The following is a 71,501-nucleotide window of genomic DNA, read 5'->3' as shown; positions in this document are numbered from 1 at the left end:
TTCCTGATGTTTCGCCAGCAGCTGTGGCTGGCATCTTCAGAGGTGTAGCACCAAAAGACAGAGATCTCTCAGTGTCACAGTGTGGAAAAGATGTTGGCAGGTAATTTATATCTACTCAGGAAGGTGGGGTTGGGCTGAGTCATCCTGTAAGAGTTTCCCAGGGTGTGGAATGCTAATGGAGGGAGGCTTCACTGTATCCCAAGGAGGTTCTTTTGCATATGGATTGGTGCTTGATGTGCTAAACTTCTCTGCAGGGCTATTGTGGGGTATAGAGTGTTTTGTTAGCCTGGTGTTTTTCAGGACTGGAAACCATGATCTATTCATTCTTAAAGTCTCTTCTTTCCTGTTGAAATTGTAATTGTGCTTATGCTTATGAATTTCAATGGCTTCCCTGCGCAGTCAGGAACTAAAATGCCAAGACCATGGCTATACAGGCCGGAAAATCCACAACAACCATCATGATTTATTGTTTAGTTTTTTAAAATTTTCACCTCATTTATATGCCACCGTTCCCCACAACGGGTACCTAAAGGAGCTTGCATCATTCTCCTCCCCTCCATTTTTTTCCTCACAACAAACCTTATAAGGTTGGTTAAGCTGAGAGTTTGTAACTGGTCACCCAGCAAGCTTCTATGGCACAGTGGGGAATCGAACCTGAGTCACCTAGATCCTAGTCCGTCACTTCAACCTCTGCATCACACTCTATACCCATAACATCGCTTCCAGCATGACCTAGAAGTGACATTATTGCTCCAGGCAACACTCTAGCATTTCCCTAAAACTCTATGATATAATGATATAAATGATATAACGTTGGGGCCCTAACTTTAGCCTTCCATATCTTTCTGGTACTATGAGAACTCCCAGATCTGAATGCCATGAGACCCAGCTTCAGAAAAAATGGTACTTGGAACAAAGACTCATTAGCTGCTCGCGGCCATAATTGCTAGTAATTACATTCATGACCTATAGCCCAGATCATAAGACTCACCACAGCATACAATAAACTCATACAAGAAGTATTAACTGGAGAAAACAATAGATCACACGCTGGTATTGAATGACTCCTGACTTCTCATAACACCAGCACAGCAATGTTCACAACAATACAGTGGTATTCTAATAACAGCCCAATAATTTTATTCATCCAGCATCTTTTGAGTGTATAATTAATTACAATTGCTACAGCAAGGGCCTATATCACAGTCAAGCATTTGTTCTCCAGCGAATCCAGCTAACACAGTGTTTTCTCTAAATCAAGTCTGCGCAATTTGTGATCTGCTAGTCAGAGCATAGCCCATTACCCAGTATGATAACCCATCAGCTGGTGTTTGCCTTCTTTTCAGTCTCAGAGCCAAGCTACAAGAGACAAATTACATGAGGAGGAGCACGTGAAGGGAGTCGCAATGTTAGCCGAGAAGCTGAGTTTTAAAAGAGATCGGAAGGCTTTGTCAATTTCCCCTCTCTACAGAGCCAGGGAGATTGCTCCTCAGAGGGTTTGTTTATTTCCTCTTTGCCTCTTAGAAGGGGAGGTGAAACTGACAGAGCCTTGGGGAGGCAAAGAGGAAATTAACAAACCCTCTGAGGAGCAATCTCCCTGGCTCTGTAGAGAGGGGAAATTGACAAAGCCTTCCGATCTCTTTTAAAACTCAGCTTCCCGGCTAACATTGCGACTCCCTTCACATGCTCCTCTTCATGTAATTCATCTCTTGTAGCTTGGCTCTCAGGTAGGCAGCAAAAACTGAGCTTCAGGGCCTTGGTAAGCCACCCTATACGGCTGCTGGGCTCTATCTGGATTGCTGAGTCACACTTTTGGTGATGGGGCATGGCTCAGTAATGGAAGCACATTCTTTGCACACAGAAGGTCTCTGTTCAAACCCTAATTAAAGAGCATCCAGACGACGGTGTTGGGAAACGGACCTTAACCTCCTGAGATATTGGAGATAATAATGAGCTACACTGACCAATAGTTGTACTCAGTGACGTGCATCCAACCTTCTGAGGACTTCGTGGTGCAAGACCTCTCCACTTCCCTCTCCTGCTGCAGCTAATGGAACCTCCTGGAATTTTGTTCCTGGGGGGCTCTGGATAATCAGGAACGGGATAAGGGGCAAAATTTTGGGGTGTTGCAGCAGGAGGAGACACTCATACAAAAGCACTATCCCCTCTCCTTAGGTTCCATTTTTGGAAATGCAATGCTGGAGGCCTTCTGCTCTAAGACAAGTTCCATGAACATACCAAGCTGTCTTATACTGTGCCAGACCACTAGCCCATCTTGAAGTGAGAATTTCTGGAATTTTTACATCTTCTGGTCCATCCAGATCAGCTGTGTCTACTCTGATGGGCAGTGATTCCGCCCATCTCAGGTGAAAGACTTTTGCAGAGTTTGCTACCTGATCTTTTTAACTGGAGGTGTTGGGGGTTGAACCTGGGATACTTTTACCGCTGAGCCATACATTTATTTACATTCAGATTCCGCGTATCTCTGAACACCAGATGCTGGGAGGTTTGTCGGCTTCCTGAAGGCATCTGATTGACCAACAGGGTGTTGGACTAGACGGACCTTCGGACTGATCAAGAAAGATCTTTCTTAAGTTTTGAAGGTCTTCTCTAAAGGAAATCCAGCTGTTCAAACTACAATGAAGTAATTGAGACAGGGAGAGCAAATGCAAGAGAAGCCACAACTGCCTCATCATTCATTGCATTCAGGGAGATGAAGGTATGACGTGGATTTCTACCTGGCATCCTGATAACTGGATTAGGGTCATTCAACAGACTTTGCATTTGCAAAACAATGCATTATTTGCACACACACCCCTTCTCTGCATACCTCCAATCAGGCACACTGAATACCCTAAAAGCATCTTACTTGGACACATGAGCCCTTTCAGATTAAACTTATCAGTTAGATCGATATTTTCATTCAGACTGCCACACATACTGGGTTGCATCCAGACTCAATTTTCCAGTGGCAGAATGGAAATTTCCTGCCTCCCTTGTCCCACTGCAGCCAAGAGGTCACCACAAAATGACATGAGGGGGTTTGCGGTGGGAAACGGAAATCCATAGAAATTGCCAATTTGGTCTGCATCCAACCAACTGTCCTTACACGAGAGCTGATAAACGGTGCTTTGTGTTCTGATTGACATTGGGTGTGTGTGTAAAGACAGTAATTGTGTTTGTTTGTGGCATCAAGTCACAACTGACTTATGGCAACCCCAGCAAGGGGCTTTCAAGGCAAGTGAGAAGCAGAGGTGGTTTGCCAGTGCCTTCCTCTGCAGAGTCTTCCTTTGGGGTGGCCCAGCCAAGTACGGACCCTGCCTAGCTGCCAAGATCTGACGAGATTGGGCCATACCATGCTGCCTTCCCTCCCAAAGACAGAACTTAGGTGTAATTAAATACCAGAGTCTGATCAGTTCTTGCTTTCTCCTGTTAATACATCTTGCGAGGGCTTATTGCCTTTAGTATACTAGAGAGAAGCCTTTTTCCACACATTGATGAATATTATTAACAAAGCAGATCCAGACTCCTAGAAAAATGAAACAAACCAAAAAAAACTGAATCTATGCCAGGGGGTGGGAATAGAAAGAGAAAATGTTCCTGGGTGGAATCCTAAATGATGCATCACAAACTGCACATTGTCAGTGAAGTGATTCGAAAAAAATGACATTATTGATACATGCAGGGCTCATTTCGAGGGGGAACAAACAGGAATGCAGTTCCGGCAGTTCCCTAAAGAGGTCACATGTCAGGTGGCCCCGCCCACCTGACTCTCAGCCATTTCGGGCCCATTTCGGCCTGGATTGGGGCCGAAATGGCTTGGGCCGGGCCTCTGACGGGTGGTGGATCACTCTCCCTCTCATCAGCGGCCTGATCCTGACCATTTTGGGTCCCTTTTCAGCCATTTTCAGCCCCTTTTTGCCATTTTGGGCCCAATTTCGGCCCCGAATGGCCAGGATTGTGTCCAAAACAGCCAGAATAGGTGATGTTAGGGGGTGTGGCATATGCAAATCAGTTATACTAATGACACACTCCCGGTGATGGCAAGGGGCATGGCATATGCTGAGTTATGCTAATGAGTTATGCTAATAAGTTCCTCCAGCTCTTTTTCTACGAAATCACCCCTGGATACATGCATTCTGTCACTGTATATACTTCACTATTAAAAAGTTGCATTTCCAACCAGTATGAAAAGGATTACAGCCTTTGCTATTGACTTTGAATATCCATTGCTGTAAAAACTGATTTAGTGTGACAAGGGAAAAAATGAGCCCCTTTAGAGGCTGCTTTAACCACCTTTCGAGAGTGTCGTTCTTTGTACCTTTTCTCGGGTTTTTCTGAGAGTAGCCACCTTGCCGTGCATAATCCTAAAATACATGAGACATGCCAGACGTGGCTTTCTCTACCTGTTGCTTCCCTCCCTGGCCTCTGTTCACAAGCAGGACTCCAGATATGTCAACTAGCAAGTGATGGAAAGGGTAGATGGCAGGACCAAGGAGGGTAAGGCAGGAAGAGCCCCAATTCCCACTACATTGGTGCCGTTTCCACACACGCTGGATAATGCACTTTCAGTGCACTTTTGCAATCCCTTGGAAGTGGATTTTTTGTTTCACACACAAAAACCCAGTTCCAAATGATAGCTAAAGCACATTGAAAGTGCATTATCCAATGTGTATGGAAGCAGCCTGGGTCATGCATGTTTAGTTTGAAGGAAGCCTGGTTATATTCAACAGTTCCAAAGGGCTCTAGGCAGAATACATGATTCTCCCCTCCATTATTTTACCCTCACAATAACAATGGGAGGCGGGTTAGGATGAGATAATGTGACTGGTCCAAGGTCACCCAGTGAATGAGGACTGAGTTCTTAATCCTATCATGCGTTCTGTAGAGCTCTAGAGAATTCGAGCCTAGAGAAGTTGACAACTCCCCCAGTGGAGGGTAGTAGGCAGAAGAACAGTTGCAACCTGTTTGCATTTTGAATTGAGACAGAGAAAGAGTGTTCTGGAACTGTGAGATGGTTGGCAATGAAACACGTTTGACTTCATGGAGTCTCACTGCTGATCTGCTGTCTGCTACAGGAGTGCATATTTGCTTCCAGTACTGTCTTTTCCCGAGTACAGCACACATTGCAAGGACCCCATAAATGCAATCTTAGGCAGGTCTGCTCAAAATCCTACCACAGTCTACTCAATGGGACTTGCCCCCGGGAAAGCGTTCGTAGGATTGCACTGCAAATCCTGTAATGCTGCCCCACTTAAGGAACCTGTAACAATACATTGCCTTTAATTTTTTTTTCTTAACAGGCCATTAAGATGTTCAATGAATATAAAGTGCTCACAACAGACATACACATTTGCAGTGTGGAAATGGGCTGAAATAGGCACCTGGCAAATTTCTGGAAGGCTTTTCTGCCCCAAATGCATTCAGTGCAGGCCTGAATATTCATTACAAGAGCCGGGCGCCTGCAGACACGTGCTTGTGATTTCTCTAAAGCATTCTCAGAACACGAATGGAGAAAGCAGACCTAAGAAACGGTCATGAATCAAAGGTATAAGACGAACAAATTTCATTATACAGAGTTTTGCTTCAGAAAATTTTGGATAGGCATGCATAGAAGATGAAGGCTGGAATTTGTCCCGTTCCCAAATATTCTTCCAGAACAGTCTGAATCTTTCTCATGGCTAAAACAGTAACCGGCTTCTTGAGCTTCCCGCCCTCCTTTTTTCCCCTGTTCACCTCACCTGAGCAGTGGCAACTTCTGTTGAAGAACTTCAGGGGCCACCGTTCCCGGTCGTCCACATTGCGGAGTGTGTAGGGGCCTCCCCAGGGTCTGGTGTCCACTTGCACTTCTCCACAGACCCCCCTGCCTTGCTGCCAACCGCACGTGTTGTTTGGATTAGGCCCCCAAGGTGGGCAGCATTGCTTCGCCTTCAAGGCCTCCACGGTCATACACGCCCGTGGGAATTGTGCCGTGGCCTCTCGAGGCCACCACAGGCTCCAGCATCCTAACACTGCCCAACAGAGCAGCCTTCTCCACTGTGACAAGAAAACCATTGGCTTGCCACTCTTGAGCTTCCTCTAGCCAGCTGCTTAGCTTGAACCTCGCTATGACGATCAAGCTCAATTTCATCAGTCGCTTCTGGGCTGAACAAGCAAGCCAGGTCCTATCTGACCGAATAAGCCAAGTTTTCCCTCCTCACTGACTACTAGAGGAGACTTTTGGAAGGTTGTTTAATCCAAGACCCTCATTTCTTTGAAAGAGGTTTGAAAAAGCACACAATTTATCTCTTTGTTGCCTGCCAAGCTGCCAGAGCTCAGGGGCTTTACGCGGGGGTCAGAGGAACCCTCATTAGACGGATTAGACTTCTACAAGCCCTCATGGTTAGCACATGACTTCAAGGGCAAAGAGAGGCCCATGGGGAGAGAGAAGTGAGTCGTGAAGGACTTTGGCACTGTGGCAAGGGAAGAAAATGCCTTTGATTTGCTTCCTCTCGGCACGTCTTTCTCTCATGTGGTTTTATGAAGTTACAAATACCAGAATTCATGTTGTGCTCCAAGAGATACATAACCTTTTATTGGGAAGTAAAAATATATTGTTTAAAAGAATGATTTCCTAGAAAACCTTCGTTCAATAACCGTCGCTGAAAATGTCAGCTGATTGGAGAGAGCCACAGTAGTTAATGAGAGAGCTGGAAGCCACTTGAGGCCGCATCCACAAGGCAAGAAGTCTCCATTTCTCTGGCAACAGAGGCTTTGCGAGAGCAAAGGAGCATCGACAGGGGAGTTCAGCTGCCATGGCCGCTGCATTTTTGTCTCTCAACGGGCCACTGGAAGGCTTTTTCCTGGCTTTTGAAAAACTGGCAATTGCTATTGGGCTTTAGCACAATCACGTTATAACAACGATTGCCACAATCTACTGCTACTTCTGAATTTCCAGTTTTCATTTTTTAAATCTAGAGATTTCCATTATATTGCCACAATGAAAAAGGCTAGAGGTTATTTTTTTAAAGAAAACTAGGAATTCTGAGGAACTAGTAGATTTGTGAGTAGTAGTAGAAAAAGAGCTGGAGGAACTCATTAGCATAACTCATCAGCATATGCCCTGCCTCTTGTCCTCGCCGGAAGTGTGTCATTAGCATAACTGATTTGCATGTGCCACACTCCTGACATCACCTATCCTGGCTGTTTTTGACCCAATCCTGGCCATTCAGGGCTGAAAAGGGGCCCAAAATGGCAAAAAGGGGCTGAAAATGGCTGAAAAGGGGCCCAAAATGGTCAGGATCGTGCCGCTGCTGAGTGGGAGAGTGATTTACCACCCGTCAGAGGCCCGATCCGGGCCGTTTTGACCCCAATCCAGGCTGAAACGGGCCCAAAATGGCCAAGAGTCAGGTGGGCAGGGCCATCTGACATGTGACCTCTTTGGGGAACTGCCGGAACTGTGTTCTGGTGCGTTCCCCCTCGAAATGAGCCCTGGTAGTAGATTTGAGTCCAACGGCACCTTAGAGACCAACAAGATGTTCAGAGTATAAGCTTTTGAAACTCAATACTCCCTTCTTCAGATACAAGTAGGATTTTTATCTCACATTTCTGCTCTAATCAAGCTCCATTGTAACATTGAAACTTTATATCCTGCCTCCGTTTTTTGCTTCACCCCTTCCACCTCCTGAATGGAATGTTAAAAGATCAGAAATCTCCAGCCCTGCTTGTGATGGGGTGTGATAGGGAAAGGTTGTCCAAGTCGTAAAGATAATCCATTATGGGAAAAGGAGGTAGAATGCATACTCATACAGAGATCCTTGGCCCCTCATGAGTTACGCAGTCTGGACTTCCTCCACTTGGCCTGACTAGAAATTACATTGAGCTCTGGACAATCTTTCCATCTGATCAAGCTGGGCCTGGGAGTTATAGAAGTTTCCGGTCAAGGTACAATTTATTATCTATGTCTCCTTATTAAGGACTTTCCATAAGTGTTTAACCTGTGATCTTTTTTATTTTATTTTATTTTATTTTGTATATAAAGAATTTAGAATGTATATTATTTGGTTTTTATACATTGCTCTTGTTTTTTTAATTTAATAATAACATTAACCTCTATATAAGGTTTCCTATCCTCTACTATGCTACAAATATTAGTTGGAAGGATTTTAATGATGGTGCATTTTTTGAAATGTAAATGTTTTATTATCTATTATTTTTATTTTTATTAGATCCCCTGAAGAAGCGATTTGCAAAATGTGTTGGGATCTGAAAGAATAAATAACTCTCCAATTGAACTTTGCTTTTCTCTTTTACTGGATCTCACAGGTGTGGCCATCTTTTTGCTGTCTGTTGTAAACTGTGCTTAGTTTGTCAATGGATGAGCAAGGTAGAAGAAGTGCATTCATATTATTCATCAGGGCTTTTTTCTGGGAAAAGAGGTGGTGGAACTCAGTGGGTTGCCCTTGGAGAAAATGGTCACATGGCTGGTGGCCCCGCCCCCTGATCTCCAGACAGAGGGGAGTTGAGATTGCCCTCTGCGCCGCTGAGCGGCGCGGAGGGCAATCTCAACTCCCCTCTGTCTGGAGATCAGGGGGCGGGGCCACCAGCCATGTGACCATTTTCAAGAGGTTCCGGAACTCCGTTCCACCGTGTTCCTGCTGAAAAAAAGCCCTGTTATTCATCATATTTATGCTGCCTTTTCAGAGTCCTACTCAAGAGAGCTTATAAGTAAAAAATACCATAAAATCGTAAAAACATATACATTATCAAATAAATAAAGCCTTATAAAACCACCCTGGGGCATAAAAACACTATGAAACAATCGCTGAGCACCCTAAAAGTATCCATGAAACACACTTCAGACCAGAAACAGACCATAAAACAGTTTTTTAAAAAATAAAGCCTCTTAATGAAGAGGCTGGGTGAGAAGAAATGGCCCAGCACTCGAAGACAGTATGTTTCAAGGAGGAGGGCATTCCAAAGGAAAGGCGTCACCACTGAATCAAGCTGGGAATGATGCATTGACTTTTGAGCTGGAAAATGGAACTTTTACGCTGCACACTATAAAGGCTTGTGAAGAAGCGAAGTACAGCGAAACGGGGCACCACCAAGGCCAGCATACCCGTTGCCATCCTCCCGTCGTGAGTCTCCTGGGGGAGCAGCCCGGCAGCTAGAAACATCGTTTGCCGCATGTAAGCATCTTTGCGGTTATGAATGTTCTGTGCCCGTGGAAAAGAAAAAAGAAAATATTGTAAATGCTGTAACTTTCTGTTTGGTGAATCAGATTCTCAAAGTGTACACCAACTGCCAATGAAATTTGTATGACTGTGAAAAAAGTAAGTACTCTATGGTCTTTTTGGACCGGTTGTCCTTCCTTGGTATTGCCAATTGAAGACCATTCCCTCATATAGTCGTTCAAACCTATCCCTGAGCCAATTGTTGAGGCTAGAAATTTAGGCTCAGAGGCCAAGGGACTCAACCCCTGAACCCATCTCTCCTGCTTCCCAAAGAGTCTCAACCTCTCTTCATCATTGAGATGGCTGTAAGTGAGAGGGATCCACTATTCTTTGTGCTGCCATCCTTCACGCTCAGGGGACCCACTTTTCTCATGCATCTTGGGACAGAAGTGATGGCGTAGTAATTTGGGGAGGGTGTTGGGGATTCTCTGAGAGATCAGAGCTCCCCAAGCTCTTGGTAAAAGTTGCCAAGAGACCACAAAATGAACGTCCCGTCTTGCACCTCCCCATTAAAGCAGCTGCTGGTTCTGTGAACGTAAGCATTTTCACCTCCTGACCAGCTTTCCTGGGGTGAAAAAGGGAGGAGGGGTTCCCGCTGACCACCAAAAAGGCTTTGCTGGGGAACATAATGTTGGAAAAGGAGGATCCAGTGCTGTCTCTCTCCTCAGGTTTTAGAGGGCGACAAACCAAAGAGTTAGAAAGATAGAGAGGTCAGGGCACTCTGTTTACTGTTTACTATTGTTTACTGCTCTGTCCTTTAATATGCGGATTCTCGGGATTTTCTCCTCCTGACTTCCTCCCTCTCCCTCCTTCTCTTCCTGGCTTTGTTCCAGGCAACACTTCTCTCCTCCTCCTCCCTCCATCTTGGCAGCATGGATGCAGGCCTTGCCCTGCAATCCATGTCCATCCTTAGACTAGATAGTTAGTTAGGATCTGTCTCTCCTCCTTTCCTATCAGAATATGGAGTTCCTGCAATAAAGAACTCTCATTTCATTTCTAAATATAAACCAAGTGTATGCTTTTATTATTTTCATTCCTGCACACACACCAGCCAGCAGAACCAGCTCACAACTACTTATAATCACACTTTCTATGCCACACGATAGACTCTGCTAACAGCCCAAACATGGAATCCTTTAATTAGGTTTCTGGGGCCTACATAACGACTTATTTATCACATGAGACCTGCATGGATTGTAGGAAGGACTGGAACTAGTGAGGAAACTGTCTGGATCCAACTCATGATCCGCTTAATAGGAGTATGAGCAACAGTGAAATCCTAAACAGTTACTCCAGTCTAAGCCCATTGGTTTCAATGGCTTTAGACTGGAGTAACTCTGCTTAGGATTTCACTGTTAGTCAGGAAGTCCCAGTCCTAGCTTGCCCTTACACACGCAGCCTTTGAATTCAAATTCTGACAGGTCCATTCTAAGCATTGGGTTGGATCTGGGAGTTCTATTCAGCTAAAAGTGGTGCTTTCCTTGAGCTTAATGATCATTCTCTCTCCATTGGGGAAGAATCTTCCATCAGGGAAGGCAGAAAAGTCCCATGTTAGTGGATTCACTGGACCCAGCCAATTGTCCCAATATATTTGCTTACACTGATGTTTTAAGGTATCTGCAATGCTAACAGATGGTCACATTTTTCCTCATGCAACAGTTGGGTCAGCCCATCCTCAGCGCTTATTTCCTGACACGACATGTCCAAAGCTCAACTACCAGAGCCGTCCAAAATAAACATGACAGTGAACTTAGAGGCTGCCTCCTTGCCAGACATGGCGTGCTCTTGCCAGCTTTTGGAATGGTGCGCCCTCACATATTCCCCATCTATTCGAAGATTGCATGCCAATTTGAACTCACAACGCCTGTTCGGTTTTGTTTTCTTGTACCATCTTGCACCTGAAAAATCGGCTTACATTAGGTATTCATTTCCTAAAATAATTTAACAATATTACAAATTCAATTAATCTGCCAGAAACGCACCTGGAGTAATCCTCCTGACTCAAAGCAGTTGAGTAAAAAGTCCACCCGCATAAACAGGCCAGACTTTGAGAATGTTATCAAACATGTAACAACTGAGTTGTTATTCATTGAGGTCTCTACACACCCATTTTTTCCCAAGGCTTCAAAAGCAAGGTATGATGCATCTTTTGTTTATTCCTGCAATGATCCTGAGAGATAATTTAGGCTGTGAGATGGTAATGATTTTCTCAATATGCTTCATGGTTACCAATTGTATCCATTGCACCAAACTACCAAGAGAGGTTGTAAGGATAAAATGGAGGAGAAGAGAATGATGTGAGCTGCTTTGGGTCCCCCTTTAAGGAGAAAGGTGGGGTATAAATGAAGTAAACAAATAAATAAACAACTATAGTGGGATTATTGCCACATTAAATCTTTCAGCACTGCTATTGCATTGATCTTTCACTATCAGTGGAAAAAAGGAATCACGACGACGCCAGGGTAGGCCTAAACCCATTTGTGTAAGCAGAACATGGCTGAGGACTCCCCCTTCAGCCGCATGCCAATCAAAAGGGCCCCCTGTCCCCCAGGGGCAAAACTTGGAGGGGCAGTGGACTGGAGAGGGAGAGGAAGGGGGAAGGTTCTGCTCCATGGATTTTGTTCTGCTCGTGGACTTAATAAAGCACTACAGTAATGGCTGGTTCTGGTGGGTTCTGCTTTTCTCCATAGCTGGTGTAAGTTCTCATTTGACTCAGGCCTCATCTGTTCCAGTACAACTCGGGTGCAATTTCCTCTCAGGCTTTCTCCAGTCTTGCTTATGGATCCCAGCACTGCCAGTCATGAACTCAGAGCCTTTTGAGACATAGAAGAATAATTGGAATAATGTTTGTGACCTTCCAAAACTGAGAGCACCCCGGGGACTTATCCTGTAACAACACAGTGCTTCATATATTTCATTATGACTAAACCACAGCTGCCCTGACTTGGATGGCCCAGGCTGGACTGAGCTCATCAGATCTCAAAAGCTAAGTAAGTACTTGGATGAGAGACCATCAAAGATGTCCGGGGTTGTTCCTCAGAGGCAGGCCTTTGAAACCTCCATAGAATGTCTCTTTCCTTGAAAACCCTATGAGATTTTCATAAGTTGGCTGAGACATGATGGCGCTTTATGCACACACAAACCATGGCTGTTTCCATGAAGGTGTTTTACTCTAGCTTGACTTCCTTGTGTGTTGTGTGCCATCAAGTCACCTCCAATTTATGGTGACCCTATGAACGAAAAACCTCCAAAATGTCCTATTATTAAAAGACTTGCTCAGATCTTACAAAATGGAGGACGTGGCTTCTTTTATTGTCAAGCCATCTTCTTTTAGGAATGCATCTAAACTATAACCTTGTTAATGCTAAATACTTAGAGGACGCGCTTCTTGCCCTTAACTCTATTATCGAGAATCTCTCTTCTTTCTTAAGACCAATTGATGTTAAGTCGCAAAACGGGCTGTCTAACACCTGGTTTGATGCTGAGTGTTTCTTGGCTAAATGTGGATTGTGCCAGTTATTTCAACAGTTTCAATTGGGCACTCTCTCACGGATCCCCTCTCTGTACTACAAGCTAAAAAGAGATCATCATTCATTGTTTGGTCAAAAACAACACTCCTTCTATATAAAGAAATGGCTCCAACTTTATAATGCTATTAGAAGTAATGATAACAGAGCCTTTTGGTCTCTAGTAGCAGGTCTTAATTTCTCAAATGGAACTCATCCCACATATAGTATTCCAGCATGGAAATGGAGTACCTATTATATGGACCTTTCCTATTATATGGATCTATTCCTTTCCGACTCGAGAAATGCCTGTCTAATACCAGCAGACATGTCCATTTGGCCTCCTGTTTCCGTTGAGGAAGTAGCTGAACTTATGACTACTATTAAATCTAATAAAGCCCCAGGTCTGGATGACATTCCGGCAGAACTTCTGAAGGCCAGTATTGACTGGTGGGCACATTCCCTTGCCCGCTTGTTTACTTTGATTGATAAGTATGGTATCCTACCTGACACTTGGTTGAACTCAATAATTATTCCTTTTTTAAAAAAAAGATGATTCCAATAATATTGACAACTATAGACTATAAGTCTTTTATCCATTCTAGGGAAGCTCTATGCTAAAAACCTTCTCAAAAAGCTATCTGAATGGATGTTAGAACATAATCTACCGGGTAGAGAGCAAATTGGATTTGTGAAACAGCACTCCACCTTGGATCATTGTATAACTCTAGCCTTCGTAGCTGAAAAATACTCCCATCAGTTAGGCGGAAAGCTCTACGTGGTATTTATTGACCTTAGTAAAGCCTTCGGTTCTATTAATAGATCCCTATTATGGGAGAAACTCCACAGATTGGGTATGGACCAACGCCTTTTGTTTCTGCTTCATAAATTTCATCTTGCAACATCTTGTCAGATTAGGTATGATGGGAGAGGGTCTCTAACCCACAAAATCCCTGTGACTACGGGTGTTAAACAGGGGTGTGTTTTGGCCCCCCTCTCTTTTTAACCTTTTTCTGTCTGACCTCTCTGCTCATTTAGCAGAAATTGATGGGCATTCTCCTAAACCTAAGCTTTTATCGGTCCCCATCCTACTATATGCGGACGATGCTGTGATTCTTTTTCTAAGGTTGGAATAAAGCGCCTTCTATCAGGGTTCATGGCTTACTGTAAACAGAATTTTCTCTCTGTGAGTTTTGATAAGACAAAAATGTTGGGTTTTTTTCTAAATCTTCAAAACGCAGCTGTTGGAAAACAGACGGAAGAGAAATCGAGCAGGTTAAAGCCTTCAGATACCTTGGAGTTTTATTTCAATATAACTTAAATTGGTGCACACGTCGGGAACGTTCCCTTTCTTTTGCCAGGAATAAGATTACGGCCATAACATGTTTTTTCCATCAAAGAGGTAATCAATTTGTCCCAGTGGCACTTCAAATGTTTTGGGCTCCAGTCATCTCTTGCCTGTATATGGGATCCCTTTGTGGATTCAGCATTTTAACAACAAGGTAGAACGTATCAATAATATATTATTTCGCAAGATCCTCGGCTTACCCAACTCTGTAACCTATTTTACTCTTTGTGCTGAGTTGGGTACTCGTCTCATTGAATCGCGAGCGTGGATCACTGTTATAAAATATTGTCTTCATATCCACTTTAGTCCCCCTCCCAACAGTCTTATTGCTCTGCTTCCTGCAGACCCTTATAATTCCAAATGGTCACAATTTGTAGCATTTAAAATTAAATTCCTGGGTATTGATCTGGATTCTTGGGCCAACTCCAGAGAAGCGGCTCTTTTTTGGGCAGTTCGAAAGAGAATCTGGGACACTGAAGCCCAAGTAATCAATGCTGGCTGCCTTGGCGTTTGCTCTCCACGTTATTTCTGCCTGACCTTTAAATATGACTCTATGGCCCAGTATTTCTCTAATCTGGTACTTCCTTCTCAACGTAGAGCTTTTATGTTAGCCAGGCTCAATCTCTTTACCTCAGCTGTCCTAATTGGTAGATAGAAAGGTATCCCTTATAACGAAAGAGTTTGCTCTTGTTCTTATAGTGAACCTGATTCGGTCCAGCATATCCTTCTCATAGATCCAGAGGAGTTAGCCATGTTAGTTTGTAGTAGCAAAATCGAAAAGAGTCCAGTAGCACCTTTAAGACTAACCAACTTTACTGTAGCATAAGCTTTCGAGAATCATAGTTCTCTTCGTCAGATGTGTCATATCCTTCTCATTGTCCTCATTATTCTTCTATGCACCATTACTTGATCAGTCCTTTCCTGATTGCTTCAAAATCCACGATTGATAATGAAATGTTTATTTTGCTATCTGATATGTCCCCCGGAATTACTGCCTCTGTTGCTGAATTTCTTTCATATATATGCAAGGCTAGGGCAGGAGCTTTTAAAATTTAGATTTTATTGTATATCTTTTTCATATTGTATTGCATATATTACTGTGGTTCTTGGCCAGTTTCAGGTTTTTTTTATTACCCTTGGGTATTAATCTTGTACTTATCTTGTCTCGTTTTTTCTTCTTTTATATGCCAATAAAAGGTTATGATGACAATGACAATGACAATGACGATGACAATATTGCAGGGGGGTGTCAAATTTTCGTTGGAGGGTTGTATATGTCCACTTATTTTGTTAGCCAACTCAGACAGATTCCCCTGGAGAGGCAGCATAAAAATTCTCTAAATAAGGAACCAAACATATCCATTTAGATTAAATTTGTAATTCAGTTATACCTATGGGATCAACATAAAGTCCACAACATTGTAGGATATAGTTAGAGCCACATGATTAGTTTTCATGAATGTATAAATATTGACTTTTAACAATCATTTTGCATGAGTAGGTGTTGAGGTGATCTTCAAACTGTTTAACAAAAAGAACCCTGCAAACAATCAACGTGTTTTAAAAAAGGACTGGTCATGTGAAATAAAAACATTCAATAATAACATTTGATTTATATACCACCCTTCAGGACAACTTAAAGCCCACCCAGAGTGGTTTATAAAGTATGTCATTATTATCCTCACAACAAAACACCCTGTGAGGTGGGTGGGGCTGAGAGAGCTCCAGAGAGCCATGACTAGCCCACGGTCACCCAGCTGGCTTCAAGTGGAGGAGTGGGGGATCAAACTTGGTTCTCCAGATTAGAGTCCCGCGCTCTTAACCACTACACCAAACTGGCTCACCCAAACAGTCCTTCTGGTGCTTCAAGGCATAACATTCTATGAGCAATCAGCAGTCCAATCGCTGGAGGGCTTCTTTAAAAAAAAGAACTGGTAGTTATTTTTTACTCTTTCCTCTAAGACACTGGCATGTGTCCTTATCAAAAAATATAATATATATAAAACTGGACCTCCATAAACTAGTAGCAGAGTAGCATCAATTGCAGAGAAAACAAGATGGGTGTTTGAAGTTGGCTGATGTGAGTATGAGAGAAAATAAACATACACTTGGCTTAGGTTTAGAAAAGAAACAAGACTTCTTTATTATAGGAACTCCATACTCTGATAGGAAAGAGGAGAGATAGATTCCTATCTACCAATCTAGTCTAAGGATGGGCACAGATTGCAGGACAAATCCTGCATTCATGGTGCAAGATGGAGAAAAGAGATAGTTGTGTGACAAAGAGAGGAAGAGAAGGATGTCACGAGGAGGAAGTCCTGAGATTAGCAACCTACACATCAAAAGACAGTTCAGGGTGGTAAGGAGTAAACAGATGCCCTGACCTCTCTATCTTTCTAACTTTCTGGTTTGCCCCCTTCTAAAACATGAGGAAAGGGACAGCATTAAATCCTCCTCTTCTAACAATCCTACTAACTACTCTGTTCAGCAAAGACTGGATCCTTCCTCCAGCCCATGGCAACTTTCTTCAATTTAAGTGACTCTTTGTCCAGAAGAAGAGGCACATCAGTTGAAGAAAGAGTCTGTGAGCTGTAGAGGAAAGCCGCAAACATAGAGCCAAGCTAGAAGTGACGAATTACACTTGAATGGCACATGAACAGACTCGCATGTATTCCTCCCTGTTCACTTGCGCTCCACTCGATCACATAGAACCAGTTCAAGCACAGACACAGGATGGAGAGCCATGTGATCAAGTGGAGTGCAAGTGGACAGGGAGGAATACACGTGAGTCTGTTCACGTGCCATTCGAGTGTAGTTTGTCACAAGTTACATGCCAGTAGGGGTTACTGCTCATCATACATAGGAAGTCACACTGTCAAGTCACACAGGGTTGAATCCAACCTGCTTTTCCCCTGGTGAAAAAGGAAGAAGGGATTCCTTTTGATTGCCCAAAAAGGCTATCCTAGGGTTCATAGGAACCACATGGCCAAAAAGCCAGGGGTGCAGGGGACTATAGTACAGAAGAGAATTGGGCAAGACTGAGCAACGCCCAACTTCATATACACTCCTAAACACCAGTCTGTGTACAAGTTCAAACCTAAATGAAATAATCACGTCACCTAAGGATTTTTATATTGGTTGTTGTAGGAGGTGTTATGAAGCACAGATGTATGGGTATCCACGTCATATTTGAATTCACTGACGCATGGAACAATGGCAACATTGACTGCCTGAAACAAATTTTAATAATGGCAGCTTTGCAAAGTCAAATTTCTTTCCAAAAGTCATAAGATGTCCCTGGGTCATTGTACCATAAAAGGTTCATTGTATCATAAAAGGTTAAACCTGGAAGCAACATGAAGTTCGTCAGGACTGCCCCATGCACTGAATAAAAGAGGAAAATACTCTAAATCTTAACAGAGTTTTCTTTGTGCATGGAAAGTGAGAGAAAGCAAAATGCACCATATCAAGAGAACGTGCGCAGAAAGGATACACCAAATGCCACAATAGGATCAAACCCCAGAATTCAGTAGGAAAACGTGTCATTGTTTGATTATATGAATACTTAGAGGTCAGAGGTGGTAATACCAACTAAGGTGCAGGTAGCTGCAACTCTATGAGAAAAACTGGCAGAAGATAACATTGTACTATCCAGGCAATACCTTCAAAAGATGGCAGAAGGTGCTCAAGGTCACCAGCAAATTGGATCCAATGGGGAAAATTCTCTCTGGGTCTAAGTACAGACCTTTTCCAGAGATCTCTTGTGTTCTCATTCTGGCCCCCTCTAATGATGACTAGGGAATAACCCAAGTAGGAAGGAAAAACTTCCTGGATCTCCAGTGGGCCGCTAGTGGAGCAGACAATTATAACCCAGCACATATTGCAATGTTTTCTCTTCATTATCAAAACTGTATTCCTCAAAGACACTTTGCATATAATGTGGTTTTGATATACACCAAAGGCATTTCTTTGTTGCTTCGCAGTCCTGGAATGTCTCATCTTGTTATCCAGCGAGAGTTTAGACATGAATTCCCTAAACAACTAAACTTACTCCCCAAAAAAGGATTGTGCTAGTAGCTAGAATAACTAAAGCCTTAAAGCAAATGTTCCTTTGCTGAAAAAGTGAGGTCCAACAGATGGTACAATGAGCAGAGATCTCTGTCTACTTGCAAACCTCAAATGGCAGCCAGAGGGGGGAAAACATCCAATTCTGCACCCATTTTAGTTTTCACCAATAAAAAAAGGGTTCCCTACACTGATTATAATGACACCACCTCACTTACTCCTAGATTGTCTGATAATATTTGAGTAGGCGAGGGACCAAAAAATTCCAGTCCAACATCTGGTGGATTGTGATAATATATCAAGTATTGTTATTATTGTTGTTATTAGTGGAAAAGGCACCAACAAATTGCAGCTGATTTATGGTGACCCCACGGGGTTTTCTAGTAAAGAGAGGTGGTTTGCCATTGCCTGGCTCTGCATAGCAACCTTGGTTAGCCCTGCTTAGTTTTGCAAAGCTGACAAGACAGGGCTGGCTAGGCCATCCAGGTCAGGGAAGTAATAGGTTGGCGTAATGGTTAAGAGCAGCAGGACTCTAATCTGGAGAACCGGGTTTGATTCCCACTTGAAGCCAGCTGGGTGACCTTGGGTCAGTCACAGCTCTCTCAGAGCTCTCTCAGCCCCACCCACCTCACAGGGTGATTGTTGTGAGGATAATAAGAACATACTTTGTAAACAGCTCTGAGTGGGTGTTAAGTTGTCCTGAAGGGCAGTATATAAATCGAATGTTGTTATAGTTTAGGAAATACAAAAATAAACTAAGAAAAAAAAAACGAACAAAACTATTTACAAAGACTGAAAAAATGCTTGCAGTGTTATTCCAAAATCCCATAAACAGTATCCACTTTCTCCCAAACTGGCCCATACGAAGACAAGGATTTCTTTGATCCTTACGGATCCCATACAGATCCAAGGGTTCTGATGTCTTCCCATCAACAGCCATTGGGATCACAGCTAACCATCTAGAATTAGCATTATCAAAGGAGGAAAATATGCATCCTTTAGAAACCGATAAACACGAGAGTGCCACCAAGTGCAGCTGCCCCGTTCTCCATGCCACCCGCTTTTCCTGGCTGGGGTGTCCATGTGCAAACAGGGGGGGGGGGCACACTGGTGACTGATTCCTGCAATCCAGCCTTCTGGAGATGCCCCTGTGGGTGCCCCTTCCTGCCCCTTCCTAGGTGTACATGTAATGAAAGGAATAAGCAGGGCTTTTTTCTGGGAAAAGAGGTGGTGGAACTCAGTGGGTTGACAGCACAGGGGGCAACTCCTGGCAGAAAGTGGTGCCCCTGGTACCACATGCGCATGCGCAAAGTGCGCACACTCCCAGGACCACACAACGATGTCACTTTGGGTCAGCTGGAACAAGGGGGGAGTTTTTTAAAGTTTATATGTTGCCACAATGCAAAGATATAATGCAGATCCTGATGGGTCCTCAGAATTTGTACATAGGGGCCGTTTCCACACGGCTTACCTCAGCAGCGGTGCCAGGGTTTTCAGCGCCTGCAGCCGGCCGGCCAGCCAAGCACATGCACACGCGCGCATGCATGCACCAGCCTGCGTGATGACGTCACGTGTGACATCATCATGGCTGCACGCACACCGCCGGCCCGATCGCTGCAGCGGGCAGCTGGGACAGCGTGCGGGTGGCCTCCGAGCTCTCCCGCTTGGTTGCCCTGCACCGCCGCAGATGCCTGCCCGCGGCTGCTGTGCCCGGCCAGGGAAGTATAGTGGCGGCGGCAGCGGCGCAGGGCGGGAGGGCTAGGAGGCTGCAGCTCCGTGGTGTGCGCTCCCGCCCCCCGCGCCTCCTCTGGCGCCCCCTCTGGCACCCCGCACCCTGAGGCCACCGCCTACCTGGCCTCAATGGGTGTGCCAGCCCTGGCTTACCTTATTCTGCAAAATAGTGAAATCTCGCGAGAAGACGCTGTTATCGCGTCTTCTCGTGCGATAACAGCATCTTGCGAGATTTCGCTATTTTGCAGAATAAGGTAAGCCGTGTGGAAACGGCCAGAGTCACCTGAAACTCACCATAAAATCCCAAGTCATGCCCCGAACCATAGTTTGCAGCAAAAAAGCATGGATCCACTGCTTTGTGGCACCACCACGGTGCATAAAACTGCTTCAAAAGCCCTGATCCTCATGGATCCTCTGAATTTTTACATTGGGTCACCCAGAATTCACTATAAAAATCCGTATCATGTACATTTCCACAGAATAGACCACAAAAATTATGCACCCACCAATTGAAGGCACCGCCATGGTGCAAAAACGTTGTTCAAAAGCACAGATCCTCACAGATCCTCAAGATTTTTATATTAGGTCACCCAAGATTTGCCATACAATCTCATGACATGTCCATAGCCGCAGAGTAGACAAAAAAACTCCACACACCCATCACTTTGTGGTGCCACCACTCTCAAAAATGTGGTTTCAAGGCACGGATCCTCATGGATCCTCTGAATTTTTACATGTGGTCACCCCAAAATTGCCATGCAATCCCAAATCATGTCTATTGCTACAGATTTCACCAAAAAATCATGCACCCACCACTGCGTTGCATCGCCATGGTGCAAAACCATTGTTCAAAAGTATGGATCCTTATGGATACTATGGGTTTTTTTCAAAAGGTTATCCAGAACTTACCATGCAATCCCATATCATGCCCATAGTCACAGAGTGAACCACAAAAAAATATGAGTCCACCACTTCATGGTGCCACTATGGTGCAAAAACATGGTTTCAAAGCACATATCCTGATGGAGCCTCAGGATTTATGCATAGGGTCACCCAAAACTCATCATACAATCCCATGTTATGTCCATATCCACGGTTTGCAGCAAAAAAACAAACAAACATGCATCCACCACTTCATGGCACAGACAAGGCACAAAACCCTGGTTCAAACGCACTGATCCTCATGGATTCCTCTGGATTTATACATATGGTCACCCAAAATACACCACACAATCACGTATCATATCCATAGCCACAGAGTGAACCATAAAAATTATGCATCCACCATGGCGCAAAAATGCGGTTCAAAGGCATGGATCCTAACAGATCCTACAGTTTTTAAAAAACAGAACACCCACAAATCTAGCATCAGAGCATAGAAGCACGTTTTTGCACCATGGCGGTGCCACAACGCAGTGGGCGCATGGGATTTTTTTGGTGCAGTCTGTGGCAATGGACATGATATAGGACTGTATGGTGAGTTTGGGGTGACCCTGTGTAAAATTCCAGAGGATCCATGAGGATCCTTGCTTTCATATGACAATTTTGCATCATGGCAGTGCCACGGAGCGGTGGGTGCATGATTGTTTCGGTGCTGTCTGTAGACTAGGATATGCTCGATAATGTGCCAGCCTTTTTGTTTCAATATAAAAATCGTAAGAATTCATGAAGACCCATTTAAAATAATCTAGATCCAACTTTTACCCACTCCCCTGATTTGGCAACACCAAAGGAAGTTTTGCTCACAGAGTAGGGAAAGGGGAGGGGGGGTATTTTCCCTTCAGAGGGAAGTTCTGGCACCTTTCTGCGGGACCCACGGGAGGAAAGAGGCGCAATACTCGGTGATTTCATTCTTTATCTTCTTGCAGAAATGCAAAAATGTGCAAGTAGTAGTCGCCCGAGAGAAAAAAAGGTTGGTGCAAAGAAAATAACATCTGCCGAAACCCGGGATCGAACCAGGGACCTTTAGATCTTCAGTCTAACGCTCTCCCAACTGAGCTATTTCGGCCACTGGCCCACAGAGTTTAAAGATGGAGTAGAAAAATGACTTCCCAATGCCCTCCTGCTGATTGAATTTATTTTGTTTCGAGGACTTTGGTGTGTTTTTTAAATGTTGCTGCAGCTTGGAAGTTTCTCGGCCAATTTCCCTCCTGTTGCTGTTAATGTTCCACGAAACGCTTCTCCAAAGAACAATGCAACCTTTGCTTAAGAGAAGCGCATTTAAGACATCCGAAGGGACTTGCTTAATGATAACGATTTTAAAAGTGGATGGGATCTTCGTCGCAAATCACTTCCGACTACAGAAAGGAACCAAATTTCATCGCCGCGTCGCTACAGGAAATCCTGTTTCTGGAGCTTTAAGCACTTGCTTTAGTGTGCGTTTACAAGGAGTTAAAATAATGATAACCAGACCTTTTTTGTGCAAGGGGGAGATCGTCATTAATAGCTTTTTTTTAAAAAAACCTGGCTGATCAGTAAAAAAAGATCACTTTTCTGTCGCAAGAAGGCACATGACAGGTGATTTCCCATCATTTCCTAGTTCAAGTTAAAGGCAGAAATTGTTAAAACGTCACATAGCTATAATGGGCTTTGAAATGGAATCTTTTTAGTAGAAATTCTCTAGAGTGTGTTGTTTAGGACCACTGTATCCAATAGTAAACTGCTGGTCCCCATGCATATTTTGGGGTGGGAAGTCAGGATTTCAAGAATGATTCTACACGGGACGCTCAGGCTTGTCTTCCTCTAAAACAATGGCTTAGATCCAGGAATGTACCAGCAAAAAGGAAAATATACTTAACACAGATCTAGTCCAGTCACACAAGCAATAGCACCAGGGCTACCACAATGCATAGTGCTTCAGTGTGATTTTTTTTAACAGAAGAGTGATCTTCACATGTGGCAATGGGATGTTCAACACATGGCTGGCAGGATTCTGTTTGTGAAATTGCATCAGAATAAATGCCTTGCGCTGTCTTAGGCACAGGAAGAAGATAGGAGATATGCAATCACTTAATTTTAGCCCCTCGAGAAGGACAGAAATCTTCCATTGTCTCCAACCAAGGACTCTTGTCCTACACTCTGAAACACCAGTCCAGAGTTATTCATACTCAAGTATCATCCAAAAGTCCTAACAACAGCAGGTTTCCTTTTACATACAATCTAACAACTTTTAGGTCTACCTCAAAGTTAAGCATACCACTTTTGAGACGTGACAGAGGAATAGGGCTACCCACCCCCCCCCCCCAAAAAACCCCACAGGCCTAGGCTTAGTTGGAATGCTATAGATTTAATTTTTGTTCTCAGTGCTTCTACTGCTAGCCAGCCATTTTCCTATTCCCCCAGCCTACAGTATTGGAAAGAGCAAGAATCCAGTAGCACCTGTAAGACTAACATCATTTGTGGTAGGGGATGAGTTTTTGTGAGCCACAGCTCACTTCTTCAGATACAGACTTCCTATCTGAAGAAGTGGCCTGTGGCTCACAAAAGCTGATACCCTACCACAAATTTTGTTAAGTCTTATAGTTGCTACTGAACTCTTGCTCTTCTCAACTGCTACAGACAGACTAACACAGCAGGGCTTTTTTTCAGTGGGAACATGGTGGAACGGAGTTCCAGCACCTCTTAAAAATTGTCACATGGCCAGTGGCCCCGCCCCCTGCTCTCTCCTGGCGATCAAGGGGCGGAGCCACCGGCCATGTGACCATTTTCGCCCAGGGCAATTTAAACTTTAAAAAACTCCTCCCTTGTTCCAGCTGACCCAGTGACATCATTATGTGTTGCGTTGTCTTGTGTTGAGATGTCTTGAGATCCACCACTGAGTTCCACCACCTCTTTTCCCAGAAAAAAAGCCCTGCAGCTACCCATCTTGATCTACATACAATGATATTGCAAACTAAAACTTCTCTTCCTGTATTAATGCATCTACTGCAAATAGGAATGTCAGGGATAACAGACACCACATTCCCCCTCACCCATTTTGAATACTTTTCAAAACCTCTTAATCATAAAGCACACAAATGTAGCCACGCAGACTGCCTTAAGCATTCCCTCACACCAAAGATGCCAAAATGGGGAAATAATGATGAGAAAGTAGAAGGGCGACTCCATATTGGCGCAGTATTAAAAGGATAAACAGTCTACTACACAAAAATAACACAATTCACTTCACATCAGAGAATCACCCAAACACCATTGCTGTCAAAAACGGTGATGTGAGTTGTGCTATTTTGTGTAGTAGACTGCTTTCATGCCCTGTTGTGCCCTCCTACTGTGTAACCTAAAGCAGTTAAAGAAATAAAGTGTTTTTGACAGCAATTGTGTTTCGGGTGATTCTTTAATGTGAAGTGAGTTGTGTTATTTTTGTGTAAGATACTGTTGGCATGCCCTTTGGTGTGCCCCCCTGCTGTGTTACCTAAAGCTGTTCAAGCAATAAAGTGTTTTTGACAGAAATTGTGTTTTTGTGATTCTCTGATGTTAAGTGAGTTGTGTTATTTTTCTGTGGGGGGGACTGCTGGTGTAATGTGTCACAATGCTTTGCCTACTTGTACTTTGAAAGTGAGAAAATATTTTAAAAAAAACTTTATTCAGTGTGTGCTTGTGTTTTATTCTTTGTTGTGCAGTTGGTTCCCATCATAGGGAACAATGGGGCTGGCTGGCCAGCCATCTCTGTAGGTAGTGGGGGAATTTGGGGGAGGGTGTCTGTGGTTCAGGTGCTCTTTCACAGGGACAAGCTCACACTCAGGAGTGTGCCCACCATTGTGGCACCCCTGAGCCGTGCATAATTGCCCTGGGAAAGAGAGTTTAAAAGTTCCTATCACAGGAAACAATGGGGGACGGCTGGCCAGCCTGCTCCTGGGGTAGTGGCTGGTGTGGGAATGTTGGGGGGGGGGTGTCTTTGGGTCAATGTGGGGCTGTGGGGGGTGGATTTAAAAGGGGGACTGTTCCTGTGGCCATAGATGCCACATTCCATGGGTTCCTGCTGTGGGAGATTTTCCCATAACAGGAATCAATAGAAAGTGGCTGGCCACAGGACAGGGGAGGTTAGGTTTTGGGGAGGGTGTGTGTGGTATTTGGCAGTTTGGGTGCAGGTGGACTCTGGCTGTGGCCATTGGCAGCCTCAATCCCATGTGTTTCTACCATGTGGAAGTCTTCCCCACAGTAGAAAGACAAAGTGGTGTGGCAGGAGAACCACCTTTGGGGGGGCATAAAATGCCCCCCAAAGTGGGATCAGCTTGGGCCTTGGTGGAGGGTGGGAGGACAGGTAGGAGGGGGTCCTCTGAAGTGTGGGGGCATTTTGCATGCAAAATGCCACCCCTAGCCACACAAGCCTCTCTTATTCCCCCCATAGGGAATAGTGGAGTGGAGGTGGATAGGGGCACCTTCTTTGGGAGGCCATAAAATGGCCCCCCAAAGTGGAATCTGCCTGAAACTTCGTGGAGGGTCGGAGGGCAGGTGGGAGCAAGTCCCCTGAAAGTTGGTTGCATTTTGCTTGCAAAATGCCACCCCAAGCCACCTAGAAAGATGACTTGTTTTTCCCCATAGAGAACCATGGAGAGTGTAAGAGGATGGGGACACCTTATTTGGGGGGGCATAACGTGGCCCCCCCAAAGTCCAATCTTTCTGAAACTTGGGGGGTAGTTAGAGGAGAGTCAGGAGAAGGTCTCCACCAAGTTTGGTGTGATTTGGACAGAAAATGCCCCCCCCGAACCCCGGAAAGCCGGGAGGTTTTCTCATTGAAAACAATGGCCGAATCGTTTCGGCAATCTCTGTTTCAGTATTACCGAAATTTTTCAGTATTCAGAAAAAGTTTCGGTAATACAGAAAAAAACCGAAACGGCCCTGATTCAGTATTTTTAACCTAATCAGAATACCGAATTGCACACTCCTACAGGGAATATGCCAATAGATATAGGCTGACACTACACTTCAGACTCTATACTTCAGCTTTACTATTGTTTGCATAATTTCACACATTTGAGGGGGGGGGGTTAAAAAGCTGATTACAAAGCATTGGAGAACATTTGTTCTGACCCAAATGGTAAAAGAGACAGATTCTGGAAAACAAGTTAAGAGAACTCTGCTCTTTTTGTGACTATACAAATCCATGAACAGAAAGAACTAGAAACAGTTGCCAAAACCTTTCTTTAAAAACAACACTTTTAATACAAAATAGTTGTACTAAAATGCACATTTAACAAAAAATGGCTTTCATTCCCTGTTTGATAAAAATACTTTAAAGCTTCAATATTGCATCGGACTGCTGATGAAATCATGACAATTCCTAACATTATCAAGGTTTCCCAAATTCTTTTCTATTTTCCTTCTTGATAGTGTTGCTTGATACTTCATATTTCCTGAATACACGGCATCTTCACTTCTGCCTCTTCAGTACAGTTTTCCCCACTGATAACACTGTGGCCTTGGGAGGTAGAATGGTTTCCTTCATGTTTGTCTTTAGAGGTGCGCTGCCCAACAACTCATATCGATGCTTCCGCAACAGGATAAGGCTCCAGAGCTCTCTCTGCATTCTTCCAGTTGTAGAAGTTCTCTTGATACCATTCAACTAGCATGAAAAAAGGAAAGGTTGTTCAATATTACTCATTACAACATACACAAGAGCCCCGTGGCGCAGAGTGGTAAGCTGCAGTACTGCAGGCCAAGCTCTGCTCACAACCTGAGTTCGATCCTGGTGGAAGCTGGGTTCAAATTCCCTCCTTCTGAAGTTGGTAAAATGAGTACCCAGTTTCCTGGGAGTAAAGGGTAGATGACAGGGGAAGGCAACGGCAAACCACCTCATAAAAAGTCTGCCAAGAAAACGTCGTGATGCAACGTTCCCCCATGGGTCAGTAATGACTCAGTGCTTGCACAGGGGACTACCTTTACCTACAATATACTCTTATAGCACAGCTCTACACAGTTTCATACAGAAATGTCCCAGCAAATTCAGTAGGACGCGCTCTTAAGTATGGGCCATGAAGTTATTTCTGAGGGTCAAAATCACGGGAATGAGTTTTGGAGAATTGGCACAAGTTTATAGCTTGTGACAATGAAGAAAAACTCCAAGCTAGGAGGACAGCTGGTCTGGAAACAGAAAGGTATGGATTTTAAGAGGTCAGATTATTATGCTTAGAATTTTAGTATTATTGGAAGGTTAACAACACTGTACATTTAGGAGACATGGTACCAGGGCCCTTGTTCATTCTTGCTAACTGGAATAATCTGAAGGTGGAAAAGCAGTCTGGTGTACCTCATAACACATACGAAACTGTTCAGTGATGCTAGCTAATTCTTATGGCACAAAGCACACCTGTGACATTCAAGATCCACAAGACAAACATTAACTTGAAACCTAATGCAATATTGACCTTTTTCAAACCAATCTATGAACTTCATGGAGCATTTAGAGATCACCAGTAGCAACTAGTAAGCACTGTGTTCAGTCAAAAATAAAGTTCTCTCTCTCCTCTGCAGACCAGATGCAATAAAATACAGAATTTGGATGGGTCAAGAACAGTTGTTCGGTAATAATGATGATGATAACAACAACATTCGATTCATATACCACCCTTCAGGGCAACTTAACGCCCACTCAGAGTGGTTTACAGAGTGTGTTGTTATTATCCCCACAACAATCACCCTATGAGGTGGGTGGGGCTGAGAGAGCTCTAAGAGAGCTGTGACGGACCCCAGGTCACCCAGCTGGCTTCAAGTGGAGGAGTGGGGAATCAAACCCAGTTCTCCAGATTAGAGTCCCGCGCTCTTAACCACGACACCAAACTGGTTACAGACAATCCAGATTCTCATGTTTTATTAGCTTCTTTGCCAGCTTACACCACTTAACACCTTGCATCTCATTAAGGGTTGCATTTATATTTGCATGTTGGGCTTGGGGAGGGGGAGAATAATATTTTAAGTAGCTTGCTTTAAAATCTGAAGCTGCTTGCTACTGTGAATGGTGTTGCTCAAACTCATGCTCCAAAATAACCCCTGAAACTCACGTGTCACCAGTGCAACCTACTTGTTCTCTTTATTCCTTCTTTCCAAGGTACTTTCGGTCTCCAGCCCAAACTGTGCATTTTTCCGGAGTTCATTGGATACCCCAAGTCATTTGTAGGTCTTCAAAGGAAGCACGACAAAAAGACAATGAACTTTAAACTGAGAACCAATTAATTCATGTGCAATTTAGAAATACTTCCAAAACGTAATTCGTTCAGCCCCTACCCCCCTCCTAAGGCCTGGTTTTTCTGTCAATACCATCCCATCCACTGGCCACTTTAGCAAATGTGCTAAACAGAGTTTACCCCACAAATATGACTCATGAATCCTAACCACTAAAAAAGCTCTTCTCTCTAACTACTACTACTACGACTACGACTACGACTACTACTAATAATAATGGGTGACTTTGGGTCAGTCACAGCTTCTAGCTCTCTCAGCCCCACCCACCTCACAGGGTGTTTTGTTGTGGGGATAATAATGGCATACTTTGTAAACCGCTCTGAGTGGGCATTAAGTTGTCCTGAAGGGCGGTATATAAATCAAATGTTATTATTATTATATTATATTTATTTATATTTTATTTGCATACAGGCAAATAAAGACAAAAAGGAGATAAATGAGAACAAGTCAGCTTCCATACTGTTTCAGTATCTATTTTGTATATAAAAACAAGCTTTATTTTATTGCAGCATTTAACCAAATTGTCTTCTAATAAGTATAGTCTGAGCTCAGTGCCTTCTGCATTTATTCGCAGTGATGAAATTCTTTTGGAAAAAGGAGGCCTTGTTCAACTATAGAGTTACGGCCTCAAGGAAAACTTGATCGTAAGCAAATCATAAACTAGTCCAAACAAGTACAGATAACACATTGCTAGTGGGCGGCCCAAGGTCCATCTAGTGCTCTGGAGCTGTCTGCATTGAGTTTGCCAAATAGTATTTGAAGTTTTCGGGGCTATTCTCTCCACGTTTCACCACTGGAGTCTGCCTACACCTGTGCAAGCCATCACCCACCCACAACTTCTCTTCTTACACCTAAGTTATCTCAACCTCTCAACCTGCTTCTTTGCACTTTCCATGGGCACTTCAACTCTGCCTGCTTCTGCCTCCACACAGAATCTCTTCGCTTCACTAAAGAAAAATTACTCTTCATAAACAGTTCTAAAAACACTAATATGAAAAGCATCAATATCCATAAATTGTAAGAAGTGATGCTTAATGTGTCCCTTTACTGTCACAGCAGATTGCTCATTTTTGAGTCCTGGAGAAGACTGTAATTTTCTGAGAAACCATGGGGGAAATCAGCAGAAGTGGGTTTGAAGACTATGGAAAGAGGTTGAGAGCTACTGCAAGTAGAAAAAACACCACAGGGAAAAGGCAGATTGTGAAAGAGAAAACATAAAGCATCTAAAGATGTGTTTCGAAAGGCTATGACCCCCCAGGCCCCAAGAATACATTTCTAGATGTTCATTTACAGCTTATACACTGTACTGAGGTTTTTATATAAGTCTGCCATTGATATGTTCATGAAATATGGCTACGAGGAATATAAAAGTCCTAAATGTTATAAGAGATAAAATGACATCAACCAAACTAAAGTTACATCTTTAATCTAGTGGCGCACATGAATATCTTATACAACTACCAAAGATAAAGACACAACAAAAATTATTCCTAGTACTTATTAATATCCTACCTGTCTTTGACATAATCCATCCAATATTCTGTTTCAGATTCTGAACTCGTATTCTTTATCTGTCAATCAGAAAAGAACTGCATTACTATTGAAAAATGTTAACATACATGCCTACATTTTTATCACATTGAGTTCCCACATTTCTACTGTACAACTGTGAGCAACTGTTAAATGGGTTTATATGAGTTAACTAAGTTATTGATACATCAAAGCATAGTCCATTTCACACCAAGCATTCAGCATAAAGTAAGTTATCTTAACTTAAAATAAATTCAGAGTGCTGACAGTTATAGCAATATAACTACACACAGTCCAGATTACCAAGATCTTTTATTCAAAGAAATGCACAACTGCAGGGGAATTCAGCTAAACGCTTTAAAGCACAGAAAAATTGTTTATTTAGCTTATTTTAATCTCACCTCATTTGTATCTTATTTCAGGGAGCTCCACCCTATTTTTACTCCTATAACAACCCTCTATGAAGTAGATTTGTATCATGAAGGCCAGGAAATAAACTGTTTCACCCCCGCCTACCCCCAATGACTTTCCCCCAATTTTCCAATAGAAAAATTCAGAAATTTTGGAGATCAGTGAAGAAATGGCAGGGGCTACCGGACAGGAAGTCATCTTGCCCATTTTAAATCAGCAAGATTGGCTGCCAGTCTGTTTCTGAGCCTAACTCAAGGGACTGTCAAGGGACCTCCTTTTCCCATTTGTGCCCAATTGCCCGCCACGGTTCTCTCAGGCTTCTATCTTAGGATTCTACCAAGAAGTTTTACTTTTAATTAAAGCAACAAGGCTCCTTCTCCATTGTAGCTCGCCCTCTGTGGAACAGGAGGTAGGGGAAGGTCGGCCTCTAGACACTGTCCAGAGACACTACAAGGCCATTTTATTTGCTCTTAATGGAGTTTAAGCTGCAGGCATTTTCTTAAGTAGAGGGGTCTTTATTCTACCACGTGGGGTTTGGGTTGGAAATATAAACTGCCTGGAGCTGCAAGGAAAAGCACCTTTTCATTCCCTTCTGAAAATGCACGCACTGGGAGTTTATGCTGTGCTATTACCGGCGAGTTCTACACCAATTCTTCTGTTTGTGTTACAGAAAGGCATTGTGCAATTCCTTATAAAAGGCAAAACCCGTTTTCTAATGCAACATCTTAGCCCAAGGTTAAAAAAAACACCCTTCCTATGACCAGAAGGTATGCAGAGGCGCTCCTACTAAGGAAACAACCCACTGTTTCCACTCCAGAGGCATTCGTTCATAATGTAATATTTATTGGTATTCAATCACCAATTGACCATTCCATTTATTACTCACTAGATGGATTAACTCCTTGGCAAGTTGTGAAATAGACAGCTCAAACGTGGTCCCAATGTTATAGATTTCACCAGGCTGTCCTTTTTTCATAACAGTAAGAAACGCTTCTGCTACGTCACTGGCGTAAAGAAAATTTCTCCTCTGCAGTCCTGAACCATGAATGCAACTAAAGAAAGAAAGGAAGGAAGGAATTCTTTTAATATGATGTTTAAAAAAGGAGAACTATTGTAACATTCTAGTTAGGCTTGCAAGATTAAAAACTGACAAATGAAAACTCATAGCTGTAGTCCTCTAGAGACACGTTAATTCTGGGACTAAAGCGGATAGGAGCTGGTGTAGCATCAGAGAAAATGCTGTGATCCAGGAGGTCTGCAGAGAAAATCTTACTACCGGCAAGAATATGCCAGCTGTGTTGGGGAAGCTACTCTCTCTCTCTCTCTCTCTGTGCTGCACTCCCCCTCCAGTGCAATATTGTCCTAGCTTACAGCACTGTTGTAAAGGTTACAGCAAGACAAAGGCCAAATTCAGAATTTGCTCAATCCTCTTTGTTTGCAATGAGCATGGACATGAACTGTTTGCCATGAGCAAAGTGCAAGAGAAAGCTTCCTATATTTGGGAAGCCTTCGATCAAAACACCAATTTGTCCTGCCCAAATGCAGCTACCGTGGAAGTTTGCTTCTTTCCCACACTAGTACATTGCATCTGACACCTGGATTCTTGCCATGGTAGCATTGAGACTAGACTACTGTAATGTACTCTACATAGGTCTCCCCTCAACACCAATTCTGTCGATTACTGTCAGGAACTAAGCAGAGCATGCATATTACTCCCATTCTGCAGTCATTCCCCTGGCTACCTATGAGTTACCAGGCTCAATTCAAGGTTTCGGCTATCACGTACAAAGCCCTTCATGGCCATGTCCCCTCATATCTGCAGGGCTGCCTCTCACCTTATGCTCCACCACAGTGGCTTTGGTCATCTGAACAGGGTCTTCCACAGGGGCTACCCTGCAGCTCAGCAAAATCACCAGCTGCTCGTACATGCACTTTCTCTGTAGTGGCCCGCATCTTACGGAATGGTTTGCCTGAGGAAGTCAGGAAAGCTCTTGCTCTCCTGGCTTTCCGCAAGCTACACAAAACTGAATTAATCAGGAGGGCTTTTTTTACTCAGGTAATAGGGCTGTGCTATAAGAAATGACTCAGAGAGATGCTTTGGTAAGAGGCACGAACTGTAAACTATTCTACTGAATAATGTCTGCTGATGTAGATATGCTCCTGTTGAGTAGTTTTTGTGTTGTTAAAGATGTCATGTTTAATTACACTTTGTTTCAGAAACGTTCCATCTCTGTGTTTGGACTTATGCTTGTTTTCAAATTTGTGCAACCCATACCTTATTGTATTTGTTTGCTGAATGTCCTAGCTATTAATCATGTTGTATTTTTGTTCACAGCATGTTCTAACTGTTGATTATATTGACTTGCACTGTGTAGCCTACCTCAGACCTCAGAGAGAAAAGCTGGCTGTAAAATAAATACATACATACATTCCTGTAATTCGGACATCACACCAAACTGGACCTGGACTGAAGGCTTCCAAAAACCAGGAAGCTTTTAATTGCACTCCATGGGCAAGAGGAGATGAGAATATGCAAGTAGAGGTGTGCACTTCGGGAATGCTTCGGGGCCTCCAGGGATTAAGTTTAAAGGGCCCTTTCGCAAACATACCCATTTCCCACCCTTACCCCACCCCCACTTCCCACTGGCACCATGCTGAAGGAGGCAGCCTCCCTCCTGCCCACTGGCCTCTGATGGTGGTGGCAGCAGCCCTCTCTGTCAGGAAGCCAGCAGCGGCTGCATGGTGATGGCAGCAGGGAAGGCCCTCTCTGCTGGCCAGCTGTGCCGGCCGTGGCTGCAGAGCGACGGCGGCAGGGAAGGCCTTCCCCACCAGCCAGTTGACCAGCACGGCGTTGGGCTGCTCCAGCCTTCCGCCTGACCAGGTAAGTGGGGTGGGGGGTGGGGGTGAGGTTTAAGGGTGGGGTGGGAGTTTAAGGGTTGTGGTGGGCCTCCCCCCTCCCCCGTCACTTCAGCACGCTCCAAATCTTTCCGGAGCATACCGAAGCGACTTCTTCTGAAGCTTCGGAATATTTTTCGGGTGCACACCCCTACATGCAAGTGCAGCAAGCAAACCACATTTGTGGCTGCAATAGAAAAACTTAGGCTTGATAGGATGCCTGAATGCAACCAATGCACTGTGAACCCTAAAATTGTTACCTAAGCACTGAGTATTATCTTGTTGTCAATTAGATGCTTTTGTCACAGCAGGAGAAGTTTGGGAGACAGCAAAGCAGCAGTAACAAATACAGCCTCCACTCTTACTATTTGCAAAGGCCAGCAAATCCAGACTTCTACAGATGTTACACACACTGGAATCAACCTACACAGAGGAGGAACAGTCACAAGCAAAACAGCCTCACCACCCTGCCCAAAGACAACTAGTCCCCGTGAAGAACAATCAATAAGTCCAAAATCTTATTAACGATTTTAAAGTGCAAAGAAGAAGAATAACAATGAATTTTAATAAACAAAAATACAATTTAACACCATTGCCAGCTACCGGCACACGCTAATTAATTGATTGTTGTTTTCCACCGGAAGTTTCATTCACAAATTTACACTGATTGGTCATTCATAAATATACATTAATCACCACTGACCACGACTGCAAGAATAAACACATCAATAAATATGCCAATACATTTTACTATAGTTAATACACAATAAATAGTTAAATACAAATATAAATCATTGTGCTGTAAGTTCCTGTAGAATATTGTTGTGAGGACAGTGGTCCAACAGGTCCTGTGACTGGAAACACAGGGTTTTTTTCCAAACATTCCCAAGCAGGGCTCATTTCGAGGGGGAATGCGCTGGAACGCAGTTCCAGCAGTTCCCCAAAGAGGTCACATGTCAGGTGGCCCTGCCCACCTGCCTCTCGGACATTTTGGGCCTGTTTCAGCCTGGATTGGGGCCAAAATGGCCCGGATCGGGCCTCTGATGGGTGGTGGAACACTCTCCCACTCAGCAGCGGCCCAATCCTGACCATTTGGGGCCTCTTTTCGGCCATTTTCAGCCCCCTTTTGCCATTTTAGGCCCAATTTTGGCCCTGAATAGCCAGGATTGGGTCAAAAACAGCCAGGAGAGGTGATGTCAGGGGGTGTGGCATATGCAGAGCAGTTATGCTAATGACACACTTCCGGTGGTGGCAAGGGGCGTGGCATATGGTAATGAGTTATGCTAATGAGTTCCTCCAGCTCTTTTTCTATGAAATGACCCCTGTTCCCAAGCATGGGGACAGAGCCCTATATACTCCCAAAGCATGTACCATCAGTGTTCACAAGCTGGGAAACATGCATGGGGAGGGGCAGTGCACTCACGCCTGCTCCCCTTCTGCTCACTTACTGTAACCTGTACGGGGCTTCTGTTGGCAAACAAAGCATGCTGGGAAACCCTGTGTGAGAATACAGCCTCTGCAGCTATCAGAATATTTGGATGCATGGTTTTTGCAAGTACAGCAGTTACCAGATATTCAGCTGTCATCATTTGACCAAACAGATTTTGAGCAGCGGTGTTTGTTTTCAAATGTGCCACTATGGACTTTCTCATCTCACCAAATTTTTTTTTAATGAATATGACGATGATACATACCATTTTCTGTTCCGTTGTAAGAGAGAAATAAACTTTGGAATAACCTAAGGAAGATTGACAAAAACAAGAAAGAGTGTATTTGTTAATTCAGATGGTTGCGGGGAAACATGTCTACAACTTTCTTGTTTAAAAAGATAATGAAAGGAACACGAAGTGGGTTGGATCCACCAATGCACAAGCAGAAATATACACAGACTTCCTACAATTCTGCTCGTGCAAGATCTCGTGCAACACTTAGTGCTTCCCCTTCTATATATTATAGTGCCCAGAAACCGATCGCACAAGATCTTGTGCAAGCCGAAAGACAAGTATAGATACTATAAATTTGATTTAGCTCAAGCTAACACAGTCTTTTTCTGGTGTTTCCATTTGCGCAAGAGGTCAAATGCATGAAGAAATGTTGTTCATGATCCTACTCAGGGCTCATGTTGAGGGGGAACGCGCAGGAACACAGTTCCAGTAGTTCTCCAAAGAGGTCACGTCAGGTGCCCCCACCCACTTGATTTTTGGCCACTTTGGGCCCGTTTTGGCCTGGATTTGGCCCCAAATGGCCAGGATTGGGCCTAAAACAGCCAGGATTGGTCCCAAAATGGCCAGGATCGGGCCTCTTATTGGTGGTGGATCACTCTCCCGCTCAGAAGTGGTCGAATTCTGACCATTTGGGGCCACTTTTCAGCCATTTTCAGCCCCCTTTTGCCATTTTGGACCCAATTTTGGCCCTGAATGGCCAGGATTGGGTCCAAAACAGCCACGATAGGAGATGCTAGGGGGTGTGGCATATGCAAATCAGTTATGCCAATGACACACTTCCGGTGATGGCAAAGGGTGTGGCATATGCTAATGAGTTATGCTAATGAGCTCCTGCAGCTCTTTTTCTACGAAATGACCCCTGATCCTACCTAATATATCCAAGACTAATCTGAATTAATATACCCCAGATAATGGTACAGAGTTTCATTTGTGAAATTTTTTTTTGTGAGAATGATACATGTAAATCTAGCAAGAGAAGACACTCCCACCTTATTCCAGTGGGCTATGCATTGCTGCACACAGAGAGCCCACTTAAAAGGTCAAAATCCTGCTGATCAACCATTGGGCAAACAAGATGGAATGAGGAGGGAGGATTATCATGTGTGGTCAGGGAGACACATTTACCAGTCTGAACGAGAGCCACTTTCTGGATCTGCCCAAATCCACACAAAAATAGTCAGACAGTAAGGAAGGATCCTTTTTCCGACCACTTCTCACTCCTATACCAAAGGAGTTGCGGACTTAACACACACACACCCAACCTGGGCAGTCAAGCACACAAACAACAACAAGGGATCTCTGACCAAGTCGCGAGGTGCTCTGAGAATCCAGATATATTGAAAACGGAAACCAATTTTAACAAGAGGATTCATACAAAGATCTGAGCTGGAGGAGCAGCTACACCAATGAGACTGTATGAAATGTTACCAATACTACCAGGAAGTGCTTTTATCAAACTTACTTTTTCTGGAAACTGGTGGGGTCCATAAACGTTGCTGCTCCGCGTTATAACCACTGGAAACTTTAAAACAGATAGTGCTAAGTATACCTATAAAAAGCGTACAGTATTTTCCTGCAAAGTAAGCAGTGCTCTTAACACATATTTAGAGCGTTATCAGCCAAATATCAAAACACATTTAGCAGAAGAATCTAGACTTTTGGTTTCAATTCCATAGTTTTCTCAAAGAGTATACAAACCGGATAATGCTAGCTTCCCGACTACTGTATTTATTCGGTAATCTGATCTCTTTCTACAGCTTTTAGGCACTCCAAGTACATGCACTTGAAAAGTGCTTCACTAGCAGAATTGCCCACTTCCAACATGGCGGCAACGGACACCAAGGTTACGGTCAGTCACCTTCCTTCAATACCACATTTCTATGCCCCATGGAGCCAAGGACGTTGAAGAAGAGGGCAAACCAGATGTCATCACCAGGACACTCTTTGTTGTGTTGCAGCTCAAAAAAAATCTATGAGGCAAGCTTATCTCCAGTAGCCCACAGAAAAACTGCCACCCCAATTTAAGAGTTCCATTTTTCATTAAAAATACTTTATTAAAATATTTATACCCTGCCTTTCCTGTTAGCTCAAAGCAGCTTACAAGTAATAATTGAAACTGAATTTAAAATTTTTTAATCCCAAATATCTCTCTCCCCCACTAAAAGATACCTGCTATTCATACTCCACCAAAGGCTTCGGCAAACAAATAAGCCTTGCGGTGCCTCCTCAAGATCTCCAACAAGGGCGCTCATAAATGAGCAAGACTGCAGAGAAATGATACTGTGTGATTTTATACACAGGAAAGCCACGACTTAACTTGTAACTACGTAATATCGTTTTTATGCAAGTCCATCAAAAAGTTAAGGTATTAAAATATATTTTGTTTAAGAACAAAATAGGATAGTCTCTACAAGAGGAGTATCACCAATTTCAGCTGCTTTTAGTCATACTTGCTGAGCACCTACTCATACTGGGAACTATTTTCAGAAATCTGAATGGCGATAGTAGCTAAAACGTCAAGGTCTGTTTCCTCTTACCTGGTATCTTTCCCAGTAAGACAGGACAAAGCATTCGGCTGCTGCTTTGGATGTTGCATATGGGTTTGTCGGCTGTTTTGGAGATGATTCATCAAATTCCTACAATAGTAACGTTGTTACGCTTTGCATTTTTTAGAATTTTGAACCTTTAATACAGTTTGGCTCCAAACAATACACGAGATGGGAGATCATATGATCGTGTAAGTCTTGAAAAAGAAACATATTTTATGACTGTTGACAGTTACATAGTGTTAACTATACTAGCCAATTCAGTCGTGATGTTCAGAAAATACTCAACTATATTTAACACACAAGAGATTTTTTCCCCTACTCTATTTGAACATTTTTTTCTCTACTCTCTCAATTTAACTAGTCCTCCTTATCTTTCATTCAGGAGCTAAACAGAAAACGTTTGTTCTCTTTACTGTTGAAGATGTCAGTAACCTCAGCAAAACAAATGCCGTATTATATTGACAGAGTCTTGGGGAAATTATCAAAGTACTGGGAATGTTCTGTACCATTTAAAACCAATAGGAACAAAGTGCTTTGGGCCAAATTTGTACCAGCACATTCCTTCAGTGCAGTATTACCTCAGTTCTTCCAGTATCTTAAAGGGGTCTAAACACCCCACCCCTTTGAGACAAAATTCTTAGCCTGCTTCAGAAAAGAGACGTCCATTTTTATAAGCCGTGCCATGATTCTGTTTACGTACAGTTATCATAAAACCTTGTCCTTTTAACCCTGAAGGCAAACAAGGGACACATTCACGCTCACCTTATCACAGCTTCCACCATAAACTTCGTCAGTGCTGACATATATAAACTTCTCCACCTTGGCTTTATAAGCGGCACCGACCAGAATGTAAGTTCCATATACGTTAACATAGCGGAACTCAAGTTTGTGCCAGAATGAAAGATCTAGATTTTAAGAGAAAAATTTAAAAAGGAAAAAAGTGTTCAGCTCAGTTACTGAAAGCAATCAAGAACCATCCAGTTCTGTGGAGACCGTCTCTGAGCTTGGGCATGTTAAGCAGGAGTTTCTGGAAAATAAAACAAGCCCCCCTCCCTTCAATTGCTCCTTCCTATTTTATCCAAAAATGCCATTTCAGAAATTGTTTCTGAAACTCCCAAGTTTTAAAGAGTTTCTTACTACACAGCATGGATACAGGGAGATATGCTTTTTGCCCCAATAGGAAAGCAATCAAAAGTCCCACTGAGTTAATGGAACCAAACTGCATATTTTTTCTACAGCGCAGCTCACAATAGTAAGTAAAAATGGTATGGCACCATTCTGTGGTCAACATTGTATGCTCGATTAAAGGGCAAAAATGTTATTTGCTTCCCACTCACAATAAAGAAAAAAACTTTCAAGAATATCTTATTGCTTATACCACATGCTGGGAGACAGGTATAGTTGCAATGCTCACCTACATGTGTCTGTGCTGCAAAATGTAATACTATATCAATTTTCTCAGTCTCAAACAATGTTTTGATAAAGTCGGGGTCACAGACATCCCCCTAAAAAACAAAGAAAAGCATATTAGCAGCCCATAAGAGCTTTAAGTAAAATAGCCACTCTTCAATGGTGTCAACATATTCTATTTTTTAAAGATGCAGGAAGTTTGAGATATATTTAATCTTGAGGAAAATGGCTGTTAATTTTGAATAAACTTGTGGCATTATTTAACAAAATTCATATTTTATTCTGAAAACATCAACTTCTACACCTGCAATATGGTGCTTACCTCGATGAATTTGTAGTTTGGTTTCCCAGCAATTATCTCAAGATTCTTTAAACTTGCACAGTAGTCCAGCTTAACAAACAAACAGAGAATGTATATGAAGACAAGGGTCTACGTGTCTGCAGAACAAATGCACCAACCTGACAAAAGATTCATACAGAGAAGCAGCCTTCTATACCCCTAGCCAACGGAGATGCTAATCTATATTTACATTCATATTATTTTCATGCTATGTACTCAATCCAGCACCAACAAATTGGCGGGACAGCTCTTTGGAAATGGCTCCAGGTTGGGATACCTATCTGCATGCACTCTGTGTTATCCATGACTCAGGATAATAATAACATACTTTGTAAACCGCTCTGAGTGGATGTTAAGATGTCCTGAAGGGTGGTATAAAAATCTAATGTTGTTGTTGTAGTTGTCGTTATTATTATTATTATTAAGAGTCACAGGCTTCAAGCAGCAACAAAAGCCCTTTTCAAACAACATTTCACTGAGTTTAGAAGTAGAGTGATACAACAGCCCACCAGAACAGTCACCATCTTTGATGGTACGGAGATCACTCGGCAGGTAGCCAAGTTTTGCTCCCAAGCAATTAAACTTCGATCTTCTCACATCTTGCCTGGCAATGTTGAAGAAGAATCGATTGTAATATCTAACACATCATCTTAGCCATACTTTCTCTGGAGCTGTGCAAACCCTTATTTCCATTTGTAGTAAGTCCTGATTTAAATTGTTAGATGTTAGTTGGCATATACTGGCCTTTTAGCAGCATTGTACTAGTATGTTTTAGTTTTTGATAAGTCCTGACGGACTTCTTTTAATTTTGCAAGTTAGTGTTTGTTATGAAATTATGTATCCACACATAGACTTGTTACACTCTTGCCGTATTTTATATATGCTATATTCTGGTCGCGTTTATCTCATTCCTCTCTGGTCGCTTACTGTAATAAAGAAAGATTGAGATTGTATCTTTGATGAAAATCTTTCAGGACAGTTCTAAAAATTATATTATTCCAACACATACCTATGGCGTATAGGAAACACATATCGAGAGTCATGCGATTGGGGAGGGGGGAGCATGCAGAGATTTGTGTGACCACATATGTGCTCCCCCCAATCCAGAACACAACAGTATCCAGGCAGGAAAGAACAGTTTGTGAACTAGTACTGAAATTCCCACACACTTGTTATGATGACATTTGCCCCTACCACATTTAACAGTAACCTCAGAACCTGTGATGACGCTCTGTCAGAACCACCCAGCTTAAACACTCAAGGGCTGGCACAGTTTACTTTAGAACTAGATTATAGTTTCATAACTCTTAATAATAATAATAATAACAACAACAACAACATTTGAATTATATACCACCATTCAGGACAATTTAACACCTACTCAGAGAGGTTTACAAAGTATGTTATTATTATTCCTACAACAATCACCCTGTGAGGTGGGTGGGGCTGAGAGAGCTCCAGAGAGCTGTGACTACCCCAAGGTCACCCAGCTGGCTTCAAGCGGAGGAGTGGGGAATCAGTCCCAGTTCTCTAGATTACAGTCCCACCACTCTTAACCACTACACCAAACTGATTCTTAAGTTAGTAACTAATTCCCTATGAATAAAAAATAATAAATCTCATGTCATGTCTTCTATAAACAGCACCTAATCCAGAGCTCAACAAATCCCAGGATCCAGGTTGCCCTGGAATCCACAAATGTCATCATGGCACCAAATATTTTCTGCAATTATTTTACAGTAGTGTCTTGTGATTCTCAGCGAACATACAAAGCTTATTTATCATTTCTCATCAGAATGCTTTATTGTATGACATAAACATGCATGAATTTCTTGTCATTGTCTGCTTATATGTAAACTTAACTTTACACCATTCAACAGCAGTGGAAGAATCCATTTCTTAACCAGTTGCTTATGACACTGGTTTTAACATTCCATTAAATAAAGCTTTTTAAAACAATAATCAAACTATGAGAAATTGGGGAGACATTAGGCTAGAGTTAGAGGTTAGCTCTTTGTTGGGGTGAAGACAACCAGTTACCCCTGTATTTATTTATATACTGCAACACTTCTGTCAAAGCTTTAATAAAATTAGGAGAAACTGTGAAATGATTACGGTTAGGTTTTGAGGCAGCAATAATTAGAAAATATGATCATTAAAATATGAAACCCTGAAGGCTGAAAAAAATGAATATGGCTCCTAAAGTTAAAAAAAAAATGTCTGGGTCTGACAATCAAAATTGTTAGATTTTAACTCCCAGTGCCTAAGCACCCACATGCCCTTTTGCTTACTAGCCATAATTTATCAGTGAGTATTTAAAGATGAAAACACCATTTTCGTTGGAATGCTATAGTTATAGGCTACAGATGATTAAAGCACAGATCAAGAAATAAACAGTGCAAACCTAGGCAGCTTTCCCCTGAAATCAATGGGCTTAAAATGAGGTAACTCTGCTCAGGATCACACTGCAAGTTACAGTATGACTGTGAGGATTACAATGACGTAGCAATGTCTTAGAGGTCATTTACACCTGTACCTCTCTGCTTCTAAGTAAACTAACAGTGCAATCCTAAACAGAGTTACTCCAGTCTAAACCCACTGGGTTCTAATGGGCTTAGCCTGGAGTGACTCTGCTTAGGATTACAGTATAAATCTTTGATTAGATTTTGTTGGTCATCAGGGGAAAAAATCACTATTGTTACTGCAGTAGCACAGTGGTTAAGTGGTTTGGCTGCAAATCAGCACTCTACTGGTTCGAATCCTGCTACTGCTATGAGCTCAGTAGGTGCCCTTGGGTAAGCCACTCCTCTCAGCCCCAGCTGTACTGTGGGGATAATAACAGCACTAACTTATTCACCGCTCTGGGTGGGGCACTAATCTGTCTAGGAGAGCGGTATATAAGTGGTTGTTATTGTTATTGTTGTTGTTATAAGTTGCATGCATAAACAAATTACACCAAATCAAGATCTGAAGCCTAATAAAAACTTAACTAAAGTTGTTTATTTAAATAAAAGGTCTCACCTTATCCAGATTAATAATCATATAGTTTGGATACTTTTCTACAAGAGAAACTACCACGTGAGATGCACTGGAGGTTTAAAAAAAACACACACATATTAAACACAGATAATATTGGTGATTTCAGTAGCATTTCCAACAATTATTAACCAAGCCCCTCCAAATAATCTGTTTTATTTTTTAATATGAAAACATTTTATTACTAGCAGACAATGCTGTCAAACAGCCATTTAGATTTCTTGGGTAATGTATTTTTTCCAGCATGGCCAATACTAGCACAAGCCTACGCGTATGCACACTCAGACAGCCCTCCCCCTTCTTCCCTTATTTTTGCACTTTTAATCTGACAGTACTAGTTGCCTTTTGGGGTCAGCAGGATACCCCCTAGGGTGGGCGTTCTGGTTGATCAGACTAGGTGGAAACACACCCCCAGGTAACAGGGAACTCTCCCATCAGAGTTAGCTGCTGGAAGATAATGCAGGAAAATGACATGCCGCCGATCACAACTGAAAGGCACAACCCTGTACCCGATGCATTCTCCTCAGCCCTTTGGGGAAAGTATACGGAACATGGCTGCGATGCCAAGGATAATGATGGCAAAGAAGCAAAATCTCACGAAGAACAGGTCACTTTCATTGGGCCGATCTGGTTTGCCTCTTTTAGATTTCTCACCTTCAAAACCTAGGACTCCCCCATACATGACAGGAGTTACCTTGTGAATGGGTCTTTGCATTCTTCCTTGTTAGATTTTACACCATCACAGTTCACGCTCTACTCCCTACATTTCTTGCCCCCCCCCCCGTATCCTTGCTTTTTGTTTTTTTCTTTCCACGCCTCCTACATAAAGTGGCAGAACCCAAGACAACCTAGCATAGCGCCCCCACAAGAGCTCAAAGTGACTCTTGTGGGACTGAAAACCTGGATACCAGCAGCTGGGTTCACACATGCAGGGGATATAGTGGGAACCTGAAAGAGCAGGATGGACTGCATCACAGCAATTGGAGGGTCCCATTCTGGAACTCCCTTCTATACCAAGAATGCCCAGCAAGAAGAAAACAAGCAGAGCAAGCAAAAAGGGTGCAATGGGATCTTTGCTGAACTCAGTTTGATTCACTTTTTATGCAAAGGCAAATCAGAAGGAACACCTTCCTATGACAAGAACGCACCGCAAACAGAAAACTAGTACTCAAAGAGAGCACACATTTGCGACAGAATCTTTCTCCCTGTTGCACTAAGTTTCTCCTTACGTGGAGGAGGGATTTTTTAATGCCATGGATATTGTGGGAACCCACCACCATCTGTGGGCTGGAGCCTATTTGCCCTGTTTCAAACATTCTCCTGAAAGGGCAAGAATCAGAGCAAGGAGGTTGTGGATTGGAGGGAAATAGTCCCTGCAGGAATTTTTCTAAATCAAACAAGAGCCTCCGCCACCCCATGGGGTTGCCAACTTGGGAACGTCCTGCATATTTTAGGGGTGGACCCTGGAGGAGGCTGGGGGGACCTCAAGAGAGTATAACGTCATAGTCTCCCCTCCTAAGTAGCTAATTTTAGGGTTGCTAACACTGGGTTGGGAAATTCCTGGAGATTTGGGAATGGAGCCTGGGGAAGGGCAGGGTTTGGGGAGGGATCTCAGTGGGGTATAATGCCAGAGAGTCCACACACACACATCCCACCCAAGGCTGCCATTTCCTCCAGGGGAACTGATCTCTAGTCTGCAGATGAGTGGTAATTCCAAGAGACCTCCAGACCCCACCTGGAAGTTGGCAACCACCGTAGGCAGCCTCCCTTAAAGGGGCAGCAACCTTTCCCTTCGCCAGGCCGACGCGACCCCCGCCCGCCCCTTACATGAAGCCGGCGCCGCCGGTCACCAGGACCCGCTTGGCGAAGCGCAGGGCCGCCTCGGCGCCGCCGCCGCCGCCAGCCATGGTCCGAGAGGGGCCGGCCCGCTCGCTCGCTCGCTCGCTCCGCCCGTCGCTTCCGAGGCTGCAGCTGCGCGGAGCTCGCAGGCGACGTCCGGCTCTCCGTGGCAGCACTAACCAGGCGGCCTTTGAAAGCAGCCAACACGCGGCCGCGCCCGAAAGTGCAACCCGAGGAGCCCTCAAGGATCCGAAGCCCTTCGTCGAGCGCACCGGGGCTCACAGCAGCTTCTGCCGCCGCACGCTGCGCTCGTCTGCGAAGCGCCCGCGGAGCTCCTTCGTTGCGCTGGCAGGGCTATCGCGGTACGATCCTAAGCAGAGTTAAGCCCGTCTGCGCCCATTAAAACCAATGGCCTTGGACTGGAGCAACTCTGTTTGGGATTGCACTGGAAGAGGGCGAAGTCCAGCTGGAAATGGGCTCCCGCCTCCCTGGGGCACTCGGGTGGCGTCGACGCCAACGAGGGCTAGTCGGAGCCAGAAGTGGCCCAGCGCAGGCCCTATGCAGGTGGACGCTCCCCTCTGGGCAAAGTGCCGTCAAGTCCCAGCTGATTTATGGCGACCCCTGCTGCGGTTTGCGTCGCCTGCCTTTGCAGCCCTGGGCTCCCTTGGAGGTCTCCCATTACTAACCCAGGCTGAGATCGGGCCAGCCTGGGCCATCCGGGGCAGGGTAAACGATTGATTGCAGCCGATTGACACAGGAGTCGCTCTGCCTATATGCTGTCAATAGGCTGCAGAAGAAAGAAAGAAACAGAACTGCCTTTCACACTGACTTGGGCATAAATCCCGCTGAACATAACCATACTTACTTCTGAGTAGCAAGATCCGGGTCCAGTAGCACCGTGCAGGCCAGCTAGATTTCCCCGGTATCCCTGCAGAAGGGAGCTTGACTCTCAAAAGCTCATGCGCTTTTTGGTTTGCATCAGTTTTTTTAAATGTAAACAATAAAAAATGAATGAAAAATATAAAAAACAAACAGACTATATATAAAATACAAGCAAAAATATATCAGAATAGAGAAACTACAAAATATTTCCCCTCTCTGTCCCCCGTCCCCCCCCCCTAGTTTCTCTATTCTGATACATTTTTTGCTTGTATTTTATAGTCTGTTTGTTTGGAGACGCTTGAAAAAAATCTCGTGGGTCTCTAAGGAGCCAGTTGACTGAATCTTGCCCTTCTGCTGCAGACCAACAGGGGGACACGCGCAAGATTGGGGCTCTGCCACCCCGGGCTACAGCCAGGCGGGAGCACCCGGGTGGTGGTTGTAACTGAAATAAACAGTCCTCCGTTCCCGCAACAACCAACCAAACTGCTTTGATTCCAGCAGCCCCATAAAGCATTTTTAGACTCCCTGCCAAGGGATGCAACCGGAGCTGTTGAAATGTTTCTGTTAATTCCGCGCACTCCCTCCACTCTCGCCCTCAATCTGAAGAAGTCTAATCGGCACCGGAAGTTTAGAGTTGCGAAGCAGGCAAAGCCTTCCCATTTCTTACCTCTCTGTCGCTTCCTCTTCTCGTACCTGAGGGGCAGACCACTACGTCACAACTCCCCTCCCGCTACGTGGCCCCTCCCACTGTCCCGGCTCCTCCCACTCTCCGGGCCGCGCCTCCGACGCTAACAGGTTCCTCCCCTAGCAACGGACACGTCACGCCGACTGGAATAACGGCCTTTGCGCGGCGAACGAGAAGGTGCGTCCTAGTCCCGCCTACTAAGCCCCGCTCTCCGACTTCGGAATACGCCCATTGGCTAGGCGTCTACTCAGCGCGCTTTCCATTGGTTGCCCCTTCCTTCCCCCTCTTCCCGGCCAAGCTGCGGACGTGGTAGGGATGGGGAGGTCGAGGCGGCCGGAGCGGCTCTTGTGGGTCGCTTGCCTGGCCCTGTGGGGCAGCACCTGCGCCTGGCTTCGAGGAGCTCAAGCGAAGACGGTCCAAGGGGGCTTCTCCAGCGCCGGTGCCAGGGCCGGGCAGGTGGTGGCCCAGTTCCAGTTCCATGGTAAGAGCCGCCTCGGGCCCCCCACTCCTTCCCTCCCACCGTTGCCAACCTCCAGGTGATTGCTGGAGATCTCCCGGAATTACAGCTGACCTCCAGGCCACAGAGATCAGCTCCCCTGGAGCAAATGGCTCCATTAGAGGGTGGACTGTATGGCATTATACCCTGCAGACGTCCCTCCCCAAACCCTGCCCTCCCCAGGCTCCACCCTCAAAATCTCCAGTAGTTTCACAACCCAAAGCTGGCAACCTTTTCTCTGTTGCAGCAGAAATAGACAGTATTCTTGTAGTACCTTCCGGGGCTTTCTGTCGCAGATCTAAAAGCCACTGTTCTCCTAGGAAAGAATTTGAAAGAAAGAATCCAACGGGGAATTGCAGAATTAGAACTCATCAGGAACACTCATTCATTCTTTATTTATTTCTTTATAATTCGGTAAACTTACATCATTTAGAGTGCAATCCTAAGAAGAATTATTCAATTTCAGTGGGCTTAGACTAGAGTAACTCTGTTTAGCATTTTGCACTGTTAGAGTCTACCTTTCTCACTGAGACTCAGGGCAGATTACACAGAGTGAATTAGTACAGTCAGTTTCAAGGACATTTCAACAAACAGTGTCATCTCCTTGCTAGGTCTTAACAAGGACCTTTCTGGCTCCTTATAAATGCTAGTAACTTCGTATATCCCACCCCTCGCAAACCTTGATTAGTTATGCTAATAGCTCTGCTTATCATGTTTCAATAACACTTTCCTAGATCTGATTTTATGTTAGTCCTACTTTGCTTAGCTACAAACATCAGGGAATTGACTCATTTGACTGGATCTGGTTTTAAATTGATTGCTAAAAATACTAGATACCACAGTGACATTTCTAGGTGCCATGGCAATCTGGCGCCTGGGAGCTTTGTTTCCATACCTGCCAGGCCAGACTCTGGCTCACCTGTCTCCTGAAAGATGGTTCAGGATGTCTTATGAAGAATTCGAAACAGCCATGCAGTGTATTAGGGAGATCCTTGATCTGAGGACTCATCCGCAGGTTTTCTTTAGAATAGACACAATAGCTAGGTCTCTTTTTAAAAAAAGTCCATGTCCTGCTGCTATTTCTTTTAGCAGGTACTCAGACATGCTGTTCCAGTGTGTCCTGTTCTACAGTTGTGAGCAGACAGTCTTGAGAGTATGGGTCCCTATGTAAAGCTAAAGGTTCTTGTGATTCAAATCTTCCTTACAGATCAGAGAAAAGTATATCTGGCAACTCTTCAGAAATGTATCAAACTTTCCCTCATTCTAGAACATTGCCAGGCCAAGCCTGGCAGCCAGCAGAAAAGTTGAGGACAGTGAGTTGGGGTGTGTGTGTGTGCAATGACAGCTGCAGTGTCATAAATGCTGACAATTCCTAGAGCTACTCTAAGACACTTCTGAGATTCCCCAGAAGTGACGTAGTGCTGCCACCAGCGTCATTTAAAATATATATATCCTTCCATGGTACAAAGAGAGCTGCCAGTGGGAGAACTCCCACCTTGGCAAGAGGCCTGTTCTGTGACTTTTTGAAGATGTTTATGAAATGGTACCAATCATAAAAGTAGATATATCTGGAATGCTGAAGATTGGGCTGTGATTTATATTAAAAGACCATTTGCTAACTTTAACTGCCATCTAGGTAATAGATCTTCACTATTTCTGTCTTATCTGTGTAATGGAATTTGACTTCTTTTTAAATATCAAGGTGATTGTGCTCTTCTGTATGTCAGAATCCACAACGTAGCAACAGCTGTTGGGAAAGAAGCCAGGCTTCATCTGTTTCAAGCTCAAGAATGGCTGAAGCTGCAAGAGAATCGCCCAAGTTACAGCTGTAAAGAAAAATATTCCAAGGCTCCATTGATACGTGAGTTTATGTGTGTGTGTCTCATTTAAATGCACAAATAGATCAACATACAGACTTAAAACCTGAACTTCTCTTTTCCCCGTGTTGACCTTTGACACAGGCATGGCACCCATATCTTTTTCTAAATGATGCAGGAAAGTGTTCCATAGTTAGCTATTGCAGTATACTCTGAAGTGATCGTTCATTAGTAATATTGTCATCGCTTGTCTGCATGTTAAAGACTGAAGGAGGATAACTTGAATTCTAGGATAGGTTCACTTACGGCAGGCAATCTCCAGGTAATTCTATCTGTGCCTGCTGCTGCTCTGAACAGTGGTGGGAGAAAAATAGGTAATAATAAGGCTCTGGCCTAATCACTGGCAGGTTACTTTCAGAGAGCAACCTGGAAGTGATAATGGTAACTCTAGGAATTGCTGGAAACTCTATGGAAAAACCATAGAGTTTTACCATAGTACAATTTCTAGAGCTACCTATTGTCACTTCTGGTTTGTCCCTGGAAGTGACATGCCAATGGCTAGTCCAGAGCCTTATTTTTATGTATTTTTCTCCTCCTGCCCTCCACCTTCTCTCTGTTAAGGGGAAACTCTTTCGGTTGGATCTTGGATACTCATTCTATTAGTGGGGGTGCATTCTTCTGGTGGGAGGAGTCTTCCTCAAGTGCCGGATGTCTTCTGTCAAGAGAAGGCTCCTTCCACTAGACTCTGGTGCCTCCACAAGCCAAATGCCTGTCCAGGATCTGTCACTTCAGCTGCTGTTTATTACTTAAAACCAATGATCCGGGTCTCTGAATATCTAAAATGCTTCTTTAAAATCTACATTCACCAAATTGGAGTGGGAAGAGTTGTCTCTCTCAGAACTAACTGCATCACAAACCATATCTGATAGGTGCTTGTGCTATTTGAACATAAAAAATGATTGCGCTCTTTGGGGAAGAAAAGTTACACTTTTCCAGGAAAAAAATACCACACCTGCTTATTCCAGTTATTCCACCAATCTGAGCAGGCTTTGTGCCTGATTTAAATGTCAAGCCTTCTGTGGGAAAATTCATAGGGAAGCTCATCAAGGTGAAAGGTATTTTAATAGGTCCCAAGAATTTCAAAGCATATAATGTATATGGATTTTTAGAAAAATGAATAAAACAAAAGCGGAGTCCTTAGGCAGAACCCCTAAGATACAATTATTTCAGCTGTTTTCTCAACTCCTCTAAAAAATGCCTCTCTTAAAATTAATTGAAAACTTTCCATGTAGCTGGTTTAAAACAAAGCACCTGCTATTCCTTAATTCTGCATTTAGCTGTTCATCACTGAATATCTTATTTAAATATTAATGTTTGAATTTCTGATCAATCTAGTATAGATGAAGTATGAAATGTTGGCTTGTTAGTAGGGAGAGTATCTCAGTTTTGCCAAGAAACTGCACTCTGGGCTTCATTTTTAATAAGATTGTATTGGGGTATTGTCTCTTCTCCCCACACCACCCCAGTACACTTTATTCAAAATGAAGTCAAGAATACAGTCATGTATGTGTCTTGAATCTTATGGTATACAGTCTTGAATCTTATGGTATACAGATATTTTCTGTACATAATGATGAAGATCCGTTTGCAGTTACTTCCTGAAACAGAACCAAGTTTAAGTCTAGTAACAACTTAGAGGTCAGTAAAATTTTCTAAGGTAAAATTTTCTTTCATGAATCAGAGCTCACTTCATCAGATAATACCTTGTTTTCAGATCATGTCTGACAAAGTGATCTCTAACTCTCCAAAGCTCATTCCCTGGAAAACTTCATTTGTCTGTAAAATGCTAATGGACTTAAAAGTTTGTTTGGCTAGTTGCCTGAAATCATTTCCAAAACAGCGTTGATCAAGACCATTCTTAATTCGTACATTGATCGAGCTGGAGAAATGCAGAGGGCTGGGGGGGGGGATACGGGGGGGGGGGACTTGTGAAGCTGGCGGGAAGAGCCATCACGTATGATTAAAAAAACAGGAGTGACATAGGTACCTCTGGGAATTGCCAGTAACTTTGACGACTCCCAGAGCTACCTTATGTTATTTCTGTTTTTTTTAACCTGCTGCCTCTCAGAGCAGCGGCAGGCTGTGAGAGCAGGGGGTGAGGAATCCCCTGCCCCTGCTGGGGAAATGGGACCTTTAATGCCAATTATGTTTCAGTTGGGAAATATAAATAGCCCTAATTTATTACATCATGTAATTAAACAGTTACTAAAAAACTTATCTTTCTAGTATTCTATGGTGGGCATGATACAGGCAATTCTAATTAAAACACAGCTTTACTTTTAAATTCCTTTTGAAAACTGGGGCCCATAACTCAATTCATTCAGACATTACCGTAGCCATTCAAAGACCTCACCTTGTGGAATCATTTTTTTAAATGACCAGCTGTGCTCTTGATATAACATTTGCATTGGAACACATGGTATGGTCAGAATCCAATCATAATTGTGTTATTAAGTCTCATGCTTTTCAGCGTGATAGATGCGTGGTCATCTCTTTACTGCTGAAATCAAAGGCTTGGCGCAGATGTAACAGTGAACCAGGGCTTGCCTCTTTGGACTTCTACTTTTCTCCTCCCTTGATTTCTTTAAGCTAATTCTGTGTGGGGTTGTGGCAAAACATAGTTTCCTATGACAGACTAACAAGCAAGCTGTGGTTTGCACTTATTCTATAAACCAGGCTTTCAACCAGTGCTCCCCCTCCCAGTTCGGAATCTTGTTTTACAAGACACGGATCAGTGGTAGTTTGCCAGTTAATTAGCATGTTAAACCATGGTTTGCTAAAAGCCTGGAAACAGTGACCACACCTGCTCAAAAGGAAAGTAAGGAGTGTGTGAACCTGTGGTTATTTCCTTATGCAGCAGCAAGCCACAATTTGCCACTGTTGTCTGAACTGAGCCAATAAATACTTACATTTAAATTATGCCTTATAGTTCTTAAGATGTATTCACAATCTTTAAAATGTAATTGGTTTGCACCAATATATAGAAGAATGCATGGGTGATATATTTCTTAGGGATCTAGGACTGGCTGCAGCCCTTTGTTTTATGTACTCATGGCAGAAAATAAGCATGCCTTTTTAGACCCTAACTCAAAAGTGTCTTGCTTACTAGGTAAGCAAGATGCTTTTATAGATAATTGCTAAACATTTTTATTAAAGCAGTTATAATTATTTTCCAGTCGCTGATTTTGGTCTGTTTCTCTTGAAGTGAATATGAACAGCACGGAACAAAATCTGACGGTGTCCCAGATTCCATATCCAGACACGTGGTACGTGTTTTATGTCGACAAGTTTACCTGTGCGGAGAATTATGAATACTCTAACTCGGAGGATGTTCAGTTTGAAATGGTAATACTAAATCCAGATGCAGAAGGGAATCCATTAGATCACTTTAGTGCAGGGGAATCTGGTAAGATGTTTTTCCTTGATGTTGTGGGGAAAAGTGGGAATGTAGGAAAGTAGAAAAATGAAATACTTAAACATATTTTTCTGGGGATAGAAAACTTTAAACTGTATGTACTTGTAGATATCCTTTATAAGTGGAGAAGGGAACCATCTGCTGAGGAGGTAAAGGAACATTTGTTTACTGGCAACTGGCTCATCCTCCTAGATCAGGAGATCTTTTTGCATATTATAGTCTTGTCACTTTTAATGTGAAATATCTCTTTAATTTCATTTGGGCAATTGTTTTATTTAAAAAGAGAAATTTCTGTTTATATATGGCTAATTTTCAGTTTGGTACCTTAGAAGAGCCAGGTACTCATTTGTGATAATTAAGCTGCTCAGTTTTAACATTAACGTTAGTTGATGATACTTTTTAGCACCCTTAGCCCAGCTGTTAGCACAACTCTAATGAGAACTCTTTTGGCTTAACAAAAAGCGTAAGGCTGCATTCAGATGTCATGTTCTGATTGATTGTGACAGGCATGAATTAGTTGGTAAATAGACCATCTTTTGATACCTCTCTCTTTAAGAATAAAATCTAGGAGATTTTTCCTTTGCCTCAAAATTCAGTGCGGTATGGGGAAACTATGGCTCTTCAACTATTGCAGCAGTGACACCTGGTGGTCAGATGATGCAGCACAATTAGCTGTTGCAGAGCCTCTAAAAATTGGCCACAGTATCTCTCTGCAGCTGTAAGACAAAAATAAAGTCTCTTGCACAATATGAAAAAGTCATTTGTTGCATGTCCCCATAGTGCTTGAAGGGCCTGTCCACAAAGTGTAAACATGTACCTGGCAGCTGCTTCTGGGGTTGGACCCTATGAATTTTCCCCTCTCTTGGTGGAGCCTTCCCCTGGGGCAAGGGAACGTTCCACTAGCGGGGGACTCCTTTTCTTCCAGAGCATGGATTTCGGTGCTAGAAGAAGTAGTAAAGCGGTGCGAAAACCAGCTGTTTTGTAATTGAACAGTGAACATTTAATTGATAATGGGTTGGATCCAGACTCAGTTTTTTGTTCATAGAAGGCGCTTCTTTCTGTGGAACAGACTATTCTTCCCCCCCCCCCACACACACACACACTGTAGCCCACTGATCTCCCTGAAATGCTGCCCTTGGTGGTCTGCAGCAGGAAGAAGGAATTGTTGGCAATTACCACACCTCTGCTGTTAGTGGGACATTTAGCCTGGATCCAGCCCTCGTTCCAGCTGCTAACACAACTTTAAAGGCTTGCGGAGAATGTGCTGTCCCCTTGTTTCTTTTGCTGTACGGAGAAAAAGAATGGGCAGAAAAAGCTCTCGGGAAGACAAGAGCTTTTCACGTATAAAATCTCTGCAACGATGTTCACTACCAGTGGATGAAGTCGCTCCTTCCCATTGGCCTTGGTTTCACAGGGTGGCTATTGCACTCTAGTCTCTTCTTGTCCGAGCAAGACAAGTTATGAAGAGAGACATTGCTCTTTTTTTAGTTACTATCTGTTCTATAGGAAGGTCCTTAATACACTTTCTGCTATGAGGCTAAATCATATACAAGAACCAAATTAGATACTGCACAGATATTGATCCTACAGGAATTTTAATAGTAACTGTACTTGTATACTGCTCTTCTAGACAGATTAGTGCCCCACTCAGAGAGGTGAACCAAGTGAATGTATTATTATTCCCACAATACCACTGGGAAGAGGGGCTGACAGGAGTGGCTTACCCAAGGTTACCTGCTGAGCTCATGGCAGTAGTGGAATTCAGACCAGCAGACTGCTGATTCGCAGCCCAACCACTTAACCAATATGCTACAGCAGCTTTTGAAGCCATGGGGGGAAAGTTTATGGTTCTTTCTCCCCCCTCCAAAAAACAGATTTTGAGAAAAAATAAAATATATATATATTACTTTCTTGCCAAACATATCCTACTATTTTCTCAACATAAAATGCATTATTTGTTACTTAGTGAACATATAAAATGGTACTACTTGGCATGTTTATGAAATGAAAAAGTAGAAATGCCTCAGTTTTCCCTGAACAAGCTTATAAATGTATCCAGTATTAGCAGCAAACTCAGGCACCTTGTGCTGCCTTAGCACATTTATCTCAGTTTTGCTATCTGAAAGGAGGGGTGTTAAAAATAGAAAACAAATTTCTTTAGTAAACAAGAGTGCATTATTGGACAGATCTCATAGAGTTACAATAAGACTAAAAACATATTTCGATATCAACTTGAATTAGTGTGTTATATTATATATAACATACTGATAAACAAAATTAATCACATTTTAACAATAAATGCGTCCTTGACATATTGTATATGTCTACAGTATACATTAAGATAATTCTATAAAGCTATAGATTGTCTTTCTTAAAAATCGTCCTCCTGTGTAGTTTGAGTGAGCTCAGCCAATGCTTAGGATGGGTCACCTTAGCCTAATGTTATATCAGCATGTCATCCCGGTTGTGCTGCTGTCGTAAAAGCAAATGCACTGGCCGAAGTTGTGTTTCTTCTTGTTTGTTTCTTTAGTGATGCTGGCCCTAACCCAGCCTTTGTTTTGCTTGCTCTCTCTTCAACGAAACCTCCTATCATGATTTGCTGAAAGCCGTCTTCTCACCGCAGGCCTGCATGAGTTCTTTTTCCTGCTGGTCCTGGCGTACTTTGTCGCTGCTTGCATCTATGCGCAATCACTGTGGCAAACAATAAACAAAGGAGGACCGATGCACACGGTATTAAAAGTCCTCTCTACCGTGTTGCTGTTGCAGGTTGCGTCGGCTTTTGCAAACTACTTGCATTTTTCAAGGTAAGCTTTAAAAATCATGGAGTCAAGAAACATCGGCAAATGTGCAGCTTCTCTGCTATGTCTGCCTGTTGGGCCCTGTAGCCCTGAGTCCTCTCTGGATCCCTGCTGTGACATCCACAATGCTCTTAATTAGCTAAGCTGTGGATTGAACTTCTGCTTATAGCACATGTGCTGTAGGCTCTCTCCAAAATGTATACGGTGCTGCATCACCTCACCTCATGTGCGGGAGAGAGCAGCCTTTGAACAGTCTCACGTGTATGATTGCCACAGCTAAACTTTTAAACCGCAACAGCAGAGGTGTGACTTCAGGAAGCTACGCCCTTTATGTGCCAAACAAGTTTGACACTCGCACCAGTGCTGCACTGTTTTTTCCCCTCTAGCAAGTGTGTAAAATAATAATAATAGCAACAACAACAAAACAATAATAATGTCTGATTTATATGCCGCTCTTCAGGACAACTTAACCCCCACTCAGAGTGGTTTACAAAGTGTTATTATCCCCACAACAATCACCCTGTGAGGTGGGTAGGGCTGAGAGAGCTGTGACTGACAAAGCTTGCCCAGCTGGCTTCAAGCGGAGGAGTGGGGAATCAAACCTGGCTCTCCAGATTAGAGTCCTGCTGTTCTTAACCACTACACCAAATATCAACACAGTCAGGGTTCCAGATTCCTCAACAAATGTGTATGTTTTCCACACTTGTTTTGAATATGTGTGTGCAGTCTATATAGTGCTGTTCCTCTCAGTTCTGTATCATCTGAATTTACGGCCAAGGTTCCTGTCAGTGCTGTTATCCCTTACGTGTGCTGGTGAGAAATTGCACAGTGTTAAGTGACTGGGTTCTGAATTCTGATAAGGGGCACTGCAATGTTTTCTACTACAGTTATATCTATAGTTCTATATCCGTCACCATTTTTTTAACAAGTTGAAAAAGCCCTCCCATGGTGGAGAGAAGAAATGGCCATTATGGGAACTGAGGAAGTGAAAGTGGGGCCGATATGGAAATCCGGACTTTACTTCCCATACGGCAGTCATCCAAGCTCTGCTGCCGTGTGTCCCAAAGCGTTGCAGCAGAGCAAGTTGGAGAAGGATCATAGTTGAAAAGATGAGGAGAACAAAAGTATCACAATGCTGTGGGGAAGCAGGGAAAAACCTCCAATAGCCAGGCCAGGTCAATAACACACACACAAGTGGCTGAAAAGTATATTGTGTTATCTTTATCAGATCCTTAGCATGGTCTGAACAATCTCAGCTTGTTTTGATATGTTCCATTCTTAAATCTGTTGCAAATTTAATTTTACATTTATTTGTATGGCATATTAATGCATACATATATATTGAGACAGGATCTTGGCTTGTAATTAAATTGTATGATAAAGAAAATATTCTACATTTTTTAATAGGAGCGGTTTAGAGTGTGGGCTAACAGAGTGAAAGTTTTTATTTGTTTTGTTAGATATGCTAAAAATGGAGTAGGAGCACCTTTTATGGGAAGCCTTGCTGAGCGTACGTACATTTTAGTGTACTCTTTCTTTATTTGAATTTATTATGATTATATAACCATTAAAGATGTACAGTGCAATCCTAAAAAGAGTTACTCCAGTCTAAGCCCATTGAAATCAATTAGACTTAGGATTGCACTGATAGTTAATTGCTAATATATCTCCCAGTGCACAAAATGCCTTGTATAAGTATAATCTTTTTAAAGATGTCTGGACAGAACACAGTCCAAAGAGAAGAGGGACTCAGTCACCAATGATAGACTTCTTAGAATTAAAACCCTCTGTTCGCTGTTTTGCATAGCTGTTTTGCCTGTACTTGTAATTAATATGATTTAATTCTGTTAATGCTCTTCTCCCCCACCCCTTAGTGTGCGACATAATCTCTCAAATGCAGATGCTGTACCTACTACTGAGTTTGTGTATGGGATGGACAATAGGCAGAATGAAGAAATCTCAGAGCAAACCTCTCCAGTGGGATTCCACTCCAACATCCACTGCCATCGCTGTAATAGTGGTTGCAATGCAGGTCAGCCCACTGTTGGTTGCATTGTGTGTTTTATTAAGTAAAGAAATGCTATCTGGGCGATTAAGCAAAATTAATGAACTTTGTTGTATCACTGAAGAGGAAGACTGGCTGAAAGAATTTTCTGCAGTTACTGGTGAAACTGCTATAAATGATGAGAAAAGCTTTAGATGAGCCATTGTAGGTTGTCTGAGGATCTGTTCCTCCTTTCTGAAAAAGTTCGAATGTCCCAGAGTTGCGTATTCTAAATCCTTTTCAGTGGATTCTGCAGAATAGACACTGCGCATGCCATCTAAACAGAGTTACATCCTTGAAAGTTATTTCCAGAAACCAGGAGAGCCATTTTGATTTCATTAGGGTGTTTGATGGCTGCTTGCCTTCATAGCCCTACATTGGTCGGGGGTAATCCTAGCAGCGTAGCAAAGCTTTTCTCTCCTGATACCCACCTTCTGTAACTGCAGGCATCACCAAACCAGAGTGCAAGCAGTCGTCAGGAGCAAAAGTAATTTCCAGTCCCATTTTAAGGGAAATCTTTGTATGCATGGATTATAACGAATGGCCAGCTAGTGGATTAAGCAGTTGATCTGGCCTCCTACAGCCCTGCCGAATGTTGCTAAATACACAGCGAACCTTCTGCCTGTGTTTTCACCCACAAGGAAAGAGCATTGTTTTCAATATGGGTCATATGATCAGTGTGTTGGATCTTGTATGTACTGCTCCAGCTGACAGTCAGCGTGGTGTAGTGGTTACAGTGTGGCACTGGGATCTGGGAGGCCCAGGTTTGAATCCCCACTCTGCCACGGAAGCTTGCTGGTGACCTCGGGCCAGTCACACACCCTCAGCCTAGCTTAACTCATGGGGTTGTGAGGATAAAATGGAGGGGAGGAGGACACCGATAGCTGTTTTAAATGAATAAAATACGATATAGCGACTCAGAGCCTGACCCGGTGTGGAAAGAGCAGAGTGGTCCTCAAGAATCTCTATTTGTCCGGGTGTTTTTCTCTCACCCTTCTTTCCATGAGCTTGGGGCATCCAGCGTGGTTTTCGCTTTCTCATACCATCCTGCAAAAACTCTGTGACGTAGGTGGGGTGGAGAGCGAGTGGCTGGCCTCAGTTCATCCAGCAAGTTTGGTGACAGAATGGGGATTTGAACCTACGTCTCCCAGATCCTAATCCCTGAACCAACCTCGCTGGTGGTATGATAGTAATTAGCCATGAGAGGCAGTAATCATTCAGAATCTCCTAGCCAGCCATCTTGGAGAGCTTTATACATGAGAGTACTCATGCAGTCCTGCATGTTACCACCCACCTATCCCAAGATGGCTTCCCTATATTTAAGAGTGCCTGAGTCGGTTTTATCCTTTCTCTCTCTCTCTTTTTTTCCCCCAGTCACAGTGTACAGTGTACGACCCTCATGTACGACCCTCATGTGTACACACTCTTGATAAAGTTTCATTTAGGCATCATCTTTATTGTAAAAGTGTTGCATGTTATTTTGCAGTGTATTTTGTTAATCTGGGAGCAGTTTGAAGACACCAATCACCACAGCTACCACTCACACCAGACTGTAGCAGGCGGACTTCTCATTGGCTTGAGAATTTGCCTAGCTTTATCTCTAGGCTGTGGACTTTACCAGATCATCCGAACTGAGAGAAGCACACTTAAAAGGGAGTTCTATATTACCTTTACAAAGGTATGTGTCTTATGTGGGAATCTTGGAATCTCTATTCCAAGAATCTCTATTAACTTTTGTTACAAACTATAGCAGAGATATTCGGTTGAGGGGGAGTATACACTGATGTCTCCGGTTATTGAGTCAAAACTGTGCATGATAGAATACTGGTGTGATGGATCCCCCAGCCTTATCTGGCTGAGACCCTTCAATGCCACCCCTTGTGAATGATTCTGCTAGCTTAGGACGGTTCTGATTTGGGATCTCACAGCTCCTGCCACCACTTGTGAAGTATTCACTGGTCGAGGGACCCTTCTGACAGGGAATAGAAATAGGGACCACTTACACTCCGGCTCAGTAGGTGTGTTCTAGACTTCTCCTCATGAGGCTAGAACTCAGGCTGGAAGCGGGTTCACTCTCTGGACAGAATGGAATCCTCCTCAGCTCTCACAGACACAAACTGGAACTAGAATGTCACTTTGTTGCACAAGCACCTCCTCAAACTCTGCCACTTAGTCTGACAGGCTGAGGGCTGGTTCTCCTCAGGGCGTATAAGATAGGCAGGAATTATCAAACCGGACTCATATGGTTAACAGAACAAATTAACTTTATTGAAGCACATTTTATCTTCCTCCTGCACAGCCTTAAACGGTTAAACGTTCCAGATACCTCATTAACTAGTCCTCCTCAGAGAACTCTCTAAACACATCTGCCTTCTCTGGTTGCTAGCCCTCCACTTCCTTTTTCCAGAGTCTCCCTTAACTGCCAAAACTCCCAACTAACTATTCTAAACGGTCTTAACTGCTCTTCACTGCCACTCTCTAGCCACACTGCCACATTCTATTTAGGACCTGTCACTCAAACAGGGCCTGTCCGTCACAACTGGCTTCCAGAGATTCTTCTTCATGGGCATTTTTAGTTAGGTAACCTGATCTCATCAGATCTTGGAAGCTAAGCAGGTTAGTACTTGGATGGGAGACCAGCAAGGAAGTCCAGAGTTGCTACACAGAGGCAGGCGATTGTGAACCACCTCCATTTGTCTCTTGCCTTGAAACCCTACGGGGTCACCATAAGTGAGTTGCAACTTCACAGCACTTTCCACCACCACAGTTTAAGACACCGCCCTCCACCCACATATGGTCTCAAGAATAGCTTTGAATAGCTCACTGTTTGTGGCTTTCACTAGAATATTTTCTGGGTCAGCAGTTCTCAGCCTTATTAAGCCTATGGGCACTTACAGAATTTTGAGAACATGTAGTGGATGCCGTCACAAAATGGCTGCCATGGGAGGCAGATGTCCTGCTATTTACAAATGGGGTCCTTGCAAAGCCAAAGGTGATGTCTCCTGGGTTCACCTGAAGTAGCTCCTGCTCCAAAGAGGTTAAGAAAAGTGTTTTCAGGAAGAAGCAAGTGGGCACCAGGAAACACATCAGTTAGTGATCGCTCTTCTAGCTTAGGAGGTGTCAGCTGGTAGACTAGAATTTAAGATGATGAGAGAAGATCTTTGTTCAGTATAATCTTTCTTAACTGACAGATCTTAAAACTCCTTGTTATACAATTAGTAAATTTCACTGTGGGATGGAAAATCAATTGCCTGATAGTACATGTCTAGATTTGCATTAAGGAAAGGTTTTACACTGTTAAAAGTTTTCAGATGCTGCCTTGCACTACATTGGACAGATGATATCATAGCACCCCAAGCAGCGTGTTTAGTTTGTGGCAAGGACGCAGTGGAAGACACCACGTGTTGTTAGTTTTGTTGTTCTATAATTTTAATAGATTCTTTTGCCAGTGACTGAAGGAGTACATCAGTTGAGCATATGTGGTGGTCTTGTCCGTTTGGAGAAAAGTTTTGGCAGAGAAATCAATTTAATTATTAAAAGTTATTAAAAGATCCAAGGTCTTCTAGATGTAATCTAGATCTGATCATAAAAATATGATTAATGATCTTTTAATGGGAACTTAAAATGCTTATTGCTAATCACTGGCAGGATACCAAGAATCTGAACTTTTAATCATGGATGAATAAGGTTTGGCAAATATTTAAGCTGTCTACAGTGACAGAACTTATATGTCTGAGAGACGAGAGGCAATGGAAGCCTACCTTTCATTAGCATTGGCAACCGTTCATCGACTGTGTTCATCAAAAACAGGGATTAAGTATTAAATTGTGTAACTATTCTGCACGAATCAAATGTTAACATTCAGTTATGTAAAAAAGAACATAATAGATACTCTGTGTGTGCGCGTGCACACATGTATATGTCATACGGATTTTTCAAAAAATAAGAGCACAGTAAAGATTCTGTAGTTTGGATCCTAAATATTTGCTTTTTAATTTTAATTTTTAAAATGGTGAACAGATCTAGATAATTGTGTTGTCAGGTTGCTGTAAGCTGGTACACTCTTTTATGCTGTGAATTTTTACTTTATTTTGAGCCATTTTGCTTTGACAGTGTTTATCATGTAGCCAGCTGAAACAAATGCATTTTGAACTGAGCTACGTGGAAACCTGATTTACAGTGTAATCCTAAACAGAGTTACTCCAGTTTAAGCCTATTGATTTCATTGGTCTTAGACTGGAGTAACTCTGCTTAGGATTGCACTGATACTGTGTTGGATATATCTTTGTACAGTCCTACTGAATAAGCAGTCTAACTTTGGGAGGAAAATAAGAGATGAAAGTCTTTACTTAGTGACATGTTTTATCCCAAGTCTTTGTATGGCTTGATGTTGAATGCCCGTTGATAAGTTACAGAACGTTGGAATTTTGACTCATGGAATAAAAGTATAAACCGCTTTACAGCCAGATTACCTTTTAGTAAGCACAGATGAAAGTAGCTCACGCACACCATTTTTTCTCTTTCAGGGCTGCGTTCTGTGGTTTTTGTGTCACCCCTGTCTTGTATCCATATCTCTAATGTTTAGAGACTATCAGAGAGAGAAGGTGGGTATCTACAACATAACAAAGAATGCTTTTCAAAACTGAAGATCAATTAAAGGAGTATTTTTACACATGTTCAGTATTTATGAATATGCTGTAAAATCTTTCCAGAGCTACACAGCTCTCATTTAATGCTGTTTGGAAAGCATGTGGCTAAAGTGCTAAATTTCTGTACCATTCAGTTCTGAGCAGGGAAGAGAGGTTTGCTAAAGAAGTATCCCAAAGACAATTCTGTTAGGCTAATTCTTTTAAACCTTTGTAAATGGTAAGGCAGGAGGGAAGGCAGGATGGTATAGCCTGATCTCGTCAGATCTTGGAAGCTAAGCAAGGTGGTACTTGCTTGGAACCACCAAAGAAGACACTGCAGAGGAAGGCCCAGTTGAACCACCTCTGCTTCTCACTTGCCTTGAAAGTCCTTTGCTGGAGATGCCATATAAGACAGTTGTGATTTGACGGCAGTCATACACATACACTCACACCCGCATAAATGGTAATGCAGAGCCAGGAAGCTGCACCTCAGACTGGATTACTTGGATACTAAGATTCTCTCAACTTTTTGTAGCTAATGTTTCACAGGAGTGGATTTAGGTGGCTTTCTGGCTCCTTACCTAGCTGGAAACTAGTGTGCTGGCACACAGAGCCTGCTGCAGTCAGATAAAGCCCGCTGCCATTCTCAGGTGAGCAGCAGTATCACTCCAGAGTGCTCTTGCACTCCTTGTGGTGAGTGGGCTGTGCGCAAGCATGATTGTGCAGAAAATTAGGAAGGACAATATGCCCCTGAAAACACAAAGAAGTACATTCACATTACTTTGCTTCCCAGGGTATCTGGAGAAAGTACTTTCATTCCCTCTAGCTGCATTAATTAGCAAATTACGGTTCCATTGATGGCTGCCTACTTCTTTCTTTTGGAAAGGAGATTGGGTGCAGTGGTTTATTCTTCCTCTGTACACAGCCTACTAGGTTAATGCCGAGTGGTTTCTTCAGCAAGTTAAGTGCCGTACCTGAATAATTGCAGATCCCAAACTGCGCAGCTCTGAAACGGTGCTATTAGAGGTCCTGTCCTAAGAGGCTGCTGCAGTGCAACCAGAAGGTTGAACTGCAACGGGTAAAGTATCGTCATAAACATGTAGTAAGCAGGACAGAGCCATTGAAACAGCCCACACTCCCTCTCCAGTTTCTTGCACGCAAAACAAAACTCTTAAAGCTACTGAGAAATCTTTGAGGTCATATTGTGTGCATGCTGTAGAAACAGGGCTGCTCGGGTAGCCTCTTTTGTCTTTTGATGGCGAATTTTGGTGGCTGTACGCATATCTGTCTAATACATCTCCTGCCCCAAACCTCTTTGGAACGGCTGAACTGAGCGAGACCCCCATGAAAGCCCTGACGGAGCAGAACTGGTGGTTGTGGCTGCGTCAGCGCTGGGACTGGGATCGAGTCCTAATGCCTGTTCAAGAGGATAGCACTAAGATCCTTGGGCACAGCGCAGTGTGTATGTCTTGTACAGATGTGACAGTGCTGTGAGCCTAATTGGGTTACCTCTGTTTCGTGGACCCTTGCTGAGATAGCTTATAGGTTTTCTTTGATCAGGTGGTCCCTAAGTTGACAGGGAAAGAGAGTAGTGCCACCATCTTTGATTTACACATGGAGAGGCTCCAGTATATTTTATTATTGGTGAGTTACGGGAGGCAGAAGGCTGCTTCCACATGCATGATTTGTAACATAGCAGAGTGTTGGTGGCTGGCCTTTCTCCAGGAAATAGGCTCCTGACTCAAAGCCACTTAAGTTCCAAGTTGCCTGGGGTGCGGAATTTTTTTGGTGCAGACTGGCCTACCACAAATGTTGTTAGTCTTATAGGTGCTACTGGACTCTTGCTCTTTTCTGCTGCTACAGACGGACTAACATGGCTACCCATCTTGGTCTGTAACCATGTTACTGTATTATCGGGTGCTATGGGCTGGATCCTATAGGCTAACAGTAGCACCTTCCTCTGGGGCAAGGTGTCAGGGGAAGTGTCTTGCACCAGAGGAAGTGCTAGCGTTAGCTGGCCAGACCCACACCTGTTTTGCTGAAGCTTTCAGTTATGTCCATCACTGATACTGAATTAATACAGAAAATGACATGAATTCAAGTCTGCACTCTGCAGCCTGCATACACCTGATTGCTTACCATTTGAAGACTCACAATTGCCTGCATGATTTTTTCCCTTGTAAAGCATTTTGTTTCAGGCTGTGTGGATTACATAACTGCGGGTGAGATGTAGTGGTGAAAAGACCTGTGTGTATCTGCATTGTAATGTAGAAATCATCTTGCCAAAGAAACTGAGACAGAAATGGTATCTCAAAATTTAAGGCAGCAAACTGAAGCTTTTGCTTTTGTGTGCTGTAACACAAAGGCCTAGACATCTGTTGGCATTTATTGTGTTGTATCCTGGCACCTAAATGCAACAGCTTGGTTGGGACTTTGAGTCTCCTGCTATATGTGTGCATAACAGTGTTTCTGCTCTACGTGTTGTTGTAATACAAAAACTTGGGACATTTTTATACCTGTGAGTTGTACTGATAAACAACCATCTTTCCTCTATAGATAGCCTCAGATTGACTGTATTTGAGTTTTATAATAAGGGCTAATCCATGTAGCATATTTTTCCATTGTGAAATAATTTCCACAGTGATTCTTGTGGGTTTTGGTGGGGAGGGCGATATGACTGATGTCAGTATGAGAAATATTATCAATACATCAGTATTTCCAGAAATACAGCATTCCTAAGACAAGGCGTAATGTTTTTCTTTGGGAATGTTTGCATGTATTACCTACTGGTTGCCTGACCATTCTAGCAGCACGATTTCATGGGAAAGCCATTGCAGAAATGATGCCCTAGTGAGGTGGGGAGATACATGGCATGAATGGACTCTAGTGTGGTATTAAACGCTCAGGCATAGTGTCATTAGTGCGTAGAAGTTCCCGTGCGCTCCCAAGGTTACAGAGTGAATTCAGTCATTGCCAGACCCACCCACTATATTACGCTAGTTTGTTTGTATGTATTTATTTCGGTTGGGAGCAAGGCTAGGCTGCACTGAGCAGGCAGATCAGGCAGGAATCAATGGATTTCCCCAGTCAAACCAGAAACCAAAGGAACTCTCTTGTTCTCGTATTTCTGTCTCTAGCCTGGTTCTCATGCTCCGTATCCAAACTTCTTCCCAGATCATAAAGTGGCCTCTCATTCATGGCAGCCAAGTCAGTAGGTGTGGACCCCACCAGCTCCCTCTCCCAAGAGGAATGACACATCCAGCACTTTTGTTGGTTTTGAGCCTCACTCAGTGCAGAAGGAAGCTTTTTGGCAACCACCAACCCGAGCAGCCACTCTACGCCCATGGCAGATCTGGGAGTGTCTAGATCCAAAGGAAGATTTGAAAATTAAAAGGTTATAGTTCTGAAGTGGTTGTGTGCTGTAATATAAAATCACACATTTGAGGTACATTGTGTGGAAATCCTAGGACACCCACAATAACTGTTCTGGTAATTTATGCTGAACTTCTGGACTTGGACTCTGGTATTTCTGAACCACTCCTAACAATATCTATAAACTTCATATGTGTTGTACAGTAAATATTTTGTTCTTTCTGCAAAGGACTCGTTTTTGTAACCCCTCTTTGCCACTTGTGTCTTTTAGATCATTACCATTGGCGTTCTCCTCTGCCAGTCGTTCTCCATGGTCCTCCTGTACCGACTTTTTGTTTCCCACAGTCTGTATTGGGAAGTGTCTTCTCTGTCATCGGTGACATTGCCCCTCACCGTAGCATCTGGCCATAAAAATCGACATCACTTCTGAGATGCTTTGGGAAGGCTTAATGACAAAGGTGCAATAAAGACTTGGAGATGGGGCAGCTCTTCTCAGCAGTAAATCCTGGAGAAACCAGATGTTCATCCTAAGCATTTTATTGTTGGATTGGGACAAGTATACATAAGAGATGAATTTTATGAAAACTTGTGGTTAGCAAACACGTCTTTTGCTAACTTGCTTGAGAACAGAGAACCGAAACCAGTTCTCAGCCACAATTATTTTTCACTCCAAAACTGCCTCACTTTAAAAAAAAATTAAGCTAGATCCAAACTGTAGTGATCACAGGCTTAAATGTAGAATAGTTTTGTAATGAATATATTGGTTTACAGTTGCTTTTTTCACTTACGTTTGAAACAAAGTGCAATTTATGCATAGGTTTAAAAGAACTTGAAAACTTAGCCCCAGGAAACCAATCTCAAATGTTTACAGCAAACTGTAGCTCGCGTTATTTGTGTATGTTTTAGAAGCACTTTCTTGCCTTGAGATTTGGATGTTGTTCAAATTTTAGCTTGATCACCTCCAGCTTTTCCCAGCTTTTTACATTCCACATGTTTGATAAATGGTAAAAGAGCATATGGGCAATGGATGGGCTAACTACACAGGGTTTTGCTTTGCTTTTTTTTGGAAAAAAATAGCAACATTAAGGTTATGAAAACAGCAGGCTTGCCTCTCTTAAAGTGAGGAAAGAAAATGGGATGTGTGATGCGGTACTAGAATTTTAATCCTGATATAATTCATTACGCTTACATTGAGGATTCAGTCATAATTAAGCCATATACTCAGATTAAATTAACAGAAGCATTTCAAATAAATGTTTCAGTCATCAACTACCCATGAATTCCTGCCCAAGGATACTTAATCAGGATTAAATTTTCTATGAATAATTGAGAAACAAAATACTCGCTGGATTTGTTATAATCCATGTTGGCATAAAGTTCTAAGTAGTTGCCATCTACCACCCGTTGTAATAGAACCGCGCTTTCGAATGAAGCCTAGCATTCTGATGGCCATTGGAAATGTATAGTTTATTGAAGTGCCTATTTATTGACCAAGATGAAAATTGCATGGACTTTTTTTTTTTTTTTGCTATATAAAATAAGCATTCCTGTTAATTAACTGCTGGGTGTATTTCAGTGTTGGGTTTGTTTGTTTTTTGCAAGTTTAAAAAGAAACCCCTTTGTGATTGATATGTGGGAGGAAACATGAAGCGAGTTTTCAGTTTTAAAATATGCTTTGTTCACAGTTGATCTGGGCTGCAGGATCATGCCGGTGCCTATGCTGTTTTTGTAGCATCGTAGGAAACAGAAGTGAAAGCTGATTGACTCATGCTTATTTGCTGTCCCGGCTTGCTTCGAGGCACTGCTCACTCATGCCATGCTGCTCCAGGTGCCAGAAGACAGGCGGAGGAGGAGGGTGTACAAGATCCTGGTGCTACTTACTATGTTTCCTTCCTTTCTTTATATCATTACAGCACCAGCTACTATAAATGCGCGCTCCAAGCTCTTGCTCTAGAAGAAATCTGGCAAGAGAGACGGAGGCCGCAATCCTGAAACTGTACCAGCTTGAACATAATTTTAGGAATGCAGTCTTTACAGTCTAGTCTCCAAAACTTTATCAAGCTTCTAGTTCGTTATAGAAAACTTCCATTTCATTTTATAGGTGCTGCAGATACTTGCTTTTGACTAGGCAAATGGTACAGCACGACAGATTTGTTCATTAAATAATATTTCTGGTACTCGTAATTCAGGACAAAGAATGGCAGGTTGGAGCTGAAAAGACTGAGATTTATAATTCACACAACTAGCTAAAATGATAGCAAATTTAATTTTTGCAAGTCTCTGTTAAGCACCACAAAATGTTGTTAAAGTTCTGCTTATCTTTGCTAATTTTGAGCAAAAAGTGCTTTGGGGTATAAACATGTAATAGTATAGAATATAAATAAGGATCTCCTGTCCTGTGACCCATGTTTGTATGACGTGATAGCAGCCGGGCCGTTCAGGAGCTTGCATTTAAAAAAGCGGCATTTGCTCAGAAGAGTTGCACAAGAACATACAGCTGATTTGTATTGTTTCAAGTAGGTTGTTGGTTTGCAATAGAAGAGCAAAATTGGAGTCCATCTTAAAGACCAACAAGATTTCGAGGGTATAAGCACTGGAGAGTCAAGCTTCCTTCAGATCTGATGACGGGTGCTTGAGTCATGGAACTTTGTACCCTGGAAATCTAGCTGATTTGTATGTTACCCATACTATGAATTTCCTGCAATGAGACTTATCATGCTGTGCCAGTGACATGAAACATAGACGTCATGTGGAAGGAGCAGGTAAAATGGGTACTTTCCCTGCCAGTATCACAGTTACCTAGTATTCAGATCCTCTGCCTATCTCGTGTTTCAAATGTCAGCAAGATCAGAATGGGACCCAACAAAAACCTATCAGCCATGCCCTTTGTTTTATTCTTACCAGACAGTATTTTATACTGATTGAGCGCCTGTGTTTTAGTAGAATAATAAATACATGGTTCATTATGACATGATTCTGGGTCTAGTGAAAATGGGCATAGAGACTCAGTCCCTAGTTCAGGGTGGTGGTGGGGAGTCTCATGGATGGACCCAGCTGTGCGGCCGCAGAAGCCTTCAGCACTGATGTATGGCCCAGCTTTGCTCTGAAAAGGGCAACATTGGCAGGGGGTGGGGAGGCAGCAACAGTAGGAGCTTAGCAGGCTTCACAAACAGTTTGCTGCTCCGGAAACCCAAGTTGTACAACTGTGCATCAATTGGTCCTAGCAGTAAAAGGGCTTTTTAACTAATCTTAGCAGCAGTAAGGTCTTGCATTGTCATCATATATTGAATTCCAAACCATTCCATAGAGGATATGATTAATAGATCTGAAAAATGCACTAGGGCCAGTTTGGGGGTGGGGGGTTGTCTCTACAAAATAGGGAAAGCCGAGGATAGGGGAGTGGCAGATAAAGGTTGGTTGGCTGGTGGGTAGGAAGGAGAGAAGGAAGCATGGATACAGGAAGTTATGAGGGCCACTAGGGAAGAGAAAGAAGAAACTGTATTTTTAGGGGAAATTAGGTGGAATGGAAAATGAGATACACACACCCCAGGATCTAACAGCAACTCCTCTGATTGTTGCATGGTGGTGGAAAGTGCCATCAAATCATACTCAACTTATCCCTGCTGAGGTTTTCAAGAGACTGACAGAGGCGGTTTGCCTTTGCCTCCTCTGCCTAACAACCTTGGTTTTCTTTGAAGGTCTCCCATCCAATTACAAACCAAGGCTGACTCTGCTTAAGAGCCGAGATCTGACAAGATTGGGCTTGCCTGGGCTAGCTGGGTCAGGGCCTGATTGTTGCATACTCAAACCAAAATTGAGCTACCCGTATCAGCTGATAATGCTTTAGTAAATTCAGTGTTCAGTACAGGTCTGTCTCCTCTTTAAAACAGTCTCAATAAGAGAGTGAATGATAAGTAAAAATGTCCTGGCACCAGTGCAAGAGGGCAACCTGTGGATGGAGCCCTGCACCAGCCTACTCCGTGAGTACTTCTCCCTTCTGCCCTGTGAGGTTCAGTGGGGTTGCACAATCTGCCAGAAGGTGAATGTGCAGAATCCTGTTCCCCCTTTGAACAGTATCCAGTGGGCCTTTTTGTCTCAAAGGAGTCATGGAGACCTGTGCAAACATGCAGCAAATTAACTTAATAATCAGAAAGGGGGCGGAGGGAGGCTGCAGCCAGAAAGCTTGAGCGGAACCAATCAATCCACACATTTAATTCTTGTCAATTCCCACACATTTAGATCCAGAAGTAATAAGTAGTCTTCTACAATAGCAAAGGGGGGGATGCTTTAGTTTTTCAAAAGAACGTGATTTCCTGTCCCCCCCCCTTTCAATCTGCTGATATGCACAAACTCCCTGGTGATGGTAATATAACAGCAACCGTGATTTTTAAGCTGTCCCTGCTAACTGCTGCAGGCAATAAAAGTAATCCCACAATTGTGACCACCTGCTTTTTCCTCATATTTTTCAAGACTCTCTCTTTGGATCATGCTTCTCTCTCAGAATATCTCTACACGAGACATCTTACATGAGTAGGATCAAGTGAAACATCTTACACCTGTTCTCCCGTTGTGGACACGCAGTACTAGGGAGACAGAGTACACTTGAATATAGACCACGCAGAAAGTAAGTTATTTGAGCGTCCTTGTGTTGAGAGTCTCTCTCTACGATACTTCTTTCACGAGGATGCTCAAGTGAAAGGAGAAGCAATGTTAGCAAGGATTTGTAGTTTTAAAAGACAGAATGGAAGGTTCTGCCCATTTCCCCTCACCAACAGGAAGGTAGTTTAAAAAGACAGCAGGCAGAGATGCTCGGCAGAGGGTTTGTTAATTAGAGCCATGGGGCTGGCTTATCAAACTACCCTCCTGTGGAGAAGAAAAATGGGTGAAACCTTCAGCTTTTATATGACTCCCAGCTATCATTGCGTCTTCCTTCACTTGAGCGTCCTGAAAGAAGCTTCATATAGAGAGACTCTCGGACAAACAGTTGTTTCCAGAGCTCCACTTAGTTCTCTTCGCAAAGAGTGCAATTTTGGAAGATGCTGGGTGCGCCATCAGAACCTCAATCTGTGCCCTGGTTGTCTCCTCGCTGCTCTGATGCTCTCTCAACCATGCATGCCTCCGATTTTTAGCCTCCATATTTGCCTTCAGTATTTGCAGAACTACAGAGCTGGAAAAGGCTGGGCGATCAGAGCAGTGTATATGCCACTATTTTGCACAAGCACAGAAGTAGCAGTGCAGAATCCCAGCTTTCACTTTTAGAAATTGTTTGGCGCTTAGATGGTAAAGACAGCCAGCCTTGAAACCATTTGGATGATTTTCTGGTGAAACCTTCAAATCCAGAGCAAGACTCAGTGAGGTTACTAGCGGGGCAGTGGGGGCTTCGGGGCTTTGTACTGCTCCTGTACACCCTGTGCGTGCTTAAGCACCTGCAGTGCTGAATTCACTACCGTCTTGACAGCTTTTTGTGCATATAGTTCTTGAGTCGATTTGCTGTTGAACTGCAAAAGTACTTTTATTCCAGTGAGGCATCCTGGAATTCACTTTGATAGATTATTTTTGCAGAGGAACTTCGTGGGGCATTACCAAATGCCTTCTAGGTAACAGTATACCCATTTGGGGGGGGGATACTATAATTTCTAGTGGTTACTGCTTGTTATTAAAATTGGAAACTATTTTTGTAGCGCGTGTGCACACATGCACATGCATGTTTTAAGAGGATGCATCCAGGTCTGCAAAGGCAGGAAATCTTTTTTAAAAAACTATCCCTGCATTGCCCAGTGGTCTTCTGCCAAAGGACATACTGGAATCTGCTACAGGTCTAAAAAGGGTTAAATAAGCCCCTGCCTACCTTACCTGACCACAAACACAAATCCCTGCAACACCTAAGGAACAAAACATACCTGGGCAGGGCCCTGGGTGGAAGCCAGCAGAGAGTCAACGCTCTTGAGTGCAAAGCCCAATGGAGTCCAAGTGCAGGTTATACAGCTATTCTATATGCTTTCAAGTCTACTGCACCTGTACATGACACACAATTACACAATCCCCATTGAATTATGGGCACAAAACAGCATCGAAAGTGCATAGCTCAAGCTGTTGAGGCAAACTTACACAGCAAGCCACATGTATAATAAAATATATGCCGCATAGTATTGAAGAATTAAGCATTCAGAGGGTACTTTGTGAAACTTTACTCATTTTACTGGTGGGAAACACTCAGGCCGAGTATCTAGTTCAAAAGACAACCGGTGAATATATGGCAAAGGATGAAAGGATCATACAAAACAGATGAGATGTTGAGCCAAACCGCAGACTATAAAGTGAAGCGACTCCATGTACTCAAAACTTAGGTAGAGCAGATTACTCAAGAAGTAAACCCAGCCACAGGACGGTCAGTAATTCAAAGTAAGATAACTCACAAATTTTACATGTACAAATGATACTGCCTTATAGAGAGGCAGACCTATGGTCTACCAAAAACAGTATTGTCTACTCTGGCCGCAGTGCTCCAAGTTGGGGGAGTTCCTGCCCTTCTAGGTATGGGTTATGCTGCTTTCCCTATAGCTGCTGTGGGGAACTACTCCAAGCACTGCAGGGCCAAATGTAGATTGGACTGGGAATCTGAGGGAGGAGGACACCCCCCGCCATTTTCCCAAACCAAAATGGCTCTGGGGAAGGGGGTGTTATTTACCCTGTTAAAGGATTCCATGTGTACTAAATACTGCACATGCAGCTCCATATTATATCATTTGGTCCTAATAAGATCCTTTAAAAGTTTGTAATTTTTGAACACATGCAGCCTGCCATATACTGATTTAGACCAATGACAGATACCGGGAAGAGTAGAACCTGAGGAGCAGATGTTCCGTAGTCCCAACAATAGTTTCACATGAAGCTGCCTTAAGAGCATTTGTATATCAAGGGCAATATTATCTCCAGGATCTCAGATCATATCCCTTACTATCTGATCCTTTCAACTGGAGATGCAGAGGATTGATCCAGGCAGGGCTCATTTCGAGGGGGAACGTGCAGGAACACAGTTCCCCAAAGAGGTCACATGTCAGGTGGCCCTGCCCACCTGACTCTCGGCCATTTTGGGCCCGTTTCAGCCCAGATCGGGCCTCTGACGGGTGGTGGATCACTCTCCCACTCAGCAGCAGTCTGATCCTTACCATTTTGGGCCCCTTTTTGGCCATTTTCAGCCCCTTTTTGCCATTTTGGGCCCAATTTCAGCCCTGAATGGCCAGGATTGGGTCCAAAACAGCCAGGATAGGTGAGGTCAGGGGGTGTGGCATATGCAAATCAGTTATGCCAATGACACACTTCCAGTGATGTCAAGGGGCGTGGCATGTGCTAATGAGTTATGCTAATGAGTTCCTCCAGCTCTTTTTCTACGAAATGTCCCCCGGATCCAGGGATATTCTGCATGCAAAGCAGATACCCTTCCACTCAGTTAGGACAGCCCCTTTCTGCTATGCAAAGCAGATGTTTTTCTCCCCCCCGCTCACACACACATCCAAATACTGTGTC

At 43.3% G+C, this 71,501-nt stretch overlaps 3 protein-coding genes and 1 non-coding gene across 5 annotated transcripts in view; 1 reads left to right on the top strand and 3 right to left on the bottom strand.

The window, feature by feature from the left end:
- DCT (dopachrome tautomerase) overlaps nt 1-6,054 on the bottom strand; it is a 17,633-nt gene extending 11,579 nt beyond the window's left edge. The window contains exon 1 of the mRNA XM_054974150.1: nt 5,742-6,054. Within this exon, the coding sequence (XP_054830125.1) occupies nt 5,742-6,054 (313 nt within the window). The remainder of the gene's footprint in view (nt 1-5,741) is intronic.
- Nucleotides 6,055-21,800: 15,746 nt separating this feature from the next.
- On the bottom strand, nt 21,801-21,873 carry TRNAF-GAA (transfer RNA phenylalanine (anticodon GAA)). The gene has a single exon. It is a non-coding gene; the product is annotated as a tRNA-Phe (tRNA).
- Nucleotides 21,874-26,003: 4,130 nt separating this feature from the next.
- On the bottom strand, nt 26,004-44,222 carry TGDS (TDP-glucose 4,6-dehydratase). Its single transcript, XM_054973998.1, has 12 exons — nt 43,766-44,222; nt 41,924-41,990; nt 38,885-38,953; nt 38,567-38,657; nt 37,915-38,057; nt 37,141-37,239; nt 36,066-36,125; nt 34,574-34,617; nt 30,871-31,036; nt 29,556-29,614; nt 27,883-27,980; nt 26,004-26,427 (listed from the first exon to the last, which is right to left on the bottom strand). The coding sequence occupies exons 1-12, from the start codon at nt 43,843-43,845 to the stop codon at nt 26,342-26,344; spliced, it is 1,062 nt and encodes a 353-aa protein (XP_054829973.1). The 5' UTR covers nt 43,846-44,222; the 3' UTR covers nt 26,004-26,341.
- Nucleotides 44,223-45,618: 1,396 nt separating this feature from the next.
- GPR180 (G protein-coupled receptor 180) lies at nt 45,619-66,943 on the top strand. 2 transcript variants are annotated; one of them, XM_054975019.1, is made up of 9 exons: nt 45,619-45,825; nt 47,543-47,701; nt 50,923-50,983; nt 53,739-53,936; nt 55,391-55,440; nt 55,805-55,962; nt 57,461-57,652; nt 60,501-60,578; nt 64,246-66,943. In XM_054975019.1, the coding sequence occupies exons 1-9, from the start codon at nt 45,660-45,662 to the stop codon at nt 64,402-64,404; spliced, it is 1,221 nt and encodes a 406-aa protein (XP_054830994.1). In that variant the 5' UTR covers nt 45,619-45,659; the 3' UTR covers nt 64,405-66,943. The 2 variants fall into 2 exon arrangements, with proteins under 2 accessions (XP_054830994.1, XP_054830993.1); XM_054975018.1 differs by having other exon boundaries at nt 50,923-51,123; nt 53,756-53,936.
- The last annotated feature ends 4,558 nt before the right edge of the window (nt 66,944-71,501 follow it).

This window comes from Eublepharis macularius, chromosome 3 (assembly GCF_028583425.1).
Source record: "Eublepharis macularius isolate TG4126 chromosome 3, MPM_Emac_v1.0, whole genome shotgun sequence".
Classification (NCBI taxonomy): domain Eukaryota; kingdom Metazoa; phylum Chordata; class Lepidosauria; order Squamata; family Eublepharidae; genus Eublepharis; species Eublepharis macularius.
The sequence above is the reverse complement of the archived record's forward strand: the minus strand, read 5'-3'. Positions and strand labels throughout refer to the sequence as shown.

Bases quoted from the DNA above. Each gene is read 5' to 3' on its own strand.
- TGDS (XM_054973998.1), bottom strand. From the start codon at position 43,845: ATGGCTGGCGGCGGCGGCGGCGCCGAGGCGGCCCTGCGCTTCGCCAAG. The intron at 36,126-37,140 runs GTAAGAGGAAAC...TCTGTTTTAAAG, and splicing joins CTTACTGGGAAAGATACCAG to TTTCCAGTGGTTATAACGCG. The intron at 31,037-34,573 runs GTATGTATCATC...TTCTTTCTTTAG, and splicing joins TTACAACGGAACAGAAAATG to TTGCATTCATGGTTCAGGAC.
- GPR180 (XM_054975018.1), top strand. From the start codon at position 45,660: ATGGGGAGGTCGAGGCGGCCGGAGCGGCTCTTGTGGGTCGCTTGCCTG. The intron at 53,937-55,390 runs GTAAGCTTTAAA...TTGTTTTGTTAG, and splicing joins AACTACTTGCATTTTTCAAG to ATATGCTAAAAATGGAGTAG. The intron at 60,579-64,245 runs GTGGGTATCTAC...TGTGTCTTTTAG, and splicing joins GAGACTATCAGAGAGAGAAG to ATCATTACCATTGGCGTTCT.